Source organism: Helianthus annuus, chromosome 15 (assembly GCF_002127325.2).
Source record: "Helianthus annuus cultivar XRQ/B chromosome 15, HanXRQr2.0-SUNRISE, whole genome shotgun sequence".
Classification (NCBI taxonomy): domain Eukaryota; kingdom Viridiplantae; phylum Streptophyta; class Magnoliopsida; order Asterales; family Asteraceae; genus Helianthus; species Helianthus annuus.
Genome location: NC_035447.2, coordinates 106,551,642 through 106,623,730, shown reverse-complemented (window position 1 = coordinate 106,623,730; position 72,089 = coordinate 106,551,642). Strand labels below are relative to the sequence as shown.

The 72,089-nt window shown below is 38.6% G+C and overlaps 1 long non-coding RNA gene and 1 other non-coding gene across 2 annotated transcripts; both read right to left on the bottom strand.

The window, feature by feature from the left end:
• Positions 1-17,283: 17,283 nt before the first annotated feature.
• On the bottom strand, positions 17,284-18,370 carry LOC118487657. The gene is made up of 2 exons (XR_004882450.1): positions 17,751-18,370; positions 17,284-17,678 (listed from the first exon to the last, which is right to left on the bottom strand). It is a non-coding gene; the product is annotated as an uncharacterized LOC118487657 (long non-coding RNA).
• Positions 18,371-35,627: 17,257 nt separating this feature from the next.
• LOC118487703 lies at positions 35,628-35,734 on the bottom strand. The gene has a single exon (XR_004882646.1). It is a non-coding gene; the product is annotated as a small nucleolar RNA R71 (small nucleolar RNA).
• Between the last annotated feature and the right edge of the window lie 36,355 nt (positions 35,735-72,089).

The following is a 72,089-nucleotide window of genomic DNA, read 5'->3' as shown; positions in this document are numbered from 1 at the left end:
CCTAACATCAAAATACATTACAAAGTTAAAAAAACCTAATATCATAATGTACCCAAACCCTAACTCGAACAAATGAATCTTACAAAGATGATTTGTAGCCTGAATCTTTCAACCGAATCTTACAACCCAGAATACATTATGATTTGAAGCCTGGATCTTTCAACCCAGAATACATCAGGGAACAATACTCATGAAAAAGAAAGTTAATAAGTGTATACATTCTCATCCAGCAAGATCAGATCCATCCGAAACATTTGGATCCATTTTTTGATGATTCGAGCCTTTAGATTCCACATATCTTTCGATGGATTGAGATCATCGATGAAACTTAGAGAAAGAGACGATCCTCCGCCTTCAAACATGTCCGATTTTGACATCTCCATGTAGATTGATGATGAAGATCTGTTGAGAAAAAAGAAGAGAGTAAAGAAGAAGAAGAAGAAGATCCGGAAGTGTATTGTGTGAGAGACTTAGGGTTATGTGAGGTATATGACATTTGAAGAGAAAGTGTGATGATGGTTTTCAGAATCAATTAATGCAAATAACATTTCCCCATGCAATTCAAATTTCCCCCCAATGTATATTATTTGATTAGAAAATAAATTTAATACAATATATATTAAGATTTTAATTGGTATTTATGACATCATCAGATCCTACGTGGCATGCCTGTTTGATTGACAAGTAAGCAAACTTACATCAGCATTACTTCTCCTTTTATATATAAGTAGATTTATATACATATATTTAAATGTAAATATATAACATTTATATACGTTTAATAAATACATATTATATACTATATAATTTGCAACATTTTGTTGCATTAAAGCTTGTACATTCAGCTTTGTAGACATTTTGTTGCATTAAAGCTTGTACATCAAGCTATGTAGATGTATTATGCATCTTATGGTTGTACCCAATGTGAGTTTACAACTTTTAGCCACAAGAAAGTACAAGTGATTATTGCGTAGGGTCCCCCATGATAATGCGTGAGTCTATAGCAAGCATAAGACCATGTGTAGTGGGGCTTGAACTTCAAGCTCCTCCCATGTGGCTCCTAGTATAGATATATTTTGTAATACTTGTATGTATTAAACTATTGTACATCATTTTTTACAATTTAACCTCACAACTTTTTTACTTTCAACTTTGGTTCTCTATACTTTTCATTTTTCGCAAAATTTTCGCTTTACGTTCCGTTCTAAATTTTGCGAAACATGGCGCAACGTGTGTGTGTGTGGTTAAACATTTTTACGTTGTCTATTTTTTCCGTTTGACAGGTTCATCGTAACGCACTGGTCCTAGATCGACTTAGTTATTCTTTTATATGTTTTACGTTTCGGTTTGATATCTTCGCATTAACATGCCACAACTTTAGTGTTGGTGGTCGTTGGCAGTAGTGTGGCATTGGTGTTCGCCCCCGCCGCAACGCGGGGGCGTTTAATCCTAGTTAATATACAATTTAATATATATCACATATGTATACATTTATTAAATAAAATATATAAAACTAAGTTTTATATAAAATACTAAAAGTCAAATTTGAATTTTTAACAAAAAATATATATATAACTAAACACATTTAAAGTTGCATAAGTATTTTTATAACTAAAAAAGACATTAAGTAGCATAGTAAAAATAAAAAATAATAAAAACTAACCTTCAATTTTTAAAGCTTGTTATAGTTAAATTGAATGAAGAAGATGAGATGATTTGGTGTAACAACTCTCCTTAAAATTAATAATTAGAGTGATAATTAGTCAATAAGGAAACCCTAATTGAGACACCCAAGTAATTTCGCACTAACCCTAAAATTTTCGGAACAATTGGAATCAGGATCAGGGCCCCTAAAACTCAGGGGGGGTTAAACCCTAATCGATATTATCCTTATTATTCGTTGTCTAAGTTGAATTTAACAAAACTGTCAACTCACCCAAGCTACTGGACACGAAACCTACCTTACCCTAAATTGGAATCCCAGGCGATACGCGGGAGGTTCCCCGAATTCTGCCGCGACACGCGGGAGATGCCAATTTTCAGTATAAATAGAGGGCCTTGGGACTTGAATCTGGGAGTTGAAACGACGTAAAATAGTTGTCTGTACGTCGAGTTAAGGTCGTTTTACTACAATTAAACACCCACACTGCTTTCGAATTGCTGCCGCAAAACAGGGTAATCACTCGATCGCTATTACGATTCATTTTCCGAGATCAATATATCCAAAGAATGTTTAAGTGCCGCCCACATTAGGGTTATACTTTGTCGTTCGTCGTTAATTCGATGAATGAGTTTAAGTATCGCACTTTGTCGTTCATTGTGAGAATTTGATCTTGTGAGTTATCGTAACTGCTGTATTGATCACTAACCCTGTTTTGTGTGCATTATTGTTGAAATTAGGTTAACAGGGCTAAATCATATTCTATCCATATTAAATCTGCAATGTGAGTCATTCTCTTTTTATCAACTGTTTTACAATACTCCAAATTATTTTCAGAATTGTAATTACAGTGATTAAGTTGATGTAATCACCAAATTACAGCCAGTATGTGGGGTATTGTGCACATTACTACAGTTTAAATCATTTTAGGTGGGCGAACCTAATTTAATTGATTTACGTCATTCATTGGGGCAGCCAATGGTGATATGACCACTGTCACAGATCCGGTCGAGTGACAAATACTGTGGGTAGTTGGTTGATATCAGAAACATGCGTAAAAGATCTTAACACTATGAATTATAATAAATGTGTCTTTTCAGTAAAATGAATGATTCACTCAGTATTTCCCGCTGACAAAACCTTTTTCAAACATGTTTCAGGTGATCTACTGTAAATCAGGAAAAGTGCCGAGGAGCATTTCAAGCTTAAAATAGTGGCTCAATATAAAATAAAGAAATATGTTTAAAAATAAAGATTTATCAGAAAAATCTTATTATTGTAAATTATCGGGGTTTTATCCCAAATTGTGAAATGAAATAATCGGGAAAAGTTTTTAGCTTTACAACGATCCTGATGTTAAAATTCCGCTGCTAAAATCACATAAATAAATATCACGGGATTTCTGTCCCGCGGCTCCTGAAACGGGTCAAATCGGGTCGGGGGCCGTGACAGAAATAAGGTGGTATCAGAGCCACTGAGTTAAGCTAATTAAGTATTTAACAGATACTTAATTTTTCCTGATTACAGTTATGTGATTATGTGTTTTTAATTGACTATTTGTTAGTTACAGTATGGGTAAGCAAAAGTTACAAGATATCTATCTTAAATTAGATAGATCAGTCTACGAAGAGGGAAGTTCATCCAAAACTAAATTTTCAAAGCTCCCTACAATTCCTGAAGAAGGAATATTTGTGCGTAAAGCACAGTATGAAAATCCACTTTCTCCTAGAAAAAGGAGTATGATTATTAAGAAAAGTAAGGAGCAAATCCGAGAAAAGAGGATTAAAAAGGAAACCCAGGAGATAATTAATAAATCACCGTGGGAAGATAAGTTAGATGAAAAATGGACAAATTTGTATATGCTAGCTACTGTAGCAGAAAATGCAAAACTTTAAAGTACTCTAAATCTAGTACTAGTACTTCTCAGTAAGTAGATAAATAAAGCTGAGTGTGTGTTCTTTCTTGTATTTTGTACAAATAATGTGCAATAAAACTTTGATGTTATTTGTTAAACTTTGTTCCAAAGTTTTAACTTAGCATTTCTGTGCATTTTGCATATATGCTACACAGCATGAGCGAGATATCTGAAGCTTTTCAGAACCTCAATCTTTACCTGGTGAATATAGAAGTTTCCCAAGAGTTTACTGGATACTTGGCTGATGTGGACCAACCTGTAGAATTCCATGCTCCACCTTTGACAAAGCCAAAACGAAAGAAAAAGAAGAATTATGTATGGGGTAGTCGTATTCGTAGGAAAAAGCCAGCTCCGAAACTTCCTAAAATAAACAACCCTTTAGAAAAAGGAAAAGAAATTGTAATTAAGGAGAGTTCTAAACAGCAAGAGATGGAAACTGAAGTTAAGAAAGATTCTAGGCAAATGGAAATACAGTTTGAGGAATATTCTAAAGAAATAGAAATGGAAGTAGGACAAGGTTCTAGACCAACTCACATAGAAATCGGAGAGAGCTCCAATCAAAACCAAAACCAGGGAATAACTTTTCAGAATAAAATAGATTTTCTATTGGCAAACTGTGAAACTATTCAGCCTGTCAATACAAATGTTTTTACCTATCCTAGTGAAAATCCACTCCCTATGAATTTTGCACCAGCAATCCCAGACCCAATAGTCCACGCCCAACCTGTAGAAATGGAAGAATGGTGGACGAATGATTGGCAATTTCAAAATATTGTCAACGACCCTTATTCCTTCTTTCCACAATTCGACCCAGAACCCCTACCTAATCCACCAATGAGCACTGAGAATATGGCTGAACTTCGCCATTTCGGTGAAGAGTTGATGGATGCAGGGAATAGAATCAGGGAGATAGGGGGACAGATTGCTTGGAAGTATGATGAAAGGGAAATGCGTTTTTAGAACAACAAATGGTGAGGGATAGGAAGATGGTAAAACTATAGTTGTGTAATAGTATAGTAAATAGTGAAATCAGTCTGTAACATAACTCCAAATAAAACTTTGTAAAATATCTGTGTGTAGTGATGCATACTATAACGGATATGAAATGGAATCGAGAAATCGATAGTTTTGACTTTATGTGCATTATGAATTTTCTGAGTGTTTGTGTATAAATTGCTATTTATCAAGATACTAATTAATATATATTATCAGATGGCTAATAATGGTAATGAACCGGTAAATGAAGCTAATCAGTCAGAGCAACATCCAGGGGATCAATATATGACTAGACAAGATATTGAAAATATTGTTGCTCAAGGGATAGCCAATGCTATTCCAGCATTTGTTGCTGCTGTAAAAAGTCCAATCGAACCGCAACATATCATTCCTAGTAAACGTACTACTGAAGATAACTTAGTAATAGTATAAACGGTGGCCATAATCATGTTAATCATGATAATGAATCCCAGCACACGCCGCTCCCTAAGAAACAGAAAGCTACAACACCTGGTTGCACTTTCAAAGAATTCCTTGCTTGTAAACCCACTGAATTTGCAGGCAATGAAGGGGCAACTGCATCGCTACGTTGGTTTGAGAAAACCGAAGCAGTAATTGCAATAAGTAAGTGTGCCAAAGATGATCAGGTCATGTACGCATCAAATCTGTTTAAAGAAGGAGCACTGGAATGGTGGAACACTGTGTTACAAGCTAAAGGAAGAAATAGGGCTTATGCTATGACTTGGGAAGAATTCAAGAATCTGGTAGAAAGAAAATTCTGTCCTGAGTATGAAAAGGAACAAATGGCAAATAAGTTCCTAACTCATCGGATGTTAGGTGTGGATTGTCGTGGTTATACTTCGACATTCTTCGAATATGCTAGAGTGGTACCTAACCTGGCTTCGCCAGAACCGGTACTCATTTCTCGCTATATTTGGGGATTAATTAGCGAAATTCGAAATATCGTTAAGGCTGCGAGACCTCGCACTATTGACGATGCAGTAGAATTAGCTAACACCCTAACTGATGAACTGATACGCACAAGGGATGAAGATAGGAAAAAGGAACTAGCTCAGAAAATTACCCAAGGATTTAGGATGGGTAATAGTAGTAATTTCAAGAAGAAAGGAACAGGGCAATCTTCAACTGTGCCGTTCTGCAAAATTTGCAGGAAGAACCATTTTGGAAAATGTAATAGAATTTGCAATTTTTGCAAGACAACAGGACATCGTGAAGAAAACTGCAGAAAGAAATCCATAATTTGTTACAATTGTGGAGAAGCCGGACATTTCAAAACAGAATGTCCTAAGTTAGTCAAACCCGTAGACAACAAACCCAAAGCGACCGAAGGAGCTACTAAGAAGAATGCCAGAGCATTCCAGCTAACTACTCAAGAAGCAGAGCTCATCCCGGATGTGATAGCCTGTACGTTTTTAGTTCACAACATTTATGCAAAAGTATTATTTGACTCTGGTGCAAACCAAAGTTTTATAAATACTGCATTCTGTCAAGCTCTTAAGTTACCTTTAACTACCGTTAGGCAGATTTTTACAGTCGAAACTGCAGATGGGAATTCAGTCAAAATCCATCAGGTTTTGCAAAAAGTAGAAATAGAACTCTTAGGTCATAAATTTACTGCAAACCTATTGCCTATGAAATTAGCCGAGTTTGATGTTGTGTTAGGAATGGATTGGTTAATAGCCAACCATGCTCAAATCATTTGTGATAGAAACTCTATAGAAATTCAAGCACCTACTGGAGAGATAATTAAGATTTCAGGAGATAAACCTCGAAAGCCACTGAAGTTCATATCAGTAATGAAAGTTGCTAATTATGAACGGAAGCAGGGAATAGTATATATGATTTCAGTAATCATTTGTACTAAAGGAAAAGAAATTAAGGAAATCCCTGTAGTCTCAGAATACCCAGATGTATTTCCCGAAGATTTACCTGGGTTACCACCAGATAGGGAGGTAGAATTTAGGATTCATCTAATTTCAGGAACTACACCGATAGCCAAGGCACCCTATCGATTAGCTCCTACCGAAATGTTAGAATTAAAGAAGCAATTAGATGAATTACTAAGCAAAGGATTTATACAACCTAGTTCATCCCCTTGGGGTGAACCGGTGTTGTTTGTGAAAAAGAAAGATGGATCGATGAGAATGTGTATCGATTATAGAGAATTGAATAAGGTTACAATTAAGAATCGATACCCATTACCTAGGATTGATGATCTTTTCGATCAATTACAAGGCGCTAAATATTTTTCTAAGATAGACTTGCGCTCCGGATATCATCAATTAAAGGTTCAAGAAGAAGACATACCTAAAACTGCATTTAGGACTAGGTATGGACATTATGAGTTTACAGTCATGCCCTTTGGATTAACTAATGCACCCGCATCATTTATGGACATGATGAACAGGATCTGTAAACCATATTTGGATAAATTTGTAATTGTTTTCATAGACGATATACTTATTTATTCAAAAAGTCAGGTCGAACATTGCCAGCACTTGCATGCACTCTTAACTTTGTTAAGAAAAGAAAAGTTGTACGCTAAATTCTCAAAATGTGAATTTTGGCTACAAGAAGTGCAATTCTTAGGACACATGGTGAATCACGAAGGTATTCACGTAGATCCTGCTAAGATAGAAGCAATTACCAATTGGAAGGTTCCGCAAACTGCAATGGAAATTAGAAGTTTTATAGGTTTGGCCGGTTATTATAGACGGTTTATCAAGGATTTTTCCAAAATAGTTGTACCATTAACTAAGCTAACCTGTAAAGCCACTAAGTTTGAGTGGGGACATAAACAAGAAGAAGCCTTCAGAATTCTAAAGCAGAAATTAACCAATGCTCCAATCTTAGCCTTACCAGAAGGAACAAGAGATTTTGAGGTATATTGTGATGCTTCAAAATTAGGATACGGATGTGTGTTGATGCAACGCAAAAAGGTAATTGCGTATGCTTCCAGATAATTGAAGAAGCACGAGGAAAACTACACGACTTATGATTTAGAATTAGGAGCTATAGTTTTTGCCCTTAAGATATGGAGACATTATCTGTATGGAAGTAAGTTTACTGTTTATACAGATCATAAGAGTTTAAGATATATATTTGGGCAAAAAGAGTTAAACATGAGGCAAAGAAGATGGATGGAAATCCTGAGTGATTACGATTGTGATATTCAATATCACGAAGGAAAGGCAAACGTAGTCGCAGACGCCTTAAGTCGTAAGTTCCATGAAAAGCAAAAGCGAGTCCGTGTTCTTAGAATAAATCTACAAGTAGATTTAATAGAACAATTGAAGGAAATTCAGGAAACGGCAATCAAGGACGATGCCGAAGGAATGAAAGGTTACCTAAAAGAATTGGAACAAGGAAATGATGGAATTTGGAAATTCCATAACAGCAGAATTTGGGTACCTAAACAAGGAAATTTAAGATCAAAGATTTTAGAGGAAGCTCATAAATCTAGGTATACTATACACCCAGGAAACAATAAGATGTACCAAGATTTAAGAAAGAATTTTTGGTGGATAGGAATGAAAAAGGATATAGCCGAATACGTATCTAAGTGTTTAACTTGTTCACAAGTTAAAGCCGAACATCAGAAACCCTCAGGTCTACTACAACAATTAGAAATACCTGTATGGAAATGGGAACTCATAACAATGGACTTTGTTACTAAGTTACCCAAAACCAGAAAAGGTAATGATGCCATTTGGGTGATCGTAGACCGATTAACCAAATCCGCTCATTTTCTACCAATGAAGGAAACCTTTAGTATGGAAAGGTTAGCCAAGTTGTCTGTAGATGAAATAGTATCCTTACATGGAGTTCCACTCTCCATTGTATCGGATAGAGATAGTCGTTTCACTTCCCGTTTCTGGACAAGTTTCCAAGAATCAATGGGAACCCGACTCAATTTAAGTACTGCATATCATCCACAGACCGACTGACAAAGTGAAAGGACGATCCAAACTCTAGAAGATATGCTCCGAGCATGTGTAATTGACTTTGGAGGTAATTGGGATAATCATTTACCATTAATTGAATTCTCCTATAACAATAGTTATCACTCAAGCATTGAAGCAACTCCATTCGAAGCACTGTATGGACGCAAGTGCAGAACTCCCGTATGTTGGGCAGAAATAGGAGAAAGTCAATTATCAGGTCCAGAAATCGTGCAAGAAACCACAGACAAGATAACCCAAATCAAGGAAAGATTGAAAACAGCCAGAGATCGCCAGAAGAGCTATGCAGACAATCGCCGCAAGCCACTCGAATTCCAGATAGGAGACAAAGTACTTTTGAAAGTATCTCCTTGGAAAGGAGTAGTACGATTTGGTAAGAAAGGAAAACTGAGTCCAAGATATGTTGGACCATTCCCAGTGATTCAACAAATCGGACCAGTTGCTTATCGCTTACAACTACCAGAAGAACTAGCTGGAGTACATGATGTATTTCATGTATCCAATCTCAAGAAGTGTCTATCAGACGAATCCCTGGTAGTACCTCTTCAAGATGTGGAGGTAAATGAAAAGCTGAAATTCATAGATAAACCCTTACAAATAGAAGATAAGAAAATCAAGTTTCTCAAACACAAACGACTCGTACTGGTGAAAGTCAAATGGAATTCAAAGAGAGGACCGGAATACACTTGGGAACTGGAATCAGAAATGAAGCGCAAGTACCCTCATCTGTTTCAATGAATCTCGAGGACGAGATTTTTCCTAAGGTGGGGAGGATGTAACAACTCTCCTTAAAATTAATAATTAGAGTGATAATTAGTCAATAAGGAAACCCTAATTGAGACACCCAAGTAATTTCGCACTAACTCTAAAATTTTCGGAACAATTGGAATCAGGATCAGGGCCCCTAAAACTCAGGGGGGGTTAAACCCTAATCGATATTATCCTTATTATTCGTTGTCTAAGTTGAATTTAACAAAACTGTCAACTCACCCAAGCTACTGGACACGAAACCTACCCTACCCTAAATTGGAATCCCAGGCGATACGCGGGAGGTTCCCCGAATTCTGCCGCGACACGCGGGAGATGCCAATTTTCAGTATAAATAGAGGGCCTTGGGACTTGAATCTGGGAGTTGAAACGACGTAAAATAGTTGTCTGTACGTCGAGTTAAGGTCGTTTTACTACAATTAAACACCCACACTGCTTTCGAATTGCTGCCGCAAAACAGGGTAATCACTCGATCGCTATTACGATTCATTTTCCGAGATCAATATATCCAAAGAATGTTTAAGTGCCGCCCACATTAGGGTTATACTTTGTCGTTCGTCGTTAATTCGATGAATGAGTTTAAGTATCGCACTTTGTCGTTCATTGTGAGAATTTGATCTTGTGAGTTATCGTAACTGCTGTATTGATCACTAACCCTGTTTTGTGTGCATTATTGTTGAAATTAGGTTAACAGGGCTAAATCATATTCTATCCATATTAAATCTGCAATGTGAGTCATTCTCTTTTTATCAACTGTTTTACAATACTCCAAATTATTTTCAGAATTGTAATTACAGTGATTAAGTTGATGTAATCACCAAATTACAGCCAGTATGTGGGGTATTGTGCACATTACTACAGTTTAAATCATTTTAGGTGGGCGAACCTAATTTAATTGATTTACGTCATTCATTGGGGCAGCCAATGGTGATATGACCACTGTCACAGATCCGGTCGAGTGACAAATACTGTGGGTAGTTGGTTGATATCAGAAACATGCGTAAAAGATCTTAACACTATGAATTATAATAAATGTGTCTTTTCAGTAAAATGAATGATTCACTCAGTATTTCCCGCTGACAAAACCTTTTTCAAACATGTTTCAGGTGATCTACTGTAAATCAGGAAAAGTGCCGAGGAGCATTTCAAGCTTAAAATAGTGGCTCAATATAAAATAAAGAAATATGTTAAAAAATAAAGATTTATCAGAAAAATCTTATTATTGTAAATTAACGGGGTTTTATCCCAAATTGTGAAATGAAATAATCGGGAAAAGTTTTTAGCTTTACAACGATCCTGATGTTAAAATTCCGCTGCTAAAATCACATAAATAAATATAACGGGATTTCTTTCCCGCAGCTCCTGAAACGGGTCAAACCGGGTCGGGGGCCGTGACATTTGGTGTTGTTGAGTTGCTGCAATATACATGAAGAATTAGGGTTTTTTAAGGAAATGTATATATACTAGAGGATATATAGATGCGGTTTAATGATTACCGCGTCTAAAGTTTGCTTAAATTTATATAAGACGCGGTTTAAGTATAAGACGAGATTATTTTGAATTTTCTTGAATATTTTAATTCATTCTGTCCAATGGTTATGTAATTATTGATTATAAGACAGTTATTACCTTGAATCCCGTCTATGGTGTTATTACCTTGAACCTCGTCTAAAGAAAATATTCAACCTCGTTTATGCTTCATGTTTAGACTACCTATTTACATGGGAATCTTCTGCGTATCTTCCTAGATTCAATTGTCACAAACTCATGTGAGGAGTTCAAAACAAACTTTACTTTATATATATTTGAAAGATGAAGTGTATTCACAAAATATACTTAGGTAAATAAGATGGGTTTTCTTTTGGGCTATTTCAATGGGTTTCCACCCTAGCTCACCATTGGATTAACGTTCTCGACCCATACATATAGCCTCACAGCCTCACCAGGCTTATACGTAAACCCTCCTGTTTTAAGGGAGGGCACACTATACGTAAATCCTCACGTTTTAAGGGAGGACACACAAAAAATGGCGGATCCCATCTCTCTCTCTCTCTTTACTAGGTCGACGTCTCACAATTGTTCTTATTTAGCCTAACTTCAAGCACAAACCAAGGAACAATTATGAATCCTCGAGTCCATCATGCCGGATTTATGATTCGCCAAAATTATAGTTGTTTAAAATATCAGGATAAATAGAAAGTGGTATAATATGATGATATGAGTATGTGACTGACTTACTAAGAGAAATAGCATCTGTGATCACTAGTCACTTCTATATGTTGGTATCATCGTCATCGGAAACCCAGGACCATTCGGAACGGATGGTGTTGTGACTGCATACACAATCGTTTTCAAACAACCCACAATAATCACAGTGCATCATTATGAATTGAACAAAAACGAACTTCTGAATGATAACAAACTAACCGAACAGATCTTGATCAAACTTGAACTTTGAATAACAATAACTTGTAAATACAGAAACTAAAACTGACTGAACGATTGGAACAAGGATTTGCAGCCGTATATAAGTGCAACGAAGGGGTACGTCTCATACAGTCACAACGTTTCAACGAAGAGATATGACGTTTCCATGATAACCGCTCATGCGGTTATTTGCTTTGGACGTACCGGTTCGTTCTATATCGGCCCAACCCACTTGTTTTCCAACACAACATAACCTAACTGGACTTAACGTATTGTTCGACCCACTAGACTTGGCCTCCGGCCCAAAATACATAATATAAACATAAACAGTTTTGACCCATTACTTAACTAAAACAAATAATAAACGATACCGGCCCGAACACCGTTTTCGGATGGACTTGATTATTGATCTTCATTCACCGCCCTAAGCAAGAACATCCGAATCTCCGGCCGTGATCACTCCTTGCGATTGTTGGTGACCTCTATCTTGACCACCACTTCGTCGTCGCTTGATTCGTCGAGCCAACCGTAATTGTTGCTTGAGTTTCCAGCCATGCCATCTTCCTTTCTCTCACGCTCTTTCTTCATGTAGTCGAAGTACCACTCGACTAGTTCCAAGTAATAGATGTAGGCGACTTTCATCTCGTATGCATCATCCGGTTCGTAACCGTACTTGGCCGCAATCACATCCCACATATTTTTCTCCATCACTTCTTTGAAACCTCCGTTGTGCTTTACGATGCGGTGTAACAATATGAGACTAAGGTCTCGGCCATCGATCAGTTCTGGCGGCATTGCTTTCTCACATACGATCCCGAGGAAATCCGTAATGAACCAAACCAAGACTTCTTCAAATGGTGCATCGAAGAATCTTTGGTGTTTCTTTATTTCCTCGTGCAATGTAATAAGATCTCCCGGTTCCACACAACTTTCCATAATCATGTTTCTTTCAACGACGTCCTCCTCGAGTTGTGAGAGAATTAACGCTCGTTCCCGAAGCGTTTCTCTTGATTGACGCGGGTTATCTTTCTCGCCTTCAATGTAAATCAAAAGCGCCTTTTTCGCTTTCTTGGAATACACAACTTCCTTCTTTTTAGCCTTTGAATTTTCACCGTACACTTTCTTCTTGTTTCTTGCTTTCTCGAATTCCCTTTCGTAATATTCACCCAAACACTCTTGGAATTCTTTCTTTTCCTTCTTGTAGCCGTTGTCAACGCCAAGATTATCGTAGAATGCATTGAGATAATCTTGTTCCAAGTCGACTTCCGACTTATCTTCATAAATGTCGAATCCTTTCGAACGACATCCAAACATCTTCTTTAACACACACGTTTCCCCCATGGTAACCGTTTCTATCCCTTGAAACAAGAGTTGTTCTAGACTTAACACATTCTTGTCTAGACTTGGAGCATAACTTACGCACGGGATCGTCTTGTCTTTGCCGTCCACCGGCACTCTCACTTCTCCAATACCATGTACAAACGAAAAGTCCTTTCTACTTTCGTTTGTCACAACCCCAAAGTGTCTCTTGAAACACTTAAACATATTCCGGTTTCCCGTCATATGTGTTTTGAACGTGGGATCAACAACCCATATTGAATCCCATTTGCCACCACAAGTATCTTTCACAACATAATCACTTTCAATTGGTAACGGTGATAACTTGATATACTTACTTGGGCAAATCGATGCGATATGACCGAATTCCTTGCACTTGAAACATCGGACTCCCGGTTTCCTTGGCCTACCCACCGGTGCATTAGATTTCTTACCAGACTTCTTCACGAGACCCTTTGGAAACACTTTCCTTGGAAACTTCTTCACCGGTGATTTCCCGGTTCGCATGGTTGGCTTCCCCTGCGCGTACTCATCCTCTTCCGCCGCCCGGCCGCACTTTCCACTACGATGGTGTTGTGACTGCATACACAATCGTTGGTATCATCGTCATCGGAAACCCAGGACCATTCGGAACGGATGGTGTTGTGACTGCATACACAATCGTTTTCAAACAACCCACAATAATCACAGTGCATCATTATGAATTGAACAAAAACGAACTTCTGAATGATAACAAACTAACCGAACAGATCTTGATCAAACTTGAACTTTGAATAACAATAACTTGTAAATACATAAACTAAAACTGACTGAACGATTGGAACAAGGATTTGCGGCCGTATATAAGTGCAACGAAGGGGTACGTCTCATACAGTCACAACGTTTCAACGAAGAGATATGATGTTTCCATGATAATCGCTCATGCGGTTATTTGCTTTGGACGTACCGGTTCGTTCTATATCGGCCCAACCCACTTATTTTCCAACACAACATAACCTAACTGGACTTAACGTATTGTTCGACCCACTAGACTTGGCCTCCGGCCCAAAATACATAATATAAACATAAACAGTTTTGACCCATTACTTAACTAAAACAAATAATAAACGATACCGGCCCGAACACCGTTTTCGGATGGACTTGATTATTGATCTTCACTATATACAAGAAACAAACCGTGTGTTTTTCAAAGGAACATACAAGAGTGATACTGGTTCGGCTCACCGGTTACTCTAAACGGATAGAGACCTTAGAGTCGATAAGCCGAAACAATATCACGCCATGTCTATTTCTTCGCTGATAAGGATAGATTTTTTTTTTATGATTTTGAATGATGATTGCTTGCTCCTTTTTATAGACAAGATAATGGAATTAATTAAGCATGTGAGTACATATTTTAACCTATGAAAGAAAAGGAAGATGCTAAAATATTGCTATTTTTATTATATCATTAAAAACCAAATTAGTAAGAATTTAACTACCAATGATCGTGCTTCAAGATCTGCGAATCCATTATACCAATTATGTTTAGATTATAAATTATCACCAATTTTATACTTGTTAATGGTAAATTATAAATTTAGCCTTTCAAGTGAATTTAATTAGCATTTTAGTTCAAAAGTCTCAATTGCTTTAATGTATGCCCTAAAATGAATGTTATATTAGGGGCTGTTTGGCAATATCTGAATGGTTAAGTGCTGAACCAATAAGAGGTCTGAACCATTAAGAGTCTGTATAATGCTTAACCATTCAGAGACAAATGTCTGACCAATTCATATTATAGGTCTTAACCATTCAGGCTCTGTATAAATCTTAACCATTCAGAGGCAAATGTCTGAACCATTCAGACATCTGCTCGTGAAACAAACAGTCTGAACCGTTAAGTGGTAAACCAGTAAGAGGTCTGAACCATTAAGAGACTCATTAAAAGGTAAAGAAACAGCCCCTTAGTCTTTTTAGACCTTTGGTATCATTATCTTTTTCGTTCTTTCATTTCAAATATAATAAATCAAGTTTTGGTATCTTACATTACTAATTGAGTATTGTACGAATTTGTTTCGAGCTATTCATCTACCGTAGTATGTTAATTGGTCGTTATTGTTACGGGTGTTAAAATTATGAAACGCATGTCAAATATGCACTGTATCTTAATACATGGAAAAAACAAAACATCTAAAATATATAAAACTCCCAAAGCCTTCCCATATTCATTTGATATTCAACAACCCCTCCCACTAAATGATGTGGAAGCAACCATTCATGGGTAACAGGACCGTCCAGACCTCGAGAATCCCTGAAAAATTGAGAGCATAAAGCGAGTAGCATGTTGAAGAAGGTGATCACTACCTTACGCTAATGAGATGTTGTGAGTAGTGGTGGACATAGGAATTAGTTCTGGAGATGCAAACGAGGGGTTCAACCAAACTTTCAATAGTGCGATCGGGATTTTTACTTATAAAATATACAAAAAAAGATAATTAAGAGGGATGCCTGCCCACCCAAGGCTTCACTTGGGTACGCCCCTGTGGTTGGGAGGTGATCACTACCTTGATTAGTGAAACACTTGTACTAGTGATCTCTTCTGTTTAAGAGAAATGATTAGTGGAGGGACTCCAAATATAGAATCGGTGGAGAGGATTTAGAGTGGATTAGTTAACATCCACTTGAACCTCAATAAACATTTTTGTCATTCCTTCCTTTGATTAGAGTTTTAATTAACACATTAAAGAAAAAAAACTATTTAACTCTTCTCATGCATTGCCAATCAACAAGTAAAATGATTTTAATTTTTGAATAGAAAAAAACAATTTAGGTTCACAAAAGGTGAAACAAGGTGGTGGTTTGTTTAATGAACTTTTATGGTCTTATGAGTGACTATAACATATTAACATGTTAATATAATTCTTTCATAGTTGTTTTCATACAATTGATCTGTATAATCAAACTATACAACAAAGGTATAATTCATCTGTATAGCCTCTTCCATCGTAAAATATTAGACGAATGAAAAGGAAGTGAGCGTGAAATCTTTTGTTTGTATACAAGATGCGTCTTGTTGCAATTTCGCTCCACCATCTGATACAGTTGCAACATCAAAGGCGGTATGGTTGATCTCAGCGGGGTGGTTTGAACTTTGAAGGAGATCTAAAGTCTAAGGATTAATAGTTTAAAACTTTAAATTTAGTTTATTTATGGAGTTTTATTTAAACAGAAACTTAAACAGGATTATGTTTCCTAGTTTAAATGTTTTTTATGTTCTCCAATTAGTTCAGCTATTTAAATAGGCTTGTTAGAGTTATTTTACATGATAACTTTTTTTCTTTAATTGATATAGAAAAAAGTCGGACAAATTGTTTAATCATTTCTATTCTTCGTGTGTTATCCGCTTGATTAATTCAACACCATTTTTATTTCTTACTCTAGTGACTGAAACTAGTTGCACGTTTTGTTTTGATGTCTGGTTAGGGGCTGTTTCGCAACTTCTGAATGATTAAATGTTGAGCCAGTAAGACATCTGAACCATTAAGTGCTGAACCAGTAAGAGGTCTAAACCATTAAGAGTCTGTATAATGTTTGACCGTTCAGAGGCAAATGTCTGACCAATTCAGATTAGAATTCTTAACCATTTAGACTCAGTATAATAGTTAACCATTCAGACATCTGTTCAGCAAACAAACAGTCTGAACCATTAAATGCTGAAACAGTAAGAGGTTGAACCATTAAGAAGCTCATTAAGAGCTAAACAAACAGCCCCTTAGTATTATATGTTATGTGTATTATGTCTTAATGTCTGCTTAGTGTTATTATGTGTATTTTATATTTTGTAATCTGTTTTGTAGGCACGAAATTATATTGTTTCAAAATAACATAAGTTATTTCCAACACAAATTACATTCACATGGGAAAATATTCATTGTGTGTTTGCATTTATACGTCATACTCCGTATCTATCCAAAATCGGTAATTTGATACAATTTTTTTTTTTTTTTGATATATATACTTGTAATCTTTTTAAACCTCATCAGGTTATGTATGCTTATGTAGACATAAAATCATGACACTGATTACGTATTTCTAAAGATGGATAATTCATGAACTGTTGAATCTTATGCAAATCTTTGTGGATTTAATCATCATAAACTCATGTTAGGGGTTCAAAGCAAACTTTGCACTATATAGTATATAGATTAAAAAGATAAATGCACATGTGCAAGTTATGATATCTATTGAGGTAAATAAGAGATGGGTTTTCTTTATGATATCTCAATGGGCTCTTGGCCATGGTTCGCCGTTAGACTAACGTTCTTGACCCATACATATAGCCTCGCCAAGCTTATACATAACCCCTCCCTATTTACGGGAGGGCACACCAATTAAGAAAAAAGGAATTGCGCGGCATTTCTCTCTCTACTAGGTCGACATCTCACAGTTGTCCTACATACTTCTTCTATCGATACTAACTTGACCATTAAAGGTTGTTCTTTTAAGGGTACACCCTCATGAGCCCATCTAAGTGCTATGGGATGATTGCAGCCAAACTTCAAGCTCGTCATGACATGGAACAACGTAATGAATCGTCGAGACCATCCTGCTGGATATGATTCAACAAAATTAGTTTTTTTTTTTATAAAACGAAAGGTTTTATTAATGATAGAAAAATTACATGAGAATGACATGTAAACGGGCAACAAGCTGCACTGCAACCCCCCTTTTGAGTAGCAAATCCAATTCTACCGAAAACAAAACTCTGGTTCCTTGCCGTTGAGAAATGGTTGTGCACGACCCTCTGTACTCTGTCCAGAAAACCAACAGCTTCAGGAGCAAGGGAACCAACAGTATCAAAAGCAAAGAGAATGGATACATATTGATTATCAGCACAAACTTTTTCATGCTTAACAACTTTCCCTGATTTTGCCTTCAACATAGCCTGACCAGCCACGAAACGATTTTCCATGAGCCCAACAAGAGGGGATACTTCTGTGAGGTCCACATAAGCGTGTTTCCCTCCTGTCCAACCAAAAACAAGAACATCCGCCGGCCGCAGAGTGGACCTCCCTTCAAAATTAGTTTGAAAAATCACGATCAATAAAAAAGAATTATGTTGTGCACTCGGTAAGAGATTTGTGAACGCTAGTTGCTTCTCTATTCAAGAAACCTTCACATTTTTCAAAGGAACATACAAGAGTGATATTGGTTCGGCTCATCAGTTTTACTAGAACGCATATAGACCTTAAATTTGATAAGCCGAAGCAATATCACGCCATGTCTATTTCTTCGTGGGTTGACAAGAATCATTTTTTGATGATTTCGAGTGGTGGTTATTGCCCCTTTTATAGACGAGATAATCGACTTAATTCAAGCATGTGACTCCATAAACCGATGGAGAAAAAGAAGATGCTAATTAAAGTTATAGAATATTACTATTGGTATTATTATTATTATTATTATATCTATAATAAAGTTATAGAATATGGAATGGGATCAAATACAAACACTTAAGTTTGTAAGAACCATAAGAACCAATACATAATTGACAAGTGTCCATCAATAAAAAATTAGTTTAGGGGTAATTTAGACTTTTTGACCATATTTATTTATAACTAATTAAAAATAATTACAAAAAATATAATCAGCACAACACTATATAATTAGCACAACATCATTAATCGTTCTTCATTATCAGCACATCGTCCTCGAATCGTTCTCCATTATCAACATAAACGACATTAGCACAACATCTTCAATCGTTCTCCATTATCAGCACACCAGATGTGCTGATTATATCTACTTTTGGTGTTTGTTTGTATTATTTTGTAATTAACACATAATCAGCACCTTATTAGCACAAATATAAAACACCTTTTGTTAACTTTTTTTAAAAAACACTTTTATAAATACAAAAAGGTATAGCAATATGGTACTCATATTAAAGATAAAAAAATACTTGATTTTATGGTATATATTTTAAAAAAAAATAATGAAGTATATAAAAGTTATTTTAGTTTAAAAAACCTTGGTGGAATTTGTATTTAATAGAAAATGGTCAAATGACTAGCAATTTTACAAAATTACCCCTAATTTGTTAGTAGTAATTTTTAATTATAAGAGTTTTATTTATAATCAATATCAACCCTTGATTTAAATTAACAATGGTTCAGATCTGTTCTTACGGTTCTTATAATTAGCACTGTTTGTACAGGATCTCAACCCTATAGAATATTACTATTGGTAGTATTATTATATCTATAAAAACAAAATTAGTAAGAATTAAACAATCAATGACCGTGCTTCAAGATTAAATCCACCATACGATTTATGTTCAAATTATTTTTTATTAATAGCAACTTACAAATTTTGCCTCTCAAGTATTTTGAATGGCCAATGGCTATTGGTTCAATTGCTATCCTAAGTAATAATTTTATCATGTGAACCACGAATGAGTTATTCCATGAATGTTGCTTTTGTCTTTTTATTCCATATATATTCGTTGTTGTATTTTCAATATAATACATCAACAATTTTTAAGATTTCACATAATGGATATACAAAAACAACAATCAATGAAGCAAAGTTGCTGATCAAAGAACAATTTAGAGAAAGGTTTATAAGTTTTTTTACGCATATGAGCTAATTACACGAATAGTCTTAGTGGTAACACGATAGGAAAGGTTTATAGAAAAGTGACGGGAATTTATGGGGATTATGTCGAAGTGATAAAACTCATGTAGCTCAAAGCTATGTGTGGATGCTAGCGAACGTGATTCATGATTCATGGTACGTATATTGATTTTGAAGTTAAGTTTTTTTATTTTTAGCACTCTAATTCCTTTAGCAACATTTAATGTTCTTCAATGTCTAACTTGAACAATTAGCTTCAACGTTTGCTTTGAACAATTGTAGAATGTTAGACTATTAACTAAATTTATTGTAAAATGTAATTATTTTATTATTAGAATAATAATGTAACTAGTAGAGTAAATGTTATTAACTTTATACCGCTTGTAAGAAAACATGGAAAAATATGGATCCGATGTACCTAAAGTGTTACAAAAGCAAATAAGATGATTTCCATGTTCCAGTCAAGTGTCAGGGGCGGATCTAGGCCACTTTTGTGGGTTCTTAGGAACCCATTTGGTTTGAAAAAAATGGAAAACATTAGTGAGAACCTTGTATGATTTGGGGAAAAAAATAGTGAGAATCTACCAAAAGGAACCTAGTGAAAAAAGTTCTTAGATCCGCCACTGGTTCCATTCAGTAAGTATTATGTTTCATTATGGGAGAGTCATTGCCGCAATTGAGTCTGGTGGCCCATGCAACTACAGCGATGATATAATTTGATGAATGGGCTATGGTGTGAATGTAAACCAAGATGAGTTATCTATGTTATATGTCTTGCTACCATAACTCCCAAGAGCATCAATACTCTGAAACTAATCACGATCTAACTCAATGATTTTGTCTACCAACCATCAATATTGAAAAACCCGTATGATACATAGTGGATAGAGAGAGGGGGGGGGGGGGGGGGGGAGAGGAGTATGCGGATGGGTTTGGTTTTTGTGGGTTTTTGTAGAACGACGAAAATAAATTCACGACCAAAGGACTTTTAGCCTTATAATATTAAGGTGTGTTACAAATGTGTTCCACCCTATTCTCATTCTCAACATATACAATACGAAGTGAGGGGAATAGTGCCACACAGTCAACATATACAATACGAAGTGAGGAAAATAGTGCCACACAGCTGTGTGGCACTCCCCTATTTGACCACCGGTTTTATTATTTTATACTCGATTTAAAATTACGATTTCGTCCTTAATTTAAAATAAAATTATGTTTTCGCCCCCCACTTCAAAATAAAATTACACTTTTGTCCCTCGCTCAAAGTTACGATTTTGCCCTCGGTTCAAAAATATGATTTTATCCCCATATTACAATTACAATTTTGGCCCCAGTTCAAAATAAATTTTTGCTTTTGCCCCAAACTAAAAATGACGATTTTGCATTTTCGCCCCTTTCAAAAATTATGATTTCGCCTTAAGTTTAAAATTATGTTTTTGACTGGTTCAAAATAAAAGTATGCTTTTGCCCCCCCCCCCCCCCCCCGATTCAAATTACGATTTTGCCCTAACTTCAAAATTTTGATTTTGCCCGAGTTCAAATTACAAAAATAGTTTTGTCCCCAGCTTAAAATTACGATTTTATCCGTAGTGCATAGTTATATTACGATTTTGTCTCCGGTTCAAATTTATAGTATTGCCATCACTTTAACTTTTGGCAAATTACGATTTTACCCAAGTAAACAAATTCAACTTTGCCCTCAGTTCAAATTACAGTATTGCTATCGTTTTAGTTTTTTTTTGCTGTGTGGCACTCCGTTATTTGACCACCGGTTTTATTATTTTATATTCGATTTAAAATTACGATTTCGTCCTTAATTTAAAATAAAATTATGTTTTCGCCCCCCACTTCAAAATAAAATTACGTTTTTGTCCCTCGCTCAAAATTGCGATTTTCCCCTCGGTTCAAAATTATGATTTTATCCCCATATTACAATTACAATTTTGGCCCCAGTTCAAAATAAATTTTTGCTTTTGCCCCAAACTAAAAATGACGATTTTGCATTTTCGCCCCTTTCAAAAATTATGATTTCGCCTTAAGTTTAAAATTATGTTTTTGACTGGTTCAAAATAAAAGTATGATTTTGCCCCCCGATTCAAATTACGATTTTGCCCTAACTTCAAAATTTTGATTTTGCCCGAGTTCAAATTAAAAGTATAGTTTTGTCCCCAGCTTAAAATTATGATTTTATCCTTAGTGCATAGTTATATTACGATTTTGTCTCCGGTTCAAATTTATAGTATTGCCATCACTTTAACTTTTGGCAAATTACGATTTTACCCAAGTAAACAAATTCAACTTTGCCCTCAGTTCAAATTACAGTATTGCTATCGTTTTAGTTTTTTTTAGCAAAACTATAAAAGTGACTTTTTTAATTGGTTGACTGGATTTAATTTTTTTCCATGTCAATGAGCTGCGTAACACTCACTCATTAATCCTGAGAAACTACAGTTTTGCCCTGAGCTCAGAACTACGGTCTTGTCATCGTTTTAGTTTTTTTTCCCTAACAAAACTATAATAGTGGCTTGTTAATTGATTGACAATTATCCGGCCATCGCCCCGCAGCGCGGGCGGCCGGGCATCAACTAGTTAACGTATAACACATATTTGGAGTGAACAGTTTTACTATATTTTTTTATTCTTGGTTAGGAGAATATTTTGTATATTACTATTAGATCACTCTTATTTATTTATTATTGTGAACACCAATCCTTTCATGGTATCAACCTAATTTTCGACCCTCAAACAACCCTAATTAGCTAACAAATCTTCTCCCATGGCCAGCGCACAATCTTATCCTTCCTTTGCCAATTCAACATCCCTTCCCGTTCACACCCTTCTTCACATGTTAACTATTAAGCTCTCACCAATTAACTATATATTAAAATCAAATAACCATTGCTCTCTCACATTAGCACATTTTCTCCTATATATATGGTTGTAACAACCCTCAAAAATATTTCCGACGACAATCCGTAATCAAAACCAGAAGTGCGCGCGACGAAACTTGTATACCCAACTTAGTGATTAAGAAAACTTCACGATTGATAAACCGACCCGCACAAAAGTACCCTTATTAGACTCGCAATTAAAAACCAGACTATTTAGGATCGAGACCCGAGCATACGCGATAAGTACCAGCACGAAAATCTAGAAAAACACGCGATTGGACGAAAAAGGCGGCCAGGGACACGTGTCACGACGTCGCGCCACATGTCAAACCTATGCTGGACATGTGGCAACCTAGGCCAGGCTGACCCTCCAGGTGACACGCAGAAGAGACCCGGTCTCCTTCCGCGACGCTCCAGGCAATCCCAGGTGGGCTATATAAAGGCCAGTCTGGGACAGAAGTTTTCGCACCTGTTCGAGCGAATTCTCTAATCAAATGCTCTCTCATTCTGCTGTTTCACTTCCCGAACCCCTAAACTATGAATCTCTGCTACGTAAAAGTGTACGTAACCCTGATCATTGGCACGATACCATGTCTGATCAAAGTGCTTCCTGGATAAGGCTATACTTTGTTAACTACGTTGGGGTTTTGATCTCGTGATTATTGTTAAAGTTTGAATTGGGTTAATACACTAATACATGTTGCATTGTATGTTTAATTAGGAACCTAGGACTTAGACCAGGAGGCTATTACTAGAAACCTTAAATCTGCAAAGTGATACATTCTCTTTTTATCATGTCACACCCCAACCGATGGTGGAAACATTGACGAACGAGATTTCTCGAGACTTCATAACACTAAAGGTGACAAGTATTTAATAAACATTTTCATTTCATTGCTAACATCAAGTACATTGTTTGATATAGAATACATCGAGTTTGAAACAAAATGAATTACAAAAATTATCGAATGACTAAATTAATATACACGAATTAAAGTTTGGTGCATTTCTAGGCATCCTACTAGATTCCGTCATCATCATCATCATCATCAAAATCCTGCAATACGTTTTAAAGTATAGTTCAATACAAAAGTACTGACGAGTATACAAGTTTTGAGTACTAGCATGTATGTATAAGAGTTTGAACAATCCACATGAGAAAAATAATGAACAGGATTAATGTAAACATGACATGCAATTTAACAAGTCAACCCACAGATTACCGCAAGAATAAAAGACTTAACATGACCTCAAGAATACGGGCGACGCGTTACTCCTATAGCGTTATTGGTGTGCACAAAATGCAACATATAAATTACATCAATTGTGACATAAAACTAACCCTTTTTTAGTACTAATGTTGGAAAAAGTGTGTTTTTGTCTTCCTTTTATAATTTCAGGATTAAATGAGCTCAAATGAACAAAAGAAGCAAAAGGCAGCTAAATCTAACATAAATACAAGAAAAGGAACAAACGTGGCATGCCCGACTCCCTGACAGCATCTTCCCAAGCAAAAACAAGAGAATAGAAGGCTGAACACGCCCCGTGCTCAGTGAGCACGGGTGTGACAACTCGAGTTTCCAAGATTCTGTTTTCGCAATAAATGCACGTTAACTGTTTGTTTAAGTTGTTTGCTTTGTAACTGTATACATTGTGACATGATAAAGTGTATTGTGATTGTGCATGCTTATGTGTTTAGATGTTTAAGTGTATACGTTGCGATATGTTTAAGTGATATGATAACCCACCAGACGAAACGAGTAGACGAAACAAAGAGTGTTTCGCCCTTAAACAACCCAACGAAACACTAATGTGTTTCGCCATAGAACATCACGATGAAACAGATTTGTTTCGCCATCCCTTGTTCGACGAAACAGTGTGTTTCGCCGGCCCACGATTCACCGAAGCCCATTAAGGGCCTAACTCGTTACACGGGGTATTTATCCGGTATTCTGTTTCATTCATAACACTTTGGCAAAAGTTAGAACCCTAGAGCTCTCCCCCCATGTGACGGCTGTTTGAAGTTCCCGAAGCTTTCCTTAGCGATCAATCCATTATTTTTCTCCCATCTCGGTTAGTGCGTGTTCGTTAAATCGGTTTCTTTATCCTTAGATTTCTTTATACATGTTGTGTTTATGCGTGATTTCTGGAACGAATATGAGTATATAAGTATGATGATTCTGAATTCGTAATGTATGATTTAATCGGTTATAATTTCTATGTATCGAGATGTGGATTGTTTGTTGATGATGAACTAGATTGTATGATGTTCCGGAACTGTCGTGTTTGAATGTTGCTAGTGTTATCCGAATGCATGATAGCATGTTAATAGGATTCGTTGATGGGATGTGGTATGGTAATCAGTTTGTGGTACTCATAAACTAGGGTTCATGCTAGACGTCAGTCCTGTGATAATCATGTTATGATGATTTGATGATGATTTGGTGCTAGATGATTTCTGTATGATTGCTGTTTGGTGATGACGGCAATTAGGGTTTCTGCACGTAACTGATTTACGGCGAAACAGATGTTCCACAAAACGCTGACTTCGACGAAACAGATGTGTTTCGCCGAAGACCAGTTGCGAAGAAACAATCTTAACGAAACAATCTTAACGAAACAAAAGTGTTTCGTCGGAGAGGGTGCACGGCGAAACAAGGGGGTGTTTCGCCGATTGGGTAATTTGCACAGTGACTTAGTTTATTTATGTTAGGGGTTAACCTGGTTAGTTAACTGCCGTTAAATGTTGTACATGACTTGTATGATTATGTGTAATGTGCTACTCGGTGATTATTAACGCATTGTCCACTGTGATTGTACTTATATGCAAACTTTGTGAATGCAAACTGATTTCGTACACGTGCGTACTTTAGGACTTGATTGATTAACTGTGAGCACATACTTTAGCATACCGAGCAAACCAAGGTGAGTTCACACTCTTACCAAGGCATGGGATTCCCGGGGTAGGGAATGGGATTGGATGATTATCTGTGCTTACGTGGTTATTGGGAATTATGGATTACTGACCTCTGTTGGGAAAGGTCACTTATAGATACTGCTAGGCTAGTGATACATGGGGTAGCCCCCACTACTCTTCGCACACATGCCTGTAATGGCCGCGATACTGATATTGATCTTCGCACACATGCCTGGAATGGCCGCGATACTGATACTAAACTTCGCACACATGCTTGGAAGGCCGCGATACAAATAAAACTAGTCTACAATTCATGGGAAACCCCCACTAATCTTCGCAAACATGCCTGGAGGGCCGCGATGAAATTATAAACGATATATGGGTTACTAAACATGAAAACATCTTACGAAATAAATGCTATTACTAAACAACCCATTGTGAACTCGCTCAACTAGTTGTTGACTCTCTGTTACATGCCTTGCAGGTCGTTCGGTACACTTGGAGCTTGCACTGGGAGGCGCGGTCGTTGTGGACAAGGATCATGAATGCTTTGTTAAACGTTTATGACATTACATACTTAAACTTATGTTGGGTTTACTTTTATGCTTCCGCTAAACGTTGATATCATACTTATGTTTTGAACATCTTTCATATTGGTTTGGTTGAATTACAATTATATGTATATTGTTCAATATGATTGGTGGCTTGATCTTGGTCAGTCACGCCTCCAAGCGGTGATACTCCGCGAGTGGATTTTGGGGGTGTGACAGATTGATATCAGATCCATTGGTTATAGAGAACTTGGTATTAATATGGGGAAAACGTTTTTTTTTTTATTAAAACCAGACTATAACCAGCACAGTGCTCAACGATCCACAACGACGCTTCGCTCCACGTGCAAGGCTCATCACCATAGGTACTACTATTCATGTTTACTTTGCCTACTTGCTAGGATTACATAGAACTTTGCTCGTGGTATGCTTAGATTACATTGCCTACTATTCGTTATTACTTGAGAACACTTGTGTGCTTACTCTCTTCTGTCATCGCACTATTCGCGAACGCTCTCTCACCTATGTTACCTTTACTATGAAGATCATGGCTGGACGCATTAACTTGACACTAGCCCAGTTGACGACTCTCATTAACGAACAAGTTGCTGCGGCACTTGCAGCCGCACAAGCAGGAGGTATACCCTTCAGTCGTAACTCACACTAGGATCTTTAGATCCTACACTCCTAAACCAACTCTTGTGTTTAACCTTGTCCTGTTCTTATACACAACAGGTCAACACGCTCAGCCACCTGTTTGCACTTTTAAGAATTTCATGGACTGTCGTCCTAGCACATTCAGTGGCACGGAGGGAGCAGTGGGACTCCTCCATTGGTTTGAAAAGCTCGAGTCTGTGTTTGAGATGTGTGAATGCCCTGAGGCTCGCAGGGTGAAGTACGCCACTGGCACACTGGAAGGAATCGCGCTGACTTGGTGGAATGCGCAAGTTCAACTTTTAGGGTTGGCAGCTGCTAATGCCACCCCTTGGAATGATTTCAAAGAGCTGATTAAATGGGAATACTGCACACGTGACGACATCCACAAGTTAGAGGTGGAGTACTTTCATTTGAAGATGACTGGGTCGGAAATTGAGGCATATACTAAAAGGTCAAACGAGCTGGCTGTCCTGTGTCCAACTATGGTGGACCCTCCTATCAGGCGTATAGAGTTGTATCTCAAAGGGCTGGCACCAGAAATTCAAAGCCACGTGACATCGGCCAACCTTGATAATATCCAGGATATTCAACGTCTTGCTCATCGCCTCACAGATCAGGCAGTGGAACAGAACAGGCTGCCTACACGTATCAGTGCTACCGATGCTACTACTTCCGCTACTCCCAGTGATAACAAGCGGAAATGGGATGGGGATTCCAGTAAGGGTTCAGCTACAACTCAGTCTCAGGTTCAGCAGCGAAAGACTGATAACTACCAGAGCCCTGGTCAGCAAACTTCGAGTAGTCAGAGACAGGGTGGATATCGAGGAAACCTTCCAAGGTGCAATACTTGCAACAAGCACCACAACGGCCAGTGCAACAAGGGTCGTTGTCAGCGGTGCCTCAAGTTTGGTCATGAGGCTAAAGATTGCAGGAGCTCACGACCTGCGAATCAGAATCAGCAACAACAACCACCTGCTCCACGAAACCAGCAGCAGCAACAACAGCGTGGAAACAGAGGATGTTATCAATGTGGTGCTGAAGGCCACTTCAAACGTGACTGCCCCCAGTTAGAACAAAACCAGAACAACAACAATAACAACAATCAGGGCAACGGGAACAACAATGGGGGGAATAATAATGGCAACGATGCTAGGGGTCGTGTGTTCGTGCTGGGGCAGGGTGACGCAAGGAATGATCCTAACGTGGTTATGGGTAAGTTTCTTCTCGACGGCTTTTATGTTACTGTATTGTTTGATTCGGGTGCGGATACCAGTTATGTGTCTCTAAAAGTTAGTCAAATGTTAAAACGTACACCAACACCCTTAAACGCCAAACATGTCGTAGAGTTAGCCAACGGTAAAAGTTTAGAGGCCACACATGTAGTAAAAGGTTGTAACATCGTCTTAGCCGGTCAGACTTTCTCCATCAACCTCATTCCTATAGTTCTGGGTAGTTTCGACATCGTCATTGGTATGGATTGGTTATCCCAGCAACAAGCAGAGATCTTATGCAAGGAGAAGATCGTTCGTATTCCCCGTTCTGGTAAAGAACCTCTCGAAGTTCAAGGCGACAAGAGTGGTGCCGTGGTTGGCATCATCTCCTTTCTGAAGGCTCAGAAATGTTTGCGCAAGGGCCACACTGCCATTTTGGCACTTGTTACTGATGCATCAACAAAAGAGAAGAGATTAGAGGATATCCCAGTTGTACGCGATTTTCCTCAAGTGTTTCCTGAAGATTTACCTGGGCTACCGCCTCATCGCCAGGTCGAATTCCAGATTGAACTAGCTCCAGGAGCAGCACCAATAGCTCGCGCATCGTATCGATTAGCTCCAACCGAACTAGAAGAATTGTTTAAGCAATTGCAAGAACTCTTGGATAAGGGTTTTATTCGTCCTAGCTCTTCGCCCTAGGGAGCTCCAGTATTATTTGTGAAGAAGAAAGACGGTACCTTCCGAATGTGTATAGATTACCGCGAACTCAACAAGGTGACAGTGAAGAACCACTATCCTCTTCCACGTATAGATGACTTGTTCGACCAACTACAAGGGTCGAGCTACTACTCAAAGATTGATCTGAGGTCAGGTTACCATCAACTGAGAGTCCGGGATGAGGACGTCTCCAAAACAGCATTCAGAACTCGCTACGGCCACTACGAGTTTCTTGTCATGCCCTTCGGATTAACGAACGCACCTGCGGTCTTTATGGATCTTATGAACAGAGTGTGCAAACCTTACTTGGACAAGTTTGTGATTGTCTTCATCGACGACATCCTGATCTACTCTAAGAGTCAGGAGGAACACGAGCAACATTTACAACTTATTTTGGAACTCCTTCGAAAGGAACAACTGTACGCCAAGTTTTCAAAATGCGACTTCTGGCTTCGTGAAGTCCACTTTCTAGGCCACGTGGTAAACAAGGATGGGATTCATGTTGATCCATCCAAGGTAGACTCGATCAGGAACTGGCCTGCACCACGTACACCAACGGAAATATGCCAATTCTTGGGTTTGGCGGGTTATTACAGACGGTTCATCAAATACTTCTCAAAGATTGCACAACCGCTTACACTACTGACACAGAAAGGTGTTACTTATCGTTGGGGCAATACACAGGAAACGGCTTTCCAACGCTTAAAGGATAGACTATGCAGTGCACCTATTCTCTCTCTGCCAGAGGGCACAGACGATTTCATGGTTTATTGTGACGCATCAATTCAGGGTCTTGGTTGTGTATTGATGCAACAGGATAAAGTCATTGCTTACGCTTCGCGCCAACTTAAGATCCACGAACGGAATTACACTACTCATGATTTAGAGCTGGGAGCGGTTGTTTTTGCCCTTAAGATATGTCGACATTACCTGTACGGTACCAAGTGCACTATCTACACCGATCACAGGAGTCTCGAGCATATCTTCAAGCAGAAGGAATTGAACATGCGACAACGTCGATGGGTCGAGCTACTTAAAGATTATGAATGCGCCATCAAGTACCATCCAGGCAAAGCCAACGTTGTGGCTGACGCTCTCAGTCGAAAGGATACTGTACCTAGACGCGTGCGAGCATTGCAACTCACTATTCAGTCTAGTCTCCCTGCACAGATACGAGATGCTCAGGTAAAAGCATTGAAACCAGAAAACGTCAGGGCTGAAGCCTTACGCGGCTCAAGGCAACGATTAGAACACAAGGAAGACGGTGCTTACTACGTAACAGGACGCATATGGGTCCCATTTTATGGCAACTTACGCGAGCTGGTAATGGATGAGGCTCATAAATCCCGCTACTCGGTACATCCAGGTTCGGATAAAATGTACCACGATCTTAGAACTACGTATTGGTGGCCTAGCATGAAGGCCCACATAGCAACGTACGTTGGCAAGTGTTTGACGTGTGCGAGAGTCAAGACGGAATACCAGAAACCATCAGGCCTACTTCAGCAACCAAGGATACCACAATGGAAATGGGAGGAAATTTCCATGGATTTTGTTACTGGCCTGCCTAGATCCCAGCTTGGGAACGATACTATTTGGGTGATCGTGGATCGACTCACAAAGTCTGCTCACTTCTTTGCTATCAAAGAGACAAACAAGTTCTCTACTTTGGCAGACATATACCTGAAAGAAGTTGTTTCGAGGCACGGAGTGCCAACCTCTATTATTTCTGATCGTGATGCACACTTTACTTCAGAACTGTGGCAAGCAATGCACAAATCTTTTGGCTCTCGATTAGACATGAGCACAACCTATCTCCCTCAGACGGATGGGCAGTCTGAGCGCACTATTCAAACTCTGGAAGACATGTTACGTGCACGCGTTATCGACTTCGGCAGCAGCTGGGAAAAACATCTTCCGTTAGTGGAGTTCTCGTACAATAACAGTTACCACACCAGCATTCAAGCCGCTCCATTCAAGGCATTGTACGGACGTAAATGCCGATCACCTCTTTGTTGGGCAGAGGTGGGTGATAGTCAGATCACATGCCCAGAAATGGTAGTTGATGCTACTGAACGGATTGCACAGATACGACCACGCATGGCGGCGGCTCGTGACTGTCAGAAAAGCTACTTTGAAGGAACTCACTATCGACGAACAGTTGCATTTCGTCGAAGAACCAGTTGAAATCACGGACCGGGATGTTAAGGTCCTCAAAAACACCAGAATACCTCTAGTTCGAGTTCGTTGGAACTCCCGTCGTGGCCCAGAGTACACCTGGGAACGAGAAGACCAGATGGAACTCAAGTATCCCCAGTTGTTCCAGAACAATGCAACTACTACTGAGGCTGAAGCTACTACCGAATTTCAGGACGAAATTCCAAATCAACGGGGGGATGATGTGACACCCTAGGAAAACCAGTAAACGATACAACTTACCTAGCTTCCTCAGTAAGCGCATGCTAAATTTCGGGACGAAATTTCTTTCAAGTTGGGGATAATGTGACAACTCGAGTTTCCAAGATTCTGTTTTCGCAATAAATGCAAGTTAACTGTTTGTTTAAGTTGTTTGCTTTGTAACTGTATACGTTGTGACATGATAAAGTGTATTGTGATTATGCATGCTTATGTGTTTGGATGTTTAAGTGTATACGTTGCGATATGTTTAAGTGATATGATAACCCACCAGACGAAACAAAGAGTGTTTCGCCCTTAAACAACCCGACGAAACACTAATGTGTTTCGCCATAGAACATCACGACGAAACAGATTTGTTTCGCCATCCCTTGTTCGACGAAACAGTGTGTTTCGCCGGCCCACGATTCGCCGAAGCCCATTAAGGGCCCAACTCGTTACACGGGGTATTTATCCGGTATTCTGTTTCATTCGTAACACTTTGGCAAAAGTTAGAACCCTAGAGCTCTCCCCCTGTGTGACGGCTGTTTGAAGTTCCCAAAGCTTTCCTTAGCGATCAATCCATTATTTTTCTCCCATCTCAGTTAGTGCGTGTTCGTTAAATCGGTTTCTTTATCCTTTGATTTCTTTATACATGTTGTGTTTATGCGTGATTTCTGGAACGAATATGAGTATATGAGTATGATGATTCTGAATTCGTAATGTATGATTTAATCGGTTACAATTATATGTATCGAGATGTGGCTTGTTTGTTGATGATGAACTAGATTGTATGATGTTCCGGAACCGTCGTGTTTGATTGTTGCAAGTGTTATCCGAATGCATGATAGCATGTTAATAGGATTCGTTGATGGGATGTGGTATGGTAATCGGTTTGTGGTACTCATAAACTAGGGTTCATGCTAGACGTCAGTGCTGTGATAATCATGTTATGATGATTTGATGATGATTTGGTGCTAGATGATTTCTGTATGATTGCTGTTTGGTGATGACGGCAATTATGGTTTCTGCACGTAACTGATTTACGGCGAAACAGATGTTCCACAAAACGCTGACTTCGACGAAACAGATGTGTTTCGCCGAAGACCAGTTGCGACGAAACAATCTTAACGAAACAAAAGTGTTTCGTCGGAGAGGGTGCACGGCGAAACAAGGGGGGTGTTTCGCCGATTGGGTAATTTGCACAGTGACTTAGTTTATTTATGTTAGGGGTTAACCTGGTTAGTTAACTGCCGTTGAATGTTGTACATGACTTGTATGATTATGTGTAATGTGCTACTCGGTGATTATTAACGCATTGTCCACTGTGATTGTACTTATATGCAAACTTCGTGAATGCAAACAGATTTCGTACACGTGCGTACTTTAGGACTTGATTGATTAACTGTGAGCACATACTTTAGCATACCGAGCAAACCAAGGTGAGTTCACACTCTTACCAAGGCATGGGATTCCCGGGGTAGGGAATGGGATTGGATGATTATCTGTGCTTACGTGGTTATTGGGAATTATGGATTACTGACCTCTGTTGGGAAAGGTCACTTATAGATACTGCTAGACTAGTGATACATGGGGAAGCCCCCACTACTCTTCGCACACATGCCTGTAATGGCCGCAATACTGATACTGATCTTCGCACACATGTCTGGAATGGCCGCGATACTGATACTAAACTTCACACACATGCCTGGAGGGCCGCGATACAAATAAAACTAGTCTACAATTCATGGGAAACCCTCACTAATCTTCGCAAACATGCCTGGAGGGCCGCGATGAAATTATAAACGATATATGGGTTACTAAACATGCAAACGTTTTACGAAATAAATGCTATTACTAAACAACCCACTGTGAACTCGCTCAACTAGTTGTTGACTCTCTGTTACATGCATTGCAGGTCATTAGGTACACTTGGAGCTTGCACTGGGACGCGCGGTCGTTGTGGACAAGGATCGTGAATGCTTTGTTAAAGGTTTATGACATTACATACTTAAACTTATGTTGGGTTTACTTTTATGCTTCCGCTAAACGTTGATATCATACTTATGTTTTGAACACCTTTCATATTGGTTTGGTTGAATTACAATTATATGTATATTGTTCAATATGATTGGTGGCTTGATCTTGGTCAGTCACACCTCCAAGCGGTGATACTCCGCGAGTGGATTTTGGGGGTGTGACAATGGGGGCATGCCCAAGTGTCAGCAGAAAAGACAAAGTTGTAGAAGCTTCTATCGCCCACCACGGGGTCATGCTCAGTGGACACGGGGCCGTGGTCAACTCTAAGATTCGCAGAATCTAGGGAAATCTTGATAGTATAGATACGCTTCTGCACACGAGGTCGTGCTTAGCAGACACGGGGGCGTGGTCAACTAATGCAGACAAACTACAATTAATGAAGAAAGAGAAGGATGATGGATACGGGGTCGTGCCCGAGCTGCTGTTCAGGCTATAAATAGGGGTGCTTGGCTCATTTGCAAACCATCCCTTGGCACACCACCTCTCTCACACTTCATCCACCACCCACCACCATCACAACACCATCATCCACCACCATCATCCATCATCCATCATAGAGTGTGTGAGTCGTCTCAAGATCCAAGATTGATCGTAAGAGTTCTTGACAACCAAAGGCCATGATTTCCTAAGTCTCTTACATCACTTGGTGAAGACAAGTGTTTAGTGTAATACTTTTTATTTTTAATCTTTTCGCACTTTTTATTTGGTTATGTATTAATGACTTTAATAACTAGTTTCTTATGTTGAAGGTGATTCTTCCTTATCTTTTGTCCGTGGTGTCTTGGCATTATTTTACTGTCTATATAAAATAAAAGATTTTCACCATTCATATCTCCACAGTCTATATGGAGATATGTTGGCTACCTGGTCGGGGGTTAAGGGAACAGTTTGGTAAGAGTCTTGCCATTGTTCAGTGTATAGATCCTACAAAGGACCTGGGTCAAATTTAGTAAGACCTCCTTCAATACCCACCGGTATTGGATGGCGGGGGTCCAAACTCTTTGATCCCCTCATAAGTAAGCTACTATTAAAACTTTAACCCAGCTACTTAGGACTGTATCCCTGCTGACTCAGACTACTTAGCCGAGGGTAACGTCACCTTCAAAAGAGGGGCCTACCACATTATGCATTAAAAACTTAATTAATTATCTTTCAATAATCCGACCCTTTAGGATTGTATCCTTGCTGACTCAAACTACTGGGTTAAGGGTAACGTCACCTTCAAAAGAGGGGCCTACTACAATAACTAAGATAATCTCTTAAAAAGTGCAAAAGTGCGGAAATAATCAAAGGTTACACTACACACGAGTCGGATCCAAGTGATTCATTTTGTCTATCTGTTTTTACTTTTATTTTATTTTTCAGCATTTTAGTTAGTTTTATTTTTCTAGTTTGAAAACCTTTTTCTAACTTTTGATTTGATTAGACGTTGAGGATAAACCGGTACTAAAAGCTCTTGTGTCCTTGGACGACCTCGATATCTTACCAACACTATACTACGTCCACGATGGGTGCACTTGCCCATATGTGTGTTTAGTGTTAGTAAATATCGTGTTTTATAAATTTAAAACTTGACTAAAAAGTGTAAACGGGCTTAAAATATACATTAAAAATATATAACAGCACGCACACATCATGTTTTTGGCGCCGTTGCCGGGGACACAAGGATTTTAAGAAAGTTAGGAATCAACGGCCTAATCGTTTTTTTCTAATTTTTCTGTTTTTTTTTTAGATTTTTCTTAATTTTTCAGTTTCCGCAGAGCTCAGCACGAGCCGTGCCTAGTCGACACAGGCCGTGCCCAGCATCATTACTGGCAGTTTTTATTTTCCGAGTTACAGAGAGTTGAGCACGGGGCCGTGTCGGTGCAACACGGGGCCGTGTCGAACTCCCCAGTAACAGGGATCCGGAAAACAATCATTGTATCTCCGACCACTGGCCATGTTCATCTGAGCACGGGGCCGTGGTGAAGCTTCTGACCAACGTTTTTCTTTGTTTTTATTGCAGGGCTTGGAACTCAGGCGCCACATTTGCATTTTCCACGTAGTGTATGAGCTCCAGTTCCAATAGGGACATAAAAGAACCCCTAGACGAACCCGAACACTTTCTACGAAAGAGACTCAAAGCTAAAAAAACAAGAGAAAGTTCCGGGGGACCCACTTCCAATGGCGGACCAGCGTACCCTCATGGATTACCTACGACCCACCGTAGGTAATCTCGGCGCCGCTATCAATGCACCGAATGTCGAAGCCAACAACTTCGAACTTCGGCCACATTTGATACAGATGCTTCAAAACTCCGCAACCTTCCATGGGCTTGCGGACGAGGATCCTCATCTAGATATTACTAATTTCTTAGAAATATGTGATACCTTTCGGATCAATGGAGCATCAAACGACGCCATCCGCTAATGAATGTTTCCATTTTCAGTAAAAGACCGAGCTAAGGCTTGGCTTAACGCCCTCCCAGTTGGCTTGGTAAACACCTGGGATGAACTAGCCCAAAAGTTTCAATATAAGTATTTCCCTCCCGCTAAAACGGCTAAATTAATGACTGAAATTAATACATATTCACAAGAGGATGGGGAATCCTTATATGAAACTTGGGAAATGTTCAAGGAGATACTAAGAAAGTGTCCTCATCACGGTCTTGCGGTGTGGCAACAAGTATCCACTTTCTACAATGGGTTGTTGCCACACACAAGACAAACACTTGACTCTAGCTCCGGGGGACTCTTAGGTAATCGTCGCCCAAATGAAATATAATCAAATTGAGGAAATTGCTCAAACCAATTTTCAGTGGCACACTCCCCGAGGTAATAAATCTATTGCCTCGGGCGCCCATAAGGTTGATGAAAGCACTTCTTTACAAGCCCAAATCGAGGCCCTTTCTTGAAAAATAAAAAAAGCTAGAAATGGCAAAAACAGCCTCGGTCATGGCTTGTGAAGGGTGTGGTGGGCCACACGAAAATTGGAGTTGTATGAAAGAGGTAGATGATCAAGTAGAAACGGTAAACTACATTGATAATAGACCTAGGCCGTCGAGTCCTCCAACGGGTACCTACAACCAAGGATGGCGTAACCACCCTAACCTTGGTTGGAGAGAACCCGGCAATGGTAGTAACCAACAAAATCTAAACCAAAGAACAAACTTTCAACAACCAAGAGTCGAGTCACAAAATTTCTCTCAACAACAAGGTGGAAGAGAAAGGCTTGAAGATACTGTATCTCGCCTCATCTCCGATACCGAAAAGAAAAACTCGGATCGATTTCAACAATTGGAATCGAATTTTAGAAATCAACAAGCTAGTATACAAAACACTGAAAAGCAATTAAATCAAATAGCTCAGAATTTCTCCGAGAGACCACAAGGCGCGTTACCAAGTAATACCAAAACTAACCCAAAAGCACAACTCCATCTCATAACATTGAGAAACCGTACCGTGGGTTCCGAAGAGGCTCCATTACCGCCAACTGAAAGAAGCCAAACCACAACTCCGCCCCAACAAGAGAAGGCTTCTCCACCAATTCAAGAGCCTACTAAGACTCCTCCGGTTCCATATCCCGGTCGGTTAATTCGTCAAAAGACCAATGAGCAATTCGCAAAGTTCAAAAATTTATTAAAACAATTGCATGTTAATATTCCATTTATCGAAGTCCTAACTCAAATGCCTAAATATTCAAAATTTATGAGGGACTTCCTCACTCATAAAAGGAAAATTGAGTCATTGCAAATAGTTAATTTAGGTGAAGAATGCTCCGCCTTACTACTCAACAAACTCCCGCAAAAGAAGCTTGACCCCGGAAGCTTCACAATTCCTTGCTCGATTGGGGAATCCCCCGTTCGTAATGCACTAGCAGATCTCGGGGCAAGCATCAACCTCACGCCCTCATCAATGTTCAACCGACTCGGCTTAGGGAAAACAAGCCCTACAAAAATAAGCATACAACTCGCCGATAGATCCGTCAAATATCCACAAGGTGTCGCTGAAAATCTACTTGTCAAAATCGGTGAATTTGTCTTTCCGGCCGACTTTGTCATACTAGATATGGAGGAAGATGCAGAAGTACCACTCATCCTAGGGAGGCCATTCCTAGCTACGGCCCAAGCAGTGGTAGATATGAATGATGGAACACTAACATTGAGGATTGGGGACGAGGAAATGAAGTTTGGAGTTGGAAAAAGAGTAGAAGACGACGACCCGGTCAACTACATGAAGGTCATTGACTCAAGTTTGGATGATGCTCTCCGACGGTGTAGCATGGGATGCAAAACATCCCGCTTGGGTAACATATGACTAGGCTTTGGGTCTAGCCAAGGACCCTTATAAACGTGGCGCACCACGGAGGCATTCCGTGGAACTATCCTTAGTTTAGCTTAGATTAATTTTTTTATGTTTTCTAGTTTAGTTTTAATTTTCAGAAATAAAACACACTCCACATGGTGAAGGTTAACAAGGGAAAATTGAACCAGCACCCCATGCACGAAAACAGAGCCGTCCGACAAAATTTTCTTCATTACAGCAAGTTCAGCACGGGCCGTGCCCCCCCCCCCCAACACGGCCCCGTGCTGCACCATCTGCAGAAATTGCCCAGTTCAGGTAACTGGACACGGGGCGTGCTCACCGAACACGCCCTCGTGCCCAGGCTTCTGTTTCTTTTTACAAACTTTTGTTACTGGCGATCTGAACACGGGGCCGTGCTCGGACACCACGGGGCCGTGTCCAGACGCCCAGTAACATAAATTTTGCTTTTTCACACCTTTTTACACATTCAATCAACCTAAAAACTTATTTTTGGGACACATTGAGGACAATGTGTAATTTAAGTGTGGGAGGGGGGGGGGGATGCTAAAACCTTGAATCTTGCAAGTCCTAAATACAAGTCTTACACAAAACTCTATTGAAACCGCTAATCACCCCAAATTTTTTTTTTCAAAAAAAAAAATGCATTTTTTTACTTGTCTAGGTTTAAGTTGGGAATTTCAAGTTCTAAAAAGGTTATATTTTTACAAATTTACAACCGATAGCGTCGTGATAAAAAGAACCAACATAAGAAAATTATGAAACGACATGACAAACTTAGTTAAAATTTGATTATATATATACTTGATCACATAAAAACCCATTCCCACAAAAAGTGAGTTTTGAGTCTTTATTGAGCATACAAATACATATCTTTAAAATAAATGCTCATTTTTCGTTTCTTGTGTGAATAGCCGCTTGGTTCTTACGACTCTAGAACTTGCCATGACGATACATTCCCGGTCCTTACCAACTTAAACCCGAGTAAGTAAATGATGGAGGCATTAGGAATAACCTCTTTTTATTTCTACACCATTATTTTTTTTACCACCTACCCAAAATCCCCCTAGTTAACCCCTTTGAGCCTAAACCTTTTCATTTCTTAACCCTAAACAAACACCCTTTTACCCACCAAAACCCTTTTTCATTTTAAACCCTTTATTTTAGTAACAAGGCTCGGTTTTTCTTATGACTTGCTTATGAAAAAAAAATATGATGATGATGAAGCCAAAAGAAATAAACAAACAAGTTTATCAAAAAAAATAACTTTGTTTGAAAGAAATGGTTCATCAAAATAAAAAAATAAAAAGTTATGAAAAATAAAAAGTCTTCCGAAAAACTGATGCTTTTTACGCCTTTCGCCCTTTTTACTAACCACTAACCCAACCACCCACCTTTAGCCCAAGCCTAACCCTTCACCCCAAAAGCGCTCTTGATGTTTACAAAGGTGTATAGTTAAAAAGGAGGAGGATTGATAGCTTGGCAAGCTTATGGTAGGAGTAAGTTCCATGCCGCTCTCGAGTGATTCACTAAAATACATCTTCGGCCGAGTGTTGAGTGATCCCCCGTGAGGTATGTGAATGTAACACTCTCACTATTAAAAAAAGGGTTTTAGTACTAAAAACGACAAGTAATTGTGTTCTTACGAAATACACGTACATTTAAAATACGGGTTTATTAAAACTTTTACAAATCATAAGTTATTCAACATAACGTGATCGGATTCGTCGTTTAAATTTACGACGAGGCAATGTGCGGAAGCATGAATCTTTATCGTGTTCGGTTCTTCGTTGAGCTTGATCGTCTTCCGGCATCCAAAATGTACCTACATTTCATAAACATGAAATGCTTTAGTCATACGGAGTTTAAAACATGTCTAAACGAGTCCGGGAAGCGAAACTCATTAAAATACATTTTGTTGCAGGGTCTACCGTAAATTACGGTGGCTACCGTAATTTACGGTAGCCCCTGAATGTTGATTTTTCCACCGTAAAGCAGCGGGTATGTGGCGTAAAGACTTTAAGGCTACCGTAAGTTACGATAGCTACCGTAACTTACGGTGGCCTCTGTAGGATTTTCCAAGTTTGTCGTTTTCTAAAACGAAAACCTTCATAACTTTTAATCCGCTTGTCCGTTTGACCTACCGTTTCTTCCTACATGATTGTAATTTGATCCTTCGTCATCCGGAGTTAAAATCCAACATCCGGATTAACAAATTTTGAGACTTTTATGCCTTCGGCTTATTACCTTTTTACAAAATTTTGACCCGTTTATGCATTTATCAAACAAACATATTTGTTTGATCTTTATTTCACATGAACCTCTTCAATTCAATATTATCTACCATGTTAGGTTCTAATTGCGGGTTTCTTATATATTTTAACCCCTTTTCGCTCGTATGCTTATTTTGACCCATTAAGGGTATTTAAGCTATTTAGTCTAAACTAGCTCCTTTCTTCAACCCTTCGCATTCCCATATTAGTTTATGTTAGGATCTGAGTTTGGATTGATTGTGATTTGTGTTTAAATTGAAATGGAATTATGAGTGAGTTGTGCAGCGGAAATTAAATGGAAGTAAACTTTTCACAATCAAACAAAAGAAATGCTTTCAATCATACATTTTCAACACAGAATCAAATGATTAAATCTATTTCAAACTTTGATTACAATGCATGTATGATATGCAAACTGCCCCTTGATGGGTGGTCCGTAGGACAACCCTTAAAAGGTTTAATACAATGCACATTCTATACTTTATTCGGTTAATTGCTTGAACTTGGTAACCACTAGATGTTTGGATTTGCAGGTGTTAAAGTGCTTGAAATATGGGTTTAAGGAAGTTTGAATGGTTGATGGAAGCCGGGCATAAACAATATGCGAAAAAGTTAAAGATTGCATGAAGAAATGAAGAAAAGAAAGACTCAGCGCCGTAACCTACGGCTCTGGCCGTAGGCTACGGCTCCCATGTTTGTGAAACATCCACCACCATAAGACAGAAGCAAAGTGGCGTAAGGATCTGCTGATCGCCGTAAGCTATGGTGGGTGCCGTAGCTTACGGCACCATATGTTGACGTCATTCTTGGATTGGGCCGCCATATATGATCATCATCAAAACATCACGTGCACAAGGGGATCACTTTTGAAGGGCACAATTATTTGAAGGAGCTGCACATGAAGATTGAGGAGAGATACAAAAGTCAAAAGGGGATAACATCAATAATCATCACGTGAAGATCCAAAATCTTGTGGACTCTTCTGATTGGGCCGCACATACGGAGCCTGACTTTGATTTGGGCGGCTACACACATCTATTGAAGATAGAAGGCACCATCATCATTATTTTCTTTGGATATCATGTGATATGACGGCACATGAAGGGGACACACAAAGGTCAACCATCAACATCAAATCATCATCTTCCAACATGCAGACTTGGGAGGAATTAATGAGAAAAGACAACAACATTATCATCACGACAAATAGGGGCCCACCATCAAATTGATTAAATGAGAAACACAATTTAGATGATATGGAGGGGACTGTTTGGACGCACGTGAGAAGAGAGGCACATGTGGATTGTTAATTGGGCCGATCATGTGGGCTGCAGCTATTAGACTTCTTGTTTGGACACTAGAGTTTTTGGGCTGACATATGAGACTTGTGGATTTTGTTGATTGGGCCGCCAACACAAAAGTGAGACATCACAAAACATCAAGAGATTGGCGGCATATTTCTTTTGTTTTGTTGGCGACAACTAGAGAGCTTTTGTAACTTACGCATTAATGAGTCATGTTGATGGGTTTTTATGTTTCCAATAATCATGTAGAATCGGTTACATCTGATTGTGAACGAATTTGGGACTTGGTGGAGGATGGTTGTTCAATCCATGGATAGCTAAACTCTTTATGGTCATCTTTAGTTGAAAGTTATAGAGACAATTTGTGCTTGATTTCATATTTCTAGAGTGGTAAATTGAATTTATGTTTTAATTATCATGGTGTGTTCTTATTTGCTTGTAAATTGTTGATGCTTATGATTATTCTATTTTGAAACCATACGTTCTTGGTGCCGTTGGCAATCGAGATATCATGGGTAGAACTAGGATCGGGTAAGGGTCAATTGGTCATCGGGTAACAACCTCACGTTCTAGGAATCTGAGTACTTAGTTCCCTTTCATCACAACAAGTAATTGCACATGAACTATGTCTATGTAGTTCTTTCTAGTGAATGATAGCACAAATGTTGAAGCAAACCGGAAACTAAAGGTGGTCATTCGTCTCCAAATTGTTTACAAACTCAACTTTCATTTCACAAATTACTTAGTATTTTTAGTTTTAAGAATCAACCAATCAAACCCACTCTTGAATTTTATTTCTCTTGCAATTAGATTAATTTAGTTAAATTAGACAAACTTTCAAATAACACATATTCCACAAACTCCCTGTGTTCGATACCCACTTGCCACTATCTATATAGTTGTTATTGGGATTAAATTTGATTGTGACCACGACATCACGTCAAATTTTGGCACCGTTGCCGGGGAGTAGTGCGCAACGTGTGTTATCTTGTGTATTAGTTTGAAAAAAAATTAAAAAAAAAAACCAAAAAGATTTCTTTTATGTTCATGATTTACACTTGGTAGTTGAGTTGTGTTGTGCAGGATGACAGGGCATTACACAAATTTCAGCTTATTTACGTGTAGATTGTGCGGGGGTCCATGACATCCATGTATTGGTTGCCATGAGGCTCACTACAGGAGGGCGCATGGAAAACCGGTGTCTTATGTTTCACAGCTTCCACCTCCATCGTACGTTGACGATTATGAATCAGAAATGGAGGATGACTATTATTCATATGGATACGATCGGGATGAGGAAGTTTATTATGAGGCAAGGATGGATAGTCTATGTTTTTCTTGCGGTCGCGAACACACTTATGATTATGATGTGTGCACGGTGTATTCAGAAAACCCAAAGTATTGGAATAAAAAGATGATGGAAGCGCGCATCTATAGACCGTATCAGGGATATCGACAATATCATCCCGAAGAATATTCTGAGCCCGAGGGTGTTTATGTTTATGAGACCGAGGAGGAAAAAGAGCTTTCTGTATTGGAAGTAACTTTGTCCAAACTCGAGCAATATTTAGCAACACCCAACCTGTCCACTGAAGACCGAATCAGCTGCTTAGTTTCTAAGTGTCATACTTTAAAATTGAAGATAGAGATAGAAGAACGCCTCTCACATTACCTGACGATATTAGAGATTATTCTCACATGAAGGAGGAGGTTGTGGAGGATAATACCACACCAATGAGTCCTTTATCTGATGAAGAGTCATATGTAGATCAGATGATGTGTGCAGATTATGAGGTAGAGCAGGCTGATGGGATGGATATGTGTACCGAACCTCTTCCCATATCAATGATTCAAATTAACAAGTGTGGGGAAGAGGATTCGAGGAATAAGATGAGAAAGGTGAAACTACCAGACATTAAGGTATATGTCATGAAGTGGACTAGCAAAGCCCGTAGGAGCAGCTTTAACATGCCAAATATACTGACAAATCTATGGAGATGGCATGTAAATTTCCGGGCATTTGTTGGAAATGCTGCAGGTAAGTGTGCATTAAGACCACCATAACGCATATCAGGTATGGTCTGGCTGAAGACCTTTAAACTTAGCGCTCTCGGGAGGCAGCCCGAGGATGTAGAGTATTGTATTTGTGTTTCGTTTTGTTTTGTTTTGCTTTGTTTGGTGTTGTTTTGGTGTTGTGTTTGTGTTTTGGCAGGTTATTACGTTTCAACCCTCGCGGATGCAATAATTCAAGTGTGGGGATGTTTGGCAACATCTCTGTTGAGATATTGGCGAATCTAAGAGATGTTTCGAACCGGTCCGATTACTGCAGCTTCATCACTACCAACACTGCTAATTTACTAATCAGGTCATGTCTTGTTCTCATCTTGTGCACCTTTGTGTATATTCATGTTTAAGTTTTTGGTTGGGCGGTTGGGTGGTGTTTTGATGTGTTTAGTTTATGGGTTGTGAAGGATTGGTGGTGTTTCTAGTAATTAGAATAAAAAATAAATATAATATAAAAATACAAAAAGAAATTTGGGGTTTGAGAGTATAAGCAATTGTTGATGTTTTTTGTTAAAGCAATCTTTTCCTCAAAACCATACATTGGGACAATGTATCCCAAGTGTGGGGATGGGGGAAAATTTTGAGGTTTTAAAAATTTTTAAATCAAGCAAAACATTGTGAGAATTTGAACACCTTGGATTAACTCCAAATGATGCACCGGCAACTCTTGATACCCTTTTGTTCTTGGTGAGAGTTGAAGCCACACATGTAAATAAATAATACTTGTCTTTAATGAGAGTGGCAACGGGTGGGGGTGCATTAGAACTTGTGCCTTGATACGGTTTGAGTCCTTAGTTGAACGTGAATGTAAAAAGGATAAGGGAAATTAGGTAGCTTCGTCTTGGTGAGTGCGAGTGTGGGATTTGGGGGGTTGGACCTCATTAATTATATATATGAGCATGGTTGCGAGAGGGGCGGGGGTTTGGACATTTAGTTGCCCATTTTGTGCCTAAAGCCTATCATTTGTTACCCCTTAGCTAGTTTCCTAAAAATTTACCCGACTTGACCCGGTCTTATAGTGTTAGTAGTTATTTTAGTAGTGTGTAGATACGTTCGATGTTATGTTGAATGTTTGAAAAAAAAGGAGAAAAGAAAAAAAAGAAAAAAAATGGAAAAAGCAATGAAAAAAAAAAAGTAATGTTGAGTTGTCCTGTATATAAGTTTAAGTTTGTTTGTTTGTTTATTTCATTATGTAATAAAAGACCGGGCAAGTCCTTCGCTACTTCATATATATTCCATGTCCTACCCATCCACCTAGCCTTATTACAACCTTAAAAGCCCTTTTGATTTGCATTCATATTTGACACTCGTAGGAGGAGGACCGATTTAGGTACAAGCCTATAGTTGTGCAACCACCCGTTTGCCTTTTGTGTGTCTAGCTTACAAATGCTAGTGCTTACTTGTAGCCGAGAGGAGAGATTTACAGAGGGGTGTATTGTTTTGGGTGTTAAGAACGGGTTATTAAAAGGACAACATGTTTTTGTTTGGTTTATGTTGATCGCGTATGTGTGAAAATGGTTTTTAAATGAGTTGCTTGGGACAAGCAACGGGTAAGTGTGGGGATGTGACGGGTGGTCCGTAGGACAACCCTTAAAAGGTTTAATATAATGGACATTCTATACTTTATTCGGTTAATTGCTTGAACTTGGTAACCACTAGATGTTTGGATTTGCAGGTGTTAAAGTGCTTGAAATGTGGGTTTAAGGAAGTTTGAATGGTTGATGGAAGCCGGGCATAAACAATATGCGAAAAAGTTAAAGATTGCATGAAGAAATGAAGAAAAGAAAGACTCAGCACCGTAACCTACGGCTCCCATGTTTGTGAAACATCCACCACCGTAAGACAGAAGCAAAGTGGCGTAAGGATCTGCTGATCGCCGTAAGCTATGGCGGGTGCCGTAGCTTACGGCACCATATGTTGACGTCATTCTTGGATTGGGCCGCCATATATGATCATCATCAAAACATCATGTGCACAAGGGGATCACTTTTGAAGGGCACGATCATTTGAAGGAGCTGCACATGAAGATTGAGGAGAGATACAAAAGTCAAAAGGGGATAACATCAATAATCATCACGTGAAGATCCAAAATCTTGTGGACTCTTCTCATTGGGCCGCACATATGGAGCCTGACTTTGATTTGGGCGGCTACACACATCTATTGCAGATAGAAGGCACCATCATCATTATTTTCTTTGGATATCATGTGATATGACGGCACATGAAGGGGACACACAAAGGTCAACCATCAACATCAAATCATCATCTTCCAACATGCAGACTTGGGAGGAATTAATGAGAAAAGACAACAACATTATCATCACGACAAATAGGGGCCCACCATCAAATTGATTAAATGAGAAACCCAATTTAGATGATATGGAGGGGACTGTTTGGACGCACGTGAGAAGAGAGGCACATGTGGATTGTTAATTGGGCCGATCATGTGGGCTGCAGCTATTAGACTTCTTGTTTGGACACTAGAGTTTTTGGGCCGACATATGAGACTTGTGGATTTTGTTGATTGGGCCGCCAACACAAAAGTGAGACATCACAAAACATCAAGAGATTGGCGGCATATTTCTTTTGTTTTGTTGGCGACGACTAGAGAGCTTTTGTAACTTACGCATTAATGAGTCATGTTGATGGGTTTATGTTTCCAATAATCATGTAGAATCGATTACATATGATTGTGAACGAATTTGGGACTTGGTGGAGGATGGTTGTTCAAGCCATGGATAGCTAAACTCTTTATGGTCATCTTTAGTTGAAAGTTTGTAGAGACAATTTGTGCTTGATTTCATATTTCTAGAGTGGTAAATTGAATTTATGTTTTAATTATCATGGTGTGTTCTTATTTGCTTGTAAATTGTTGATGCTTATGATTATTCTATTTTGAAACCATACGTTCTTGGTGCCGTTGGCAATCGAGATATCATGGGTAGAACTAGGATCGGGTAAGGGTCAATTGGTCATCGGGTAACAACCTCACGTTCTAGGAATCTGAGTACTTAGTTCCCTTTCATCACAACAAGTAATTGCACATGAACTATGTCTATGTAGTTCTTTCTAGTGAATGATAGCACAAATGTTGAAGCAAACCGGAAACTAAAGATGGTCATTCGTCTCCAAATTGTTTACAAACTCAACTTTCATTTCACAAATTACTTAGTATTTTTAGTTTTAAAAATCAACCAATCAAACCCACTGTTGAATTTTATTTCTATTGCAATTAGATTAATTTAGTTAAATTAGACAAACTTTCAAATAACACATATTCCACAAACTCCCTGTGTTCGATACCCACTTGCCACTATCTATATGGTTGTTATTGGGATTAAATTTGATTGTGACCACGACATCACGTCACCCCTCAGCCTGAGCTCAGTGTTCGTTCGTGCAGAAAGAAGATGGTGAATGAGCTAAACAGAACAGTACAGAGTACTGTTCTATTTATAGGTACTTGCAAACCACTGAGCATCTAAGCTGACGTCACCATGAAAGTGACATCTAACCTCCTAACAAACTCTAACCTCTGATCTATACAAACACTGCTATGTTATCTACTGATATTACATATTAATTCATAAAGCAAACATAAACTGCTGCCGCATCCTTCCACTGCTGTGAACCCAGCAGTACTTGTCATGATCAGCAGTGCTTGAACCAAGGCAGTAGATTGAGCAGCAGAGCTTTAGTTCTTCAATCAGACTTTGACTTGATCAGCAGTTGTAGGTCAGCAGTTTGTATGATCAGCAGATAGGAGGTCAGCAGATGTTGAAACGACTTTCAAGGGGAGAGACTTGCAACCAAACATCTGCTTATTCTGGATCCACTGCTCTGATCCAGTTTTGGCTTTTATTATCTGTTCCTTTGGCAGGGTTCAAGCCCAACAATCTCCCCTGGAACAAATAATGCCAAAACTCTTCATTATTGTAGATCTTTATTGCCTCATCAGCAGTTCCCTTATTTGCCCTTTGAGTTGCAATTCAAAGGTTAAGGCATCTGTATCATCATCATCATCCCTGCTAAGTGGAAGATCAAGGAGATCCTGCAAATCTTCAAGACTCTGGCCAAGAGCTTGTTCCCTTGTTAATTTCTTCACTTCTCCACTAGACTTGAACACTGTCAGTACATGGGTCTGTTTATCAGTTTTCCACTTTAGTACTTTTGAGCCTGGTGGGTTTCTTGGGAGATTTTTATTTGTAGAGGTGTTTGGTGATGCTGGCCTATTCATGACTGGCTGAGCAGTACTTGCAGATTGTTCCAGTTCAGATTCTTCTTTCATTATTAACATAATGCCCTCTTTTACAAGGTCACTTCCAGTAATTAGATCTTGACTATTTCAGCACCAAACTGGTTTTGACTCCTTCGTTTGTAGATGGCAGCACCAGTAGGAGCAGTGGTTCTTTTGGCTTGCAGCTTTGGTGGTCGTTTTGAGACCTCTGCTTTGGAGTAGTCTGGTTTTTGTGGAGCTGTTGGATCTTTCTTCCTAAGTTCCTCCAACCTTTTATAGGTGGCCCTGACCCTAACTTCTCCCCACTTTGACACAGAATTCCTTGACCCATATTTAGCAACTATCAGATCCTCTTTCATTCTCTTCAACTCTAAGGCTTTGTCAGCTTTAAACTGTTTGAATTTTTCAGGGGGAGTCTGCTTGACCTTATTTTTGATCATTTCATGAATCCTGGATACTTCCTTTTCAAGCTCAGGAATGGTCCAGTTTTTGTACATATGTTTGTCCCCCTTGTATTTCTTGTAGGTCATGATATTTTCAATGTAGTCTTTTCTCAGGGACTCATCTGCCCTTTCAGAAATTTGCTGACATACATTTTTGGCGAACTGCTCCATAGATCTGGCCTGTGTGAGTAGAAACTGATAGTTTTGTTGGAATTCTCTATCAGATTTCCCATGTTTATTTTTGATTGAGATATCCTATGCCTGCTTGGCCTTGATTTTCAAATATTCTTCAATATTATTTGGCCTGGGATATCCTTCAATTGATGGCAAACTCCTTTTGGCAGGGTCATCCTCATAATAGAAAGATTTGATCTCTTCCCTAACTGCTATGAGTTCCAAAGGAAATAAAACCCCTGCAGGAGGTAATGGCTTTTGGTTTTGAGCTGAAGAGAGAGGAATGGGTTTTGGAATTGAGACAAGTGCTTGGGATTTTGAAGTTGTTGGTGGTGGTGATGGAGAATCATCATCTGGTATGATAATCCTTCTCCTTTTTATTTTAGGAGAGGCAGATGATGTTTTGGATGGAGCAGTGGCAGTGGTTTGTGACTGACAAACAGCTGTTGAAACAACTGGTGTTTCAACTACTGTTGTCATTACAACAGATGTTTTAACATCTGCTGTCTTTTGCTTTATGGCAGGAAGTGATGGTGGAGATGTTGTTTTTGGTGGTGATAAGGCAGTGGAAGTGGTGTGTGTTGAAGTGGTGTGTGTTGAAGTGAGAGCAGATGTTGAAACAACTGAAGTATCAGCATATGTTGGTACAACAGAGGTTGCAACAGCTGTTTGGGTGGAGGTTTGATGTTGGTGGCTTTTGGATAGTGGTTTTGAAGTATGCTTTGGAAGACTGGATGGTGTGGATTTGGGTTTCCTTACTTTTCTAGTAAGATTTCTTTTTAGAACAGGATTTTGATCATCCTTTTCACCAGAACAACCCTGCGCATTCAGCTTCATGAAAGCTCTCTTCTCCTGATTCCACCTTGATAAATCCTTTGCCGCTCTATCCCTTTTTACACTTATGACACCTTCATCAAGTGCATTCTGGGTAACATCAACCTTTTTGCTTCCATCTGGCAAGGGTATGTTTCTGAGCATTGCATCCTTTTCTGGATCAAGATACAACCCATTATCAATCCCTTTCCTTGTCCACTCCTTAATTTTCTCCCCCTTTTTTGGCATTATCTGTGGGGATTTCATCAATAAACAAAACTGTTGGAGGAGCAGTGCTAGTGGTTGCCAACATATGGGCCTTGATAGCCTTGATGTCATCTTTTGTATCCTTGAACCTAGTCTCCATTGTATGTTTCAGATCTTGAACATGTTTTTCATGTTGCTGCTCAGCCAGTTGATGTTGTTGTTGGAGAAAAGGTTGAAAAATGTTCCAGAGCTCATTTGTAACATCTGCTGGTGGAGGAGCAGGTGCTTGAGGTGGAACAGCAGTGGATTGTACCATTTGAACTGTCAACAATTGATGCAGCATTTCTTTGATTTCTGCAACAGTAGTATCCAGTTTTTCAACTCTGTCCGTCAATTTCTGGTAGTTTAAACCATCACCCAAATTAATGGGATCATCTGATTTCCCACTAGCAGTGGTTTTATCAGATATTGAGGTAGGGAGTGTACTCCAAACATCAACAACTGATGCCCCTTTTTCTTGGTACTGGGGTCTTCTTCCTTCAACACTTGATAATCTTTTAATGGCACCAGTGGTTAATATAAACTCACTAGCAGATAACAGAGGAGTTATTGAAGGAATTGCCTCCAAGGAAGTCTTATTGATGTAACCACTGTCCAAGTGCAGACCTGTAGGTTCAACACTTGTAGTGGCTGCTTCACTTGGATTACCACCAAGAGTTACTTGTAACTCAAGGGGTGTAACCTCCTCAGGTTGTGTTGGTGGGTTAGCAAAGATTGATACCTCAAGCCCAGTCTCATGTTGAGGTATATTCTCATGAACAGGGGAGTGAGAAGGACTGGTTTGTGCTAGGTTCAAATCAATTGCATCCAACAGTAGTTTGGTGTTTGGAGGAATTGGGGATGTGAAGGTAGGTTTAGAAAGTGAAATTGCCCCGGGTATTGGGCTGTGGATGATGGAAATGAGTGCTTCCTGAGCATCATGATGTGGTGACCCTTGTTGTACAACCTGTTCTTTTTGTGAAGAGACAGGAGGAGTTTCGGCTAGGGTTTGAGATATTTTTACCAACTGCTGTGAGGAAGTAACAGCAGTGGTTTGTTGCGACTTTTGTATTGTCACAGGTAGTTGCTCTGGTATCTCATCCTCCAGAGTTGCCTTTTTGATGGGTTTGGGGGGTTTTTGATTTTTTTTTTTCAGTGGCTTTTTGGTGATTTTAGGTGTGGGTTTCAAGGCAGTTGTTTGGCTACCTTGATCACCTTGAGCAGTGGGCTCAGCAGCAGATACCTGAGGAGCAGTGTTTGCTGCTAAAATCTGCTCAGGCACCTCTGCTTGTGTTTTGCAAGGTGTTGACATTCTTGTAAATGTCTCAGCAGTTAAGCTGTTTATTTGAAAAGAGTCACCTTGGTTTATTACCGCAATATCATCTTTACTGAATTTTTTCTCAAAATAATAACTCAAAAATCTTGGAAACAGTAAAAATGATTTTGTTTCAACATTTTTAACCAAATCATTGAAGATTACCTGGGAATAATTAAAGTTTTCCTCTTGAAGAATAGCATATCCCAGGTTTTGAATCTTCATTGGTATTTCATTAAAAGAAGTGGTTTTATTTGAAACACACATGAGGAGGGTATGGAATAAAAATCGTGTTGCAGAAGGGAAGAAACCTTTTTGTAAGGTATCCCTCTTCATCATTGTGTCTGCATACCCTCGCTCAATGAAGTCAATTTTTAACTCGTTTTTAGGGAAAGAAAGTTTACCTTCCTGATCATCGAGCTGAAAGACTTCTGATATAGATTGCGGTGTGATTCGGGCTGCTTTCTTCTGCAGAGTAGAGTTAATGGCTATGACATCTTCTCCTTGTGTTTCAAGGGTACAATTTTTCCAAAACTCTCTCTGAGTTTGCAGGTAAATGGGTGCATCAACGGTTAACAAAGTTTTGTACTTTGATGCATTGAGCATATCGAGGATGGAATCAAATGTGTCGATGTTGCCGGGTTTTGTGAGAAGACCCAGAAGATTATGAGATGGTTTGTGTGGGATTTCTGTAGAGGTAGCCTTTTGAGAGGCCCTTTTAGAAGATTTTGTGGATGATTTCGATTTTGTCATTTTGACGATGAGAATCGAAAATGAGATTGTGAAGAAACTTGATGAGATATGATGGAAACTGTTTTGAGAAGAGAACTTTTAAGAATTCAATTCGACAGTGAAACCCTGTTTGGGGTTTGAAAGGGGGTTTTATGGAGGAAAAGTGAATGCTGACGTGGCAGCAGTTACAAAAGGTCTGACCACTTTGTACTGTCTGCATGCCATCCCCTGGTGAAGTGAAGGACAGTACTTTTGAACAGTACTTTTTGTGAAAACAACTGGTGAAGACAGTAGTTGTAACGGGAATGGAGAACAGTGGATGCTTTTAATTATCAGTGGATAGCACAACAGTGGATACAACACTGATTTTGAACATCAGTGCTTATCAGATGAAAATGAGAACAGGGGATGACTTTCAGCAGTGGACAGACGTTTGAAGTAGAGCAGTCTTTTGAACCCATCAGTGGTTATGGCAGACTTTTAGGATTTTTAATGAAAAATTCATTTTTAGCTATTTTAAGGATGGATTTTTGATTTTCTGAAAACATTTTAATGCTTTTATTCATAGAAAAACAGGATTTTGCCTGCTATTCCATGTTTAGCATGCCAATCCTAGAGATCAAGCTTTCAAAGGTGGATGTGTCTAATGCTTTGGTTAGCACATCTGCCAGCTGATCTTTAGTTGGAACAAGATGCAGAGAAATCAAACCTTTTTCATAGCAATCCCTCACAAAGTGATGTCTGATGTCGATGTGTTTGGTGGTTGAGTGGGAAACTGGATTTTTGGTGATATTTTCTGCTGCCTGGCTGTCCAACATGAGTGGTGTCTTTAAGGCAGTGATACCAAAATCCAGTAACTGATTCTGAAGCCAGAGTAGTTGGGCTGTACAGCTTGCAGCAGCTATATATTCTGCCTCAGCAGTGGATGTGGAAACGGCTGCTTGCTTTTTTGCTTTGCCAAGATACTAAGCAATTGCCTAGAAATTGGCACCCTCCTGAAGTGGACTTCCTTGTTTTATCACATCCAGCAAAGTCACTATCTGAAAAACCTGAAAGCTCAATTTTACCATCAGCTGGATACCAGATACCAAGTGTGGGAGCACCTTTGAGGTATCTGAATATCCTTTTTACAGCAATAAGGTTTGACTTTCTAGGGGCTGATTGGGATCTTGCACAGACACATGTTGCAAACATGATATCTGGTCTAGATGCGGTTAGGTACAATAAAGACCCAATCATGCTTCTATATAAGGTCTGATCAACCAAATCATCCTTTTCTTCAGACATGACCAATTTATTGGTTGCAATAGGTGTAGTACATGGCTTACAATCATCCATATCAAATTTCTTTAAAAGTTCTTTGGCATATTTGCCTTGATGGATGAAAGTACCATTTTGCACCTGCCTTACTTGGAGACCAAGAAAGCACTAGAGTTCACCCATTGCACTCATTTCAAACTCAGCTGTCATGAGTTGCCTGAACTCTTCACACATTTTATTACATGTGCTTCCAAAAATGATGTCATCCACATAAATTTGGACAATCATCAAATCCTTCCCTCTCCATTTTAAAAACAGTGTTTTATCAATCCTGCCTCTGGTGAAACCAATGGAAAGTAAAAAGGTGGACAGAGTTTCATACCAGGCCCTTGGTGCTTGTTTCAAGCCATAAAAAGCTTTATTTAGCTTGTAGACATGATCTGGATTAAATGGATCCTCAAAACCTAGAGGCTGACAAACATAAACCTCCTCTTGAATCTTACCATAGAGGAATGCACATTTGATATCCATTTGATACACCTTGATGTTGTGGTTGACAGCAAAGGCCAGAAAGAGTCTGATAACTTCAAGTCTTGCTACAGGGGCAAATGTTTCATCATAATCAATGCCCTCTTCTTGTCTGAAACCCTGAGCCACAAGCCTGGCTTTATTCTTGACAACAATACCCCTTTCATCAGTTTTATTTTTGAAGACCCATCTTGTGCCAATAGGACTCACACCCTCTGGCAATGGAACAAGCTCCCATACTTGTTGTCTTCTAAACTGTTGGAGCTCCTCTTGCATGGATTCTACCCAGCTGTTGTCTTTCAGTGCCTCTTGGTACTTGACTGGCTGATGGAGTGATAAAAAGCCTGCAAAAAGACAAATGTTTTGGGATTGCCTTCTTGTGAGCACCCCTTCATTGATGTTGCCAATGATTTGATCTGGTGGATGAGATTTCAAGAAGATTAGCTCTCCTTGGTATGGAATAATGGCATTGAGTGGTGAAGGCTGCAGATGTGTATCATCTGAGCTAACCACTGCTGGTGACTTTGAAGAACCAGCAGTTGCTTCAAAAGGTGGTGGCATAGGAGGTAAAGTTGTGGACACCTGCTTACTTTGATCCACTGTTTGAGGACTTTTGTCAGCAGTGTTTGATGTTATAGAAGTAGTGGTTAGTGGGCTACTTTGGTCAACAACTGTTGAGGTAGCAGTGGTTGAGCTTTGACAACTGTTTTGAACATCTGTTGCTCTTCCCATTGTGGCAGACTTTTGTTGGGGAATGATGATCTCATACCCATAGTCTGGTGATGAATTTTCTGATGGACCTGCACTGTTAGTCTTGACAGCAGTATTTTCAAAAGTGAATTTTTTAAGATCAAACAATTCTGCAGGGTTTGCTGGGATTTTCATTGATGAAAGTTCATTGAACTTCACATTTAAAGTCTCCTCCATTGTCTTGGTCCGTGTATTAAACACTTTGTAGGCCTTGGCAGTGGTTGAGTATCCCAGGTGATATCCCATATCAATTTTGGCTGCAAACTTTGAGATAGAATCTTTTAAGTTGAGAATGAAACATGGGCAACCAAAAACTTTGAAGTATGAGATTAATGGCTTTATTTTATACAGAATTTCATAAGCAGTCTTTTTGTGCCTGGGGTTGATCAAAACTCTGTTTTGGACATAGCAAGCAGTATTTACTGCCTCTGCCCAAAAAGTTAATGGCAAACCTGAATATGCAAGCATGGTCCTGGCAGCCTCAATCAATGTTCTGTTCTTCCTTTCAACAACCCCATTCTGCTCTGGTGTTCTAGGGATGCTGTACTGCCTTACAATCCCTTTCTTCACACAGAAGGCATCCAACTCCTTATTTTTGAATTCTGTGCCATTGTCACTCCTAAAGACTTTTACTGGAAGGTCAAATTGCTTTTCAACCTATGTCACAAAGTCTTGCAAAATGCCTGCAGTCTCATCTTTTGAGTGTAAAAAGAAGGTCCATGTAAACCTAGAGAAATCATAAACAATAACTAAATAATATTTCTTCCTTTTGAGACTCATGACTTGCACTAGGCCAAACAAATCCATGTGCAGCATTTGCAAACACTGGTTTGTTTTGGACTCTTCAATGGACTTAAAAGAGCTTCTGTGCTGTTTTCCTTCAGGAAATGCAGTGCTCAGGACATGAAAACAATTTTTGTGGTAGACCTCTTACAAGGCCATTTTTTGAGATTTCAGTGATGGTTTTAAGATTTGTGTGCCCCAGTCTTCTGTGCCAAAGTTCTGTCTCTTTGTTAGAGGCAGCTGATAACAGACAGGCATCAGCTCTGGGACACTCTCTTGACATGTCAACAACATAAACATTGCCACTTCTTTGAGCAACAAGTTTAGTTGTGCCTTTCTTGAATATTGCTTCAATCTTACTAACCATTTCTGGTCCAACAATCCTACAACAATCCTTTGTGAAGAATGAGCCAAACCCTTTATCACTCATTTGAGACACACTCAGGAGGTTGAATTTTAGATTGTCTATAAGATTAACATTTTCAAATTTTACATTTCCAGACTTTACTGTACCAGACCCCAGAACTTTTCCTTTACTATTATTACCAAAGGATATATCACCCCCTCCATGAATTTTGAAATCTTGAAGAAGGGCTTTACATCCTGTCATGCCTGGAGCCTCCACTGTCTACATACCAAAGACTATCTAAGCATGCAGAAGCTCCCTGCACATGAAGTAAAAGGATTAGTTCATAAAGGTCTCCAAAGCCAACAGGGCTTTGGATGGGTTCTCAACAGTGTCTGGGATGGATGCAGATGTATGGACAGTGGTTAGCACAGAGGTTTGAACATTTTTGAGAATGTTTTTCTCTAACCATTGTTGGGGGTCTTGACCCATCATCTGTTGATAACCAAAAGGATGCCTGATCACTCTTGGTTTAGAGGGCTTTTTGTAAGCCTCATAAATGTGTGGAATCCTTTGGTATGATGCTTTGTCCTTGCCTTTTCTGAAATGATTGGCTGGAGGTGCATCAGTCACCTGTACATCCCTTTGAACAGATGTTTGGTTCAGCTGTTTTGTGACAGCAGTTTGGACAGGGACAAACAGTGGTTGTTTCTTGGTGAATTTAACAGATGATGTTGATGAACTTAAGGATGTTTTTGCAGTGTATTCTTTCTTCTTCTCATCAAAGTTTTTGAGATACACACATTCCTTAGTTTTGTGATTATTTTTACCACAGATGGTGCAGCTTTCAGCAGGAACAATGACATTTGTTTTGTTTAGATCATGTGCTTTTAGATGAAAACAATCTTTTGTTAGATGATTCTTCTTTTCACAAAAATCACAAAACAGGTTTTTAATCTTTTCTCTTTTCTTCCTTTTCTCAGATTCCTTTGCAACAGAGTTTTGAACCTCTGTTGGGATATCTTTGATAGGAATGACCCTTGCTTTTGGAGCTTTTACACCATCAGTGGTTGTGAAATCCATTGGTTTGAAATTTTCTAGGATGTCAGACTCATCAGACCATGTGGGTTTAAATTGGTATTTCTCAATCTCTTCATAAGTTGAAGATCCCACAGATCTTTCCAGAGTAATCTTGTTACCAAGTTTGTCAGTTATTTTAACTTCTTGGCCACCTTTCTTGGTTGGTATGATTTCAGAAGAAACAGCTTGTATTGCAGCAGTGTTTACAAGATCATCATATTTTCTATGCCCTATACCAAACTTGACATTGCTTTTAAGCTGTTTCTCAAGCATATCCTCATACCCTTTACAGGATTCTACCCATCTTTCACAGGTGATCTGGGTAAACTCCAACTCCTTTTTGCAAACTTGGTATTTTTCTACCATAGTTTGGAGTTGAGTTTTGGTTATGCTTTGTTCTTCTTTTAAACTGCTGATCTCTTTATCTTTTTCAGCCAATTTGTTTCAAAGTTCTCTTAATGACTTTTCAAATTTGACTTCATCGGACAAGATTTTTATTCCTAAGGTTTTCATTTACCTCTTTGATGTTAGCAAATGCAATGATACATTTGTCTGAACACAATTTTTCAAGAACTTGAGGAGATACCTTAGCAGCAGCCATCATGGCACAGTCACATTGATGATCATTATCTTCATCAGCTCTCCCTTCTTCCTCACCAGCTTTATTCAATTCTTCTTTTTCTTTGTCATCTTTGGACCAAGGGTCGATCAGTGGTTCAATCAGGGTTTCTGAATTTTCTCCCAGCAGTAGTTCACCAGCAACTGTAGTAACCACTACTTTAGCAACTTCATCCACTGTTTCAGCACTTAGCTGTTCACTTTCAGTTTCAACCCCTTCTGGTATTGACTCTAATGCCATCAAACAAAATTCATCATCAAAAGTATCATTAGTAGCATAGAGAGCAAAATTCTCATCACCAAGTTCATCAGGCATGCTGCTCCAATCAACAAAGCCTTGTGTGAAAAAGCTTTGTTGATCTGGTTGTGTCACTGTTGGAGCAGCTTGTTGAGGTACAACAGGTTGCACTTGTGCCTGAGGAACAGGGGGTTGAACATACTGAATTTGTGGAACAGTGGTTTGAACATAATGCACAGGCACAGGGGTTGCAGCATAATGAGCAGTGTTAACATGTGCTGCAGGGGCTGTTAGTGCACTACATCTGTTGATTCCGTCTAGGTGTCTAGGATCAGGTCTTGCATTGTATTGTATAGCATAGGGCATGTTATACGAGAAAACAGGTGTTTGTATAGGTTTTAGAAGCTAGGGTCGCTCATATGGACATAGGATGGTGGATCGCCTTTGTGACATGTGTGAACCGCTTTTATGGTCAAGCCTGGACCGCTCATGTGTCACATGTACACATGAGCGGACCCAGAACACTATATATAGGGTTTCTTGGGGCGATCCTCATAGTTCAGTACTTGTATTCCACGCCGAAGCTCTGCCGGTTTGACGATCGAGCTGTAAATCGTTTCTAATCAATACAAAAGACAATTAGGAGGAAGAACAAGCTATATCTACTTGCTTTTCTTATTATTCCGCATCTGAATTGCAAGAGTAAACCTCTGAACGACTCGTTCGGGTCAGCAAACGATCCTACAAGTGGTATCAGAGTTGGGAGGAGGTTTTCTGCAGATTATAGCCGGATTTCACTGTTTCTTCTCACTTCTACACCTTCTTTTCTCATTTCCAGGAGATTTCACGGTTGAATTTCGTTCAAATTTTCACAGATTGTTCATTATCATACCGAGACAAACCCTTGGAAGTTTCAGACCAAAATTGAGCTTAAAAACAGATCAAAACTTGTTCGTAATTTGGACCGCTCGAATGACGTCATCGTGAACCGCTCATAATTCAGTGTTTTGGACCGCTCATTAATACAAAATTGCCTCTGAACCGCTCCAAAATTATTTCTGGATCGCTCATAGTACATTCATGGACCGCTCGAAATTTTACTCTTGAACCGCTCTTGTGAACATTGTTGGATCGCTCGAGTAGTTATTTCTGGATCGCTTATAAGGCAGATTTTAGATCGCTCAAAATCAGTTTGAGGACCGCTCTTAGATTAATATTTCTGGACCGCTCCAGAGAATTGTTTTGGATCGCCTTTCTGTTCACTGTAGAACCGCTTTTCTGTCAGTTGTTTTGAAATTCGTGTTAAGTCATCATGAATTCTGAGTTTTACAACGCCTTTGCTACATCATCATCACCAGCCGCGATTGCTCAAGCTATGAACCTGGAAAATGAGACTGGAACCACCCAGAAACCCCCGAAACTGATGAGTATTGAAGAATACTACGGGTGGAAGGATCGTTTTGAAAACTGGGTACAGGCAAATCATCTCAGATCGTGGGAATGCATATTGGAAAAGTACACATTGCCTCGAACAGAGTTGCAAGTCATTAAACAGATATCTGAATTCTCAGAACAAGAACGTGCAATGTATAGAGCAGAGAAAATGATGATCAGTCTGTTACAACAGGCGATTAAAGAAGATATATTCATTCTGCTACAACACGACAAAACTGCAAAATCCATTTGGGATGCTCTTAAAGTAAAATTCGAGGGTAGTGAAAGTATGATCAAAAGCAAGAAGGCATTGCTTAAAAAGGAATTTGATTTGTTTAGCAGTTTGCCGGGAGAGGATACTAAAAAGCTGATTGAGAGATACTGTCACTTAGTGCGTTCGTTATCGATGTTGGTAGTTGAAAAAGGTCGTGAGGAATGGGTTGATAAATTGGCTGATGCGTTACCTCAGAAAGAGTGGGGAACGTATTTGATGATACTGAAAAACACGGGTGTTTATGACAAACTAACAATTGGTCAGTTTATTGAGAAAATTGAGAGTCAGGATCTTGAGCAGCAAAAGATCGCGAGGATGAATAACCCGAGTGGTCAACAGGATATTAAAATGTACTATAAAGGTAGTATTCCAGTTTCTGAAAATGAAAGAAGTCCAAAGATTCAAACCGCTTTCAATGTTGGAGATTCATCAGAAAAAGTTGATCAGGGTTCAAACAAGAGCAGCAGCGGGTTTTCATCGTTTCCAAGTGTGAATCCAAAAGAAACTAACACAAGTTTTCAGTCTCAGAGTACAAAAACTGGAAACGGATATGTGATTCAATGCAACATAGCTCTCAACCTTCCAGAAGGTCAAAGCTTCTCCGAAGACACTGCTAAAGATCATATGGCACTTCTGGGTTCAGTTCTGTTATCTTATGAAGGTCTTGTTGCTGGTCGGATCGGAAATCCTATGCTCACCAAAGAGGATTATGATCAAATAGACGCCGAGGAAATGGAACTTATGGATATCAAATGGTGTCTTGTGAGTGTTCTTCGTCGGGCTGAGAAATTCAAAACTATTACCGGGAGAAATGACTTTCTTGATGCACATGTTTCTACTTTAGGTTTTGACAAATCTAAAGTTACTTGTTTTCGATGCAGGGAGAAGGGCCATTTCAAGCGGGAGTGCAAATGAAGAGAAGCTAGCGGAGCACAGAATCCATTTGGGAAAGATGATTACTACCGCAAAGCTATTTATCAACAAGTTGGTCAATCCCAAGAACCGCAGACAGCTCATGGGAGAAAGATTGAAGATTCCAAAAGAGCATGTTTGGTAGATTTCAGCTGGAGTGATTACATATCTTCTGAAGCCACAGCAGAACGAGTTATTGATCAAGATGATGAGAAACTACCAGATGGTTTCAGTTGGGATATGTTTGTGGATGAAAAGTGAGGTTTTAAAGCTTTCATTGCAAAGATTGTCCGAGAGCCAAATTTGTTTGCTACTTGGATGAGATCAATTGGAGAGAATGTGAGAAGTGAAGATGAAAAGTCTGTATCATCTGATGAAAGTTTAGATAGTACTGATAAACTTTCAGAAAACTCTGGAGATGTTTCAGATAGTTCAGATGAAATTGTACAAGATGAAACTGTGCAAGAACAGGATGTCGTATTTGACAAAACACCATCGGATTCTGATGTATCAGATGGTGATTCTGATAAGTCTGTACATTTTGATCAATCACCTGATCACAGCAGCAGTGATGATGAGGAAGAAAAACATATAAATATAGCAAAATCTCATTTGTCTCCTGAAAGTTTTCATTTTTACTTTGCAGATAGAATGGAGAAACTGAAAGATAAACGAGCTGCTAAAGAACAACAATCTGAGTCTGAAGATGATATTCAGAATGTTGAATGTGTTGCTGAGAATATTATTGAAGTAGAGAAGGTGATTGAAGTTGAAAAGGTGGTAGAAGTGGTGAAAACAATCGAAGTTGAGAAGATTGTTGAAGTTGTCAAGCCATGTGAGAAGTGTCTAGAAGCTTGCAAAGAATGTGCAGTAAAAGATGACATCATAGCTGAGTATGAGAAAAAGAAAGAGCAGTTATTGTTCAATCTCAATTATGTGAAGGAATCGTATGATGTGTTGAACAAAACAATAACTGGTCTTCAGACAACAAACTCAGAAAGAGAACAGGCGCTGACGATGATGAATGCAACTTTAATGTCGAAGCAAAAAGCTATAAATTTCTACATTGAAGAAAGCGCCAAATGGAAGCAAGAGTTGGAAACTGAAAAGATTGAAAATGAGAGGATTAGGAGGTTATTGTTGAGCTATTCTACCTCTGATTATCTTATTGATCGTGTTTACCCAACTGTTGCAGGTATGGAAGCTTTTCAAGATGAGAAGCCGAAAGAAAAGAAAGACTGTGGTAAGAAAACTACTGTTAGCTATAACAAGTGTCCACCTCCAATTTGGGATGGGTATTCACCTAGGAAACCAAATGAGGAGCAACTTGCAAAAGCAGTCAATATAAAGCTTAAAACCGACACAAATGACATCTTACCAGAAAACATTGATGTGACGTTTACCTTATCCGATACTGATCATGAGTCTGAAATAATCAAAAAGGTGGTCGATCAGGTGTTGGATACTGATGAGGAGACAGAGTCGAAATCTGAGTCTGAAAAGCCAGAGTCGTCTGTCAACAGTCAAAATTCGTCGGTTAAACGGTCTTATAGTAAAGAATTTTTGTTATCAAAGGCAGATTTGAATGATGAAACATTCGAAGTTGTTTATACTTTGAATGGTTCTGACAAATTATATTACAACAAAGAGTTTCCGATAATGAGTATCAAAACGGAATTAATCAACAAAACTTTTAAACTAATAGAGGTTAATATTCCTGAATTAAAAGTTTTGAAAAATTTTGATAAACATAAAAAATATACTTCTAGAGTTCAACAACGTTTAAACAAGAAAAAAGGTTACAATTCTGGTCCTGGTTTTCCAAAGAAACCTAACCAAAATCGTAGCTACAAAAAGAAAGGTTTAGGTTTTGTTATACCAGAAAATTACAAAAATGAGAATAATTCTAAATCAAATATTGAATTTGTGACAGGTGGAAGCTCGGAAGATGAACAGCAGAAACCATTTTGGAGACAGACTAACAAAGAGTTTCTTGCTGAGAGGAAAAAGAATGGAACTAGAGTATTTCATCCGAGAAATACTCAAACCTGTTTTAAATACAGTGAAGCTGGTCACAATGCATCGAATTGCTCAAAAGAGATCAAAGCAAAACAGGAAGAATCTCAGAAGTTAAAAGAAAAAGTAGTTGAAAAATCTGAGAAATCCAAAATTTTTAAAAATTCGAAAAATGAGGTTGGGGAATGTTCGAAAAAGGAAAAATTTTACAAAAGAAAAGGAAATGACAACCAAGTGTGGGTTGCTAAAAAGGTAGAAGAAAAAGTCGGCGATGAATCTGGTTCCACAAAGCCAGAAGAGCCACAAGTTGTGGAGAAAGTTTCAGTGAATGATGATGTTTTTCCATCACTGAAGTTTGAAGAGGTTAAAAAGAAAGTTGGCAAAATTGAAATTTCAAATCAATTTTATAATGAAGAAAAGGAATTTGATGTCGAGAAAACATTCAACGGGAATGTTAAAAATATTTTTGGGAAAATGTTGAGCGGGAGAGCTAAAGGGGTAAAAGATTTTTACGCAACTAAAAAGGCGACATACAACCCTACAGCTGAAGAGTTGAAAGCCCTCAAGTCTGAGAAGACTTGGAGGGAAGTTTGTTTCCCAGAATAGTCGAAGGACTATGCCGGAGATCCCAAGTTTATATCGTGGACCAGGAATCGGCATCATTCTAGTTTATGATATGTTTGTTTGAATGATTGTGATTAATGTTTGGATGTTTTTACAGGTGAAAGGACTACGCCGGAGCTTCCAGGTGGTTAATTGCGAAGCAGGAATCGGCATTTTGATTGGTAAAATGGTGATGTAGACGTAACATTCCTACAATTGGTAGTTTTTGGGTATCTACAAGTGGTAATCTTGATCCCACAAGTGGTAATTGTGGTTAATTTTGAGATGCTTGGATACATTGAAGTAATTACATTTACAAGTGGTACAGGAGGCTATTAAATGCAAATGGTAAATCAGGGACATTAAATTGTACTTGATTTACTATTCATGGCAAAAGATAGACAAGATGATGAACCACATCCCCGTTCTTAATATTGATACTCTTACAAGTGGTTGTTATCAACACAAATTCATTTTCCGGGAAAATCATTTTGATTAAAACAAACTTAAGTGTTTTGAAATCTAAATGAGAAAATGATTTGTGAAAGGGGGAGTTCAGATTGTTTATGCCTAGTGGATGGCGATTTGATGTGTTTCAGTGTCAGTTGTCAAATTTCTGTACAGTTTGTTTTTGCATTTTATGTTTCTAGTAGGTCAAGAGTCTTGAAGTTTTCAAATTTTCTTTAAAATGTGTTTGCATTTTAGGGGGAGTAGGGAAATTTCAGAAAATCCAAAAACATTAGAAATTTGAAAAAGCCAAAAACACGATAAAATACAAAAATGAGTTTTTGTTGCGAAAAAGAGGAAATGATAGTACATCAGTAGACTTTCACGACACTCTAAAGAAATGTAAAGTTAAAAAGAGTTAAACAATCTTACTGCGGATGTGTCAGTAGATTTTCGCACATTTAGTAAATTGAACCGAGATATAAACCTAATTCAAACTTGCTTGATTCGTGGGTAACTATTCTTGAATATATGGGTAACCCCCGAAATCTTGTTTGAAAGGTCCCATATTCTGAGATACTAGGTCTTTATACTCAGTGATATCTGGGGTATTATCCCGGGACTTCTGCTGTATGGAAGTACTGACCTAGTCCCCGGATAATGCTTTCTGCAAATGCTTGAAAAAGCGTCGCCCTCAGCAATCTGATTAAACAATAAAATTGATAGTCATTGCTGTTGTAAAAAAGATCCTCTAAAGGGGACCCACCAAAAGTCGAAGCCGTCATCTCTCTGCTGAACGGAAGTTCTGACCTGAGCTCTCACGGTTTCGCATTTAACCCCTTTACAGATATCAGCTGTGGTATATTCACCTGTAAGACTGAATATTTGGGATCTGGATATGGGAGTATATTCAAGTGGAGTGATACACAATTAAGTTTAAGTCTCTAAAACATTAATATCGTATCTCGAATCGATTGAAATTTGTGTTGAGAATTTAAAAGGACAAACATACTGACAATCTAGGTAAATTGTTTAAAGCTTATAATGAAATCAAGCTTAACGGTGTTGGTGATTTGTCTCAATAAACTGATATGATCCTCTTGCACGAACTCACAAAAATATTGTCTGTAAATATTTTATTTCTTTATGTTTTTATTTTCTAGTAGTGTCAAGATATATCTCTCAGAAAATCCAAAAAGATTTTAGGTGTGTTTTAGCATAAATTTTTGAAAATTCAAAAAGATTTTCGACAACTGATGTTTGAAAACTGATTTTCAAAATTCCGAGTGCTAAACATGATGAGTAGAACTTGAGGGGGAGTGTTTGTGTAAATCTAACTGTATTTGTTAAATCTAACCTTCTTCAAGTGGTTCATCATAGAGTATTTTGAGGGGAGTCATATGTTGGTGCATAGGTATTTGATATGTGATATAATTAGAAAATTTATTTCTAGGTTAAGATTGTGCAGGTAACCAGGAGTTGGTTTCTAAAAGTTTAGAGGAAAGCCAGGTTGATCGATTCTGATTCTGAAGATCGTGTCAACTAATGATGCTGATGAACTTAAGGAATCAAGAGATCTGATCAAGAGAATTAGAGGAGTTTACTGCCAGACAAAGATCCTAAAGATGTTACTGAAGAACAAAAGAATGCCAGTAAATCAAGAGGGGGAGTCTGAAGATAGAGAGAAAGAGAAAGCCCAGAGACTGATCAAGACTAAAGATGAGAAGACAGTGCTCAATAGTCGACTCCATCAACATCTGAGGGGGAGTCTGTTAGTGCACTACATCTGTTGATTCCGTCTAGGTGTCTAGGATCAGGTCTTGCATTGTATTGTATAGCATAGGGCACGTTATACGAGAAAACAGGTGTTTGTATAGGTTTTAGAAGCTAGGGTCGCTCATATGGACATAGGATGGTGGATCGCCTTTGTGACATGTGTGAACCGCTTTTATGGTCAAGCCTGGACCGCTCATGTGTCACATGTACACATGAGCGGACCCAGAACACTATATATAGGGTTGCTTGGGGCGATCCTCATAGTTCAGTACTTGTATTCCACGCTGAAGCTCTGCCGGTGTGACGATCGAGCTGTAAATCGTTTCTAATCAATACAAAAGACAGTTAGGAGGAAGAACAAGCTATATCTACTTGCTTTTCTTATTATTCCGCATCTGAATTGCAAGAGTAAACCTCTGAACGACTCGTTCGGGTCAGCAAACGATCCTACAGGGGCATATTGGGTATAGTGCACAGTGTTTTGTTGTTGTGGTCTAGGGTTTGAGCCAGGGTGAGTGATTATGGGACCAGTGGTTTGACTCCTACATTCCCTAGCAAAATGACCTAGCCTATTACACTTGAAACACTTGATTTTTGATTTATCCAGCCCCACCCTTAAATTCCCATGAAGCCCTGGGAATTTTGTCCCTGTTCTCTTGTAGAATTTGCTTGTTCTAACACTAAGCAAAGCCAATTGATGCAAAATGTCCATCTCTTCTAAGTCAGTGGGATCAAAATGTTGCAAATCATTTAGTTCAAAGCATAAGTTATCTGACATCTGGTTTTCAGTATTTGCAGTGAAAGCATAATTTGCAGAGTGAGAATCAGAGTTGTTAAAGTTACCACCAGCAGTTATATCAATAAAATGATCATAACTCTGATCCTTACTGCTGCTACCAGATTCTTCCTGACCAAATAGAGCTGTGCTGCCAAATGAATAGTCATCAGCAACTTTTCCAGACTCTTGCAACTTCCTTTTCTGGTTTAACTCCCTTTCATAAGTCAGGAGTCTACCATGGAGTTGGGTCAGGGTCAGATCTTTGAACTCAGCTGAATTCCTGGTGACAAAAGCAATTGTGTCCCATTTTTCAGGCAATGATCTAAGGAACCTGCTATTTTGAGTTGCATTTGGAAATGTAACTTTAACAAGCCTTAGTTCACTGATGAGACAACTGAAACGTTCAAATTGTTGGGTTAGTGACTCCCCTTTGATGTGACAAAATGTTTCATACTGCTGATTCAGAATTTCCCTGTTGTTTTCAATAACCTCTTCCGTTCCCCCAAATCGTTCCTTCAATGCATCCCATAATTCTTTGGCACTGTTACAATGTAACAGCCCAACATAGATTTCGTTGGGTAGTGCAGAGGCTATGATGCTAAATGCTTTGGCATCAAGTTCGAACTTCTGAAAATCAGATTCAGTGTAATTTTCAGTTGGTTTAGGAACGAACTTTTTGGTGTCCTCGGCACTTGGCACCATAGGAACACGAGGACCGAAAACAACAGATCTCAAACATCCAGTGTTTTGTTGAGCAAGGATTTGACACATCCTTCGCTCCCAGATGTTGTATTCATTTCTTTTAAGCATAGGTGGTTTAAACAAAGAGCCAATGTTATTTTTATCATCTTGTGACTGAGACATCTTCCTGGTTGTTTTACAGGCACTGATTAATCAACTTTGATGGTGATTAAACCTTGCTCTGTTTTTCAACAAAACGAACAAACGATCAGTATCAACGATTTAGAGCTGAACTTTTTACGTCAAAATGATTGTTAAATCAAATTTGACTGTCCAAGCTCTGATACCAATTGTTAGGATCTGAGTTTGGATTGATTGTGATTTGTGTTTAAATTGAAATGGAATTATGAGTGAGTTGTGCAGCGGAAATTAAATGGAAGTAAACTTTTCACAATCAAACAGAAGAAATGCTTTCAATCATACATTTTCAACACAGAATCAAATGATTAAATTTATTTCAAACTTTGATTACAATGCATGTATGATATGCAAACTCCCCCTCAGCCTGAGCTCAGTGTTTGTTCGTGCAGAAAGAAGATGGTGAATAAGCTAAACAGAACAGAACAGTACTGTTCTATTTATAGGCACTTGCAAACCACTGAGCATCTAAGCTGACGTCACCATGAAAGTGACATCTAACCTCCTAACAAACTCTAACCTCTGATCTATACAAACACTGCTATGCTATCTACTGATATTACATATTAATTCATAAAGCAAACATAAACTGCTGCCGCATCCTTCCACTGCTGTGAACCCAGCAGTACTTGTCATGATCAGCAGTGCTTGAACTAAGGCAGTAGATTGAGCAGCAGAGCTTTAGTTCTTCAATCAGACTTTGACTTGATCAACAGTTGTAGGTCAGCAGTTTGTATGATCAGCAGATAGGAGGTCAGCAGATGTTGAAACTACTTTCAAGGGGAGAGACTTGCAACCAAACATCTGCTTATTCTGGATCCACTACTCTGATCCAGTTTTAGCTTTTATTATCTGTTCCTTTGGCAGGGTTCAATCCCAACAGTTTACTACTTATGTTCCACCACACTTTACAAGTTCCTAAATAACCCATATGGGTCGTTTGCCCAATTCACCCGTCAAGGGCTTTTTGATCAATTTTAGTCCTTCATTTACGACGAAGGACTTTCGCTAATATTTGACCAAAATATCGCTTTTAAGTATAATTCTAAATATGCGTACCTGGCTCGGGTCATAGCATTGACCCGTATACATACTTTTTGCTTTAATTTTTCTAGTTAAAGCATTGCGCCCACATGTTATTTCCTGTGATCATAAAAACCCAACACGTCAGTTATTATTGTCAAATGATTTTACCAATGTCATTTGACCCGTTTAGCCCAAACGACCATTTTCCATTATGAAATGACATCTAGTTACCATCTCGCCCTTTTACCCATTCCGGTTTACATCATAACGAATTATTTCATAATTCGTTATTTATTAGTCCTTACCCGACTAATCTATTATTTTACCCCTTTTTACCATAATTTATGGTTTCTTACCTTTTTACTTATTCCGACTTGCATTGTATCATGTCGGAACATCATAATCCAATTACTTAATATTATTCACAATAAAATTCACAAGTAAGTGTATTGTAATTAAAAAGAGGGTGTAAGCTTAACTTACCTTTTATCCGATTTCACTCTTTTCCGCGTATTCAAGCCGTTTGACCCGCTTCTTTTCCCCAAGCCGCCACCTAGCTCGTTAAGCGTCAAACTATCGTCATCATTTAGAAGGTGGTTAGATTAGTCATTAACAAACACGACTATTCCACCTTACGCATTTTCTATATCAAAACTTCTATTCGACTTCATCATTGGTTAGTTTAACGTATCAAATGTCAACTACTTTTGATCACATGATTTACACAATTAAGTCTAATTCAACATGATGTTTTGAACCCTTATCGCTTCATATTTCACATAATTTTCCATATTATTCAAATGCGTGTTTCATTTCAAATTTCAACATTTGGTTTTCTCTTAGGCATTATATCAAACACCTAGTGAGCATACTTTTATAAAATTAACAATCAAACTCCATGACTACATATCTTGCCAATTTCATCATCTTTTACTAAATAATCATCTAGTTCATGGTTCAATGTGAAGATTAATTTCATAGAGTTCAAATAACGCTAGTTTGATAATCATGATTCTAGTGTTCATCATGTTTCTACAAAACCCATTAAACACCTAGTTAGAGATCATGAGTTTTACTAACATGCACTCAAATTCCTTTGTTTATTAACTAGGGTTTGTTTCAAATCATGCATACATCCTATTTCCACCCAAACATCCATCATTCAAGATAAAAATTCGAATTCCTAGAGTTCATCAAGAATTTGAGATGGAACAAAATAGTGAAGTTTGACATACCTTATGATCACTTCACTGAGGTGATCATTAATCCGTGCTTGAATTTCAATTTGGGTGTGATTTGCCCTTCCAATTGCTTGAATTTAGGCTAGTTAGGGTTCGAACATGAGAGCTTCCTGGCTCCTCTGGAAGTCTCGACCAGAACACACACTTAGGGTGTGTGTTTTGGTGTTAGTGTTTTATTTAATTAAAACTAGTTTTCTAGTTTACCACTTTTAGTCCCTCTAGGTTTCAAGTTTTATAAAAAGTTTAACTAATTCATGTTTCCTTTATTGCTTTAACCTCACTTGACTAACTAGGTTGATTATTCCTAGTTAACTTAATAGGTTCGGGAAGTTATAACCCGTTATATTTTAAGTACCGTTACCTCGAGTCTTTTATAAGCTTTACTTCCTCAAAAGCTTTTGTTTACTTTCTTATTTAATATTAGGTTTATTTATTTAAATCCTAATATTCACCCGGTTTACTTTTAGCACTTACGGTATTTTACCCGTTTATTTTTCGGTTACTTTAATATCATTAATAAACCCGTTTTTGGGGTGTTACAGTGAACTTGTATATAAATGGAATTTTAAAAAGGCATGTTATGCCCTAATAAGTAATTTATCTTATGTAATGTTTTAAATAAATCATGACGAATAGGATTGTAAATAAATAAAAATAAAAGTTAATAAAGAATCTTGGAAATCCAGACACTCTATGACAAGCCCAAAAACCTTCTCTTCTACCCATTCCATTTAGGAGTGTAAAGCCACATTATAAAGAGTTTTGCTTGAGGACAAGCAAAGATTCAAGTGTGGGGGTATTTGATGTGCACAAAATGCAACATATAAATTACATCAATTGTGACATAAAACTAACCCCTTTTTAGTACTAATGTTGGAAAAAGTGTGTTTTTGTCTTCCTTTTGTAATTTCAGGATTAAATGAGCTCAAATGAACAAAAGAAGCAAAAAGGCAGCTAAATCTAACATAAATACAAGAAAAGGAACAAACGTGGCATGCCCAACCCTCTGACAGCATCTTCTCAAGCAAAAACAAGAGAACAGAAGGCTGAACACGCCCCGTGCTCAGTGAGCACGGGGGCGTGCCCAAGTGTCAGCAGAAAGGACAAAGTTGTAGAAGCTTCTATCGCCCACCACGGGGTCGTGCTCAGCAGACACGGGGCCGTGGTCAACTCTAAGATTCGCAGAATCTAGGGAAATCTTGATAGTACAGATACGCTTCTGCACACGGGGTCGTGCTCAGCGGACACGGGGGCGTGGTCAACTAATGCAGACAAACTGCAATTAATGAAGAAAGAGAACGATGATGGACACGGGGCCGTGCCCGAGCTGCTGTTTAGGCTATAAATAGGGGTGCTTGGCTCATTTGCAAACCATCCCTTGGCACACCACCTCTCTTACACTTCACCCACCACCCACCACCATCACAACACCATCATCCACCACCATCATCCATCATCCATCATAGAGTGTGTGAGTCGTCTCGGGATCCAAGATTGATCGTAAGAGTTCTTGACAACCAAAGGCCATGATTGCCTAAGTCTCTTACATTACTTGGTGAAGACAAGTTTTTAGTGTAATACTTTTTATTTTTAATCTTTTCGCACTTTTTATTTGGTTATGTATTAATGACTTTAATAACTAGTTTCTTATGTTGAAGGTGATTCTTCCTTATCGTTTGTCCGTGGTGTCTTGGCATTATTTTACTGTCTATATAAAATCAAAGATTTTCACCATTCATATCTCCACGGTCTATATGGAGATATGTTGGCTACCTGGTCGGGGGTTAAGGGAACAGTTTGGTAAGAGTCTTGCCATTGTTCAATGTATAGATCCTACAAAGGACCTGGGTCAAATTTTGTAGGACCTCCTTCAATACCCACCGGTATTGGATGGCGGGGGTCCAAACTCTTTGATCCCCTCATAAGTAAGCTACTATTAAAACTTTAACCCGGCTACTTAGGACTGTATCCCTGCTGACTCAGACTAATTAGCTGAGGGTAACGTCACCTTCAAAAGAGGGGCCTACCACATTATGCATTAATAACTTTATTAATTATCTTTCAATAATCCGACCCTTTAGGGTTGTATCCTTGCTGACTCAAACTACTGGATTGAGGGTAACGTCACCTTCAAAAGAGGGGCCTACTACAATAACTAAGATAATCTCTTAAAAAGTGCAAAAGTGCGGAAATAATCAAAGGTTACACTACAAACGAGTCGGATCCAAGTGATTCATCTTGTCTATCTATTTTTTACTTTTATTTTATTTTTCAGCATTTTAGTTAGTTTTATTTTTCTAGTTTAAAAACCTTTTTCTAACTATTGATTTGATTAGATGTTGAGGATAAACCGGTATTAAAAGCTCTTGTGTCCTTGGACGACCTCGGTATCTTACCAACACTATACTACGTCCACGATGGGTGCACTTGCCCATATGTGTGTTTAGTGTTAGTAAATATCGTGTTTTATAAATTTAAAACTTGACTAATAAGTGTAAACGGGCTTAAAATATACATTAAAAATATATAACACCACGCATACATCAGTTATGCATGTTAAAGGGAGGCTCGTATGAAGTTAATCACAAGTAATCGCACAAAAGAATCATCCAAGTATACAAATCAAGTATGACGTATTTAAGCATGTATGATTGGATTGTTTGTGTTTGTGATGTTAAGCGTAAAGTATGATTTCGTGTGTTTAAATAGTATAACGTATTGCACCCAAAAGTGTAAAAGGAAAAAGGGGTCATGTATATGATACGTGGTCGAAAATCGGTGTTCGTAATCGTGTAACTTGATGTTTTTACATAAGTTTTAATTCCGAATAGCCTACTTTTAACTAAAAATGTGTTTTACAGGTTTAATGGAGCTTTTCGGGAGCTTTACGGGTCACCGGGATGAAAAACGAGCCACCGGGACGCGAAACGGGTCAACCAAGACCAAAGGATGCGAAAAATGGATAATTGGTGTTGTGGGCACCGTTGCCGGCTCCCATATGGGCCGTCGGTGACGCCCTGTAGATGTTGCTGTCACCCAGAAAGCTCGTAGACAGCAAGACAGCAAGTGAAACAAAGACACACCATCGGCGACGGCTTCGGCTGAACCAAAACGTAACACCCCGAAAACGGGTTTGGTAATCAAACCCCGTTAATGCTAAAAGACGGTAAAATACCGTTAATGGTAAAATTAACCCAATGAATATTATGACTTAAGCAAATAATCCTAATATTAATTAAAAAGGAAAATAAATGCTTGAGAAGAGAAAAGTTCATAAGGAGCCCGAGTTAATGGGACTTAAAATAAAACGGGTTTTTAACTTCCCGAACCTACTAAGTTGGCTAGGAATAATTAGCCTCGTTAGATAGTGATTTATGAGTGGGTTAAACACTTAAAATAAAATAAAAACGAAATTAGAGGGACTAAAGTTGTCAAGTGTGAAACTTGACATATTAATATCAAAAATACACCAAACACACACATAAGTGTGTGTCTGATTCGTACAAAACGCAGGGGAGCGACAGGAACCCACATCAAACCCTAGTTCACCTTTAATATCTCAAATTGAAGGTTAGAATCCAGTCTAAATCAAAATCCGAGCACGAAATAGTGATCCCCACTGAAAAAGTAGTCATAAGGTATGTAAATTTCATAAGAAATCTCTAATCGAATTTCTAAGTGATCTTAGGGAATTCGAAATCTATGAATGCATGCTTGTTATAAGATGAAATAGGAACAATATACTGTCTAGGAACAAACCCTAGACAAGTCTATGATGAAATTAGGTCTAATTCTTGTGAATTCATGATCACCATTGAAGGTGATAAGTGGGTTTTGTAGAAACATGTTAAACACTAGGATTTTGATAGTTATTCTGGTGTAATTTGAGTTCCATGAAGTAAATTCCAATTTGTTGATGCTAAATTCGTGTATGTGATGTTTTTTAGGTTCTGATTTGCTCAAAATAGTGTTATGATGTCATAAACATGATTTAATTGAAAACTGAATTCAAACAGCTTCTGATCAGAATTTACAGCCGACTTGTATTGGCTGTACCGTGGACGAAACGTGACAAAAACATGTGTTTCTTGAGTCTAAAATGTAATTCCAGG